At 48.7% G+C, this 72089-nt stretch overlaps 1 protein-coding gene across 3 annotated transcripts; it reads right to left on the minus strand.

Annotated features, from left to right (window-relative positions):
- Nucleotides 1–38853: 38853 nt before the first annotated feature.
- On the minus strand, nt 38854–60273 carry DECR2 (2,4-dienoyl-CoA reductase 2). 3 transcript variants are annotated; one of them, XM_063934770.1, is made up of 11 exons: nt 60043–60273; nt 59483–59588; nt 58503–58620; nt 56836–56904; nt 56631–56682; nt 49469–49604; nt 49201–49325; nt 41440–41533; nt 40406–40510; nt 40001–40189; nt 38854–39087 (listed from the first exon to the last, which is right to left on the minus strand). In XM_063934770.1, exons 2-11 carry the CDS (start codon nt 59574–59576, stop codon nt 39053–39055), a joined length of 1017 nt encoding a protein of 338 aa, XP_063790840.1. In that variant the 5' UTR covers nt 59577–59588; nt 60043–60273; the 3' UTR covers nt 38854–39052. The 3 variants fall into 3 exon arrangements, with proteins under 3 accessions (XP_063790840.1, XP_063790841.1, XP_063790842.1); XM_063934771.1 differs by having other exon boundaries at nt 39975–40189; nt 60043–60270; XM_063934772.1 differs by lacking the exon at nt 59483–59588 and having other exon boundaries at nt 60043–60262.
- Between the last annotated feature and the right edge of the window lie 11816 nt (nt 60274–72089).

Genomic DNA, 72089 nt, shown 5'->3' on the forward strand with positions numbered 1-72089 from the left:
AACATATTTTCGCCATATGCGGTAATAATGGTTTGCGGTCACTTCTTTCCTAGCTTTAATCAGCGTAGGGATGACTTCCTCCAGAATGCCCTTTTCCTTCAGGATCCGGCGTTCAACCGCCATGCCGTCAAACGCAGCCGCGGTAAGTCTTGGAACAGACAGGGCCCCTGCTGCAGCAGGTCCTGTCTGAGCGGCAGAGGCCATGGGTCCTCTGAGATCATTTTTTGAAGTTCTGGGTACCAAGCTCTTCTTGGCCAATCCGGAACCACGAGTATAGTTCTTACTCCTCTCCTTCTTATTATTCTCAGTACCTTGGGTATGAGAGGCAGAAGAGGGAACACATACACCGACTGGTACCCCCACGGTGTTACCAGAGCGTTCACAGCTATCGCCTAAGGGTCCCTTGACCTGGCGCAATATCTTTTTAGCTTTTTGTTGAGGCGGGACGCCATCATGTCCACCTGTGGCCTTTCCCAATGGTGTACAATCATTTGGAAGACTTCTGGATGAAGTCCCCACTCTACCGGGTGGAGGTCGTGCCTGCTGAGAAAGTCTGCTTCCCAGTTGACCACTCCGGGAATGAACACTGTTGACAGTGCTAACACATGATTTTCCGCCCATCGGAAAATCCTTGTGGCTTCTGCCATCGCCATCCTGCTTCTTGTGCTGCCCTGTTGGTTTACATGGGCGACCGCCGTGATGTTGTCTGACTGGATCAGCACCGGCTGGTGTTGAAGCAGGGGTCTAGCCTGACTTAGGGCATTGTGAATGGCCCTTAGTTCCAGAATATACATGTGTAGGGAAGTCTCCTGACTCGACCATAGTCCTTGGAAGTTTCTTCCCTGTGTGACTGCCCCCCAGCCTCGAAGGCTGGCATCCGTGGTCACCAGGACCTAGTCCTGTATGCCGAATCTGCGGCCCTCTAGAAGATGAGCACACTGCAGCCACCACAACAGCGACACCCTGGCCCTTGGAGACAGGGTTATCAGCCGATGCATCTGAAGATGCGACCCGGACCACTTGTCCAACAGATCCCACTGGAAGATCCTTGCATGGAACCTGCCGAATGGAATTTCTTCGTAAGAAGCTACCATCTTTCCCAGGACTCGTGTGCATTGATGCACCGACACCTGTATTTGTTTTAGGAGGTCTCTGACTAGAGATGACAACTCCTTGGCCTTCTCCTCCGGGAGAAACACTTTTTTCTGTTCTGTGTCCAGAACCATACCCAGGAACAGTAGACGCGTCGTAGGAACCAGCTGCGACTTTGGAATATTCAGAATCCAGCCGTGCTGTTGTAGCACTTCACGAGATAGTGCTACTCCGACCAACAACTGCTCCCTGGACCTCGCCTTTATAAGGAGATCGTCCAAGTACGGGATAATTATAACTCCCTTTTTTCGAAGGAGTATCATCATTTCGGCCATTACCTTGGTAAATACCCTCGGTGCCGGGGACAGACCAACGGCAACGTCTGGAATTGGTAATGACAGTCCTGTACCACAATTTTGAGGTACTCCTGGTGAGGAGGGTAAATGGGGACATGCAGGTAAGCATCCTTGATGTCCAGTGATACCATGTAATCCCCTTCGTCCAGGCTTGCAATAACCGCCCTGAGCGATTCCATTTTGAACTTGAACCTTCGTATATAAGTGTTCAAGGATTTCAATTTTAGAATGGGTCTCACCAAACCGTCTGGTTTCGGTACCACAACCATTGTGGAATAGTAACCCCGGCCTTGTTGAAGGAGGGGTACCTTGATTATCACCTGCTGGAGTACAGCTTGTGAATTGCCGCCAGTACTACCTCCCCTCGAGGGCAGCAGGCAAGGCTGATTTGAGGTAACGGCGAGGGGGAGTCGCCTCGAACTCCAGCTTGTATCCCAGTGATACTACTTGCAGAACCCAGGGATCCACCTGTGAGCGAGCCCACTGGTCGCTGAAGTTCCCGAGACGCGCCCCCACCGCACCTGGCTCCACCTGTGGAGCCCCAGCATCATGCGGTGGACTCAGAGGAAGCGGGGGAAGATTTTTGAGCCTGGGAACTGGCTGTCTGGTGCAGCTTTTTCCCTCTTCCCTTGTCTCTGTGCAGAAAGGAAGCGCCTTTGACCCGCTTGCTTTTCTGTAGCCGAAAGGACTGTACCTGATAATACGGTGCTTTCTTTGGCTGTGAGGAAACCTGAGGTAAAAATTTTCTTTCCCAGCTGTTGCTGTGGATACGAGGTCCCAGAGACCATCCCCAAACAATTCCTCACCCTTATAAGGCAGAATCTTCATGTGCCTTCTAAAGTCAGCATCGCCTGTCCACTGCCGGGTCCCTAATACCCTCCTGGCAGAATGGACATTGCATTAATTCTGGATGCCAGCCGACAAATATCCCTCTGTGCATCCCTCATATATAAGACGACGTCTTTAATATGCTCTATGTTAGCAAAATAGTATCCCTGTCCTGACAGGGTAATAGACCACGCTGTAGCAGCACTATCCATGCTGAGGCAATTGCAGGTCTCAATATAGTACCTGAGTGTGTATATACAGACTTCAGGATAGCCTCCTGCTTTTTATCAGCAGGCTCCTTCAAAGTGGCCGTATCCTAAGACGGCAGTGCCACCTTTTATGACAAACGTGTGAGCGCCTTATCCACCCTAGGGGATATCTCCCAACGTGACCTATCCTCTGGCGGGAAAAGGTACGCCATCAGTAACTTTTTAGAAATTACCAGTTTCTTATCGGGGGAACCCACGCTTCTTCACACACTTCATTCACTCATCTGATGGGGGAACAAAACACTGGCTGCTTTTTCTCCCCAAACATAAAACCCCTTTTTTTTGGTACTTGGGTTAATGTCAGAAATGTGTAACACATTTTTCATTGCCGAGATCCTGCAACGGATGTACCTAGTGGATTGTGTATATGTCTCAACCTCGTCGACACTGGAGTCAGACTCCGTGTCGACATCTGTGTCTGCCATCTGAGGTAGCGGGCGTTTTTGAGCCCCATATGGCCTTTGAGACGCCTGGGCAGGCGCGGGCTGAGAAGCCGGCTGTCCCACAGCTGTTACGTCATCCAGCCTTTCATGTAAGGAGTTGAAACTGTCGGTTAATACCTTCCACCTATCCATCCACTCAGGTGTCGGCCCCGCAGGGGGTGACATCACATTTATCGGCATCTGCTCCGCCTCCACATAAGCCTCCTCATCAAACATGTCGACACAGCCGTACCGACACACCGCACACACACAGGGAATGCTCTGACTGAGGACAGGACCCCACAAAGCCCTTTGGGGAGACAGAGAGAGAGTATGCCAGCACACACCAGAGCGCTATATATACACAGGGATTAACACTGTAACTGAGTGATTTTCCCAATAGCTGCTTGTATACACAATATTGCGCCTAAATTTAGTGCCCCCCCTCTCTTTTTTACCCTATGTAGTCTGGAAACTGCAGGGGAGAGCCTGGGAGCGATCCTTCCAGCGGAGCTGTGAGGGAAAATGGCGCCAGTGTGCTGAGGGAGATAGCCCCGCCCCTTTTTCGGCGGACTTCTCCCGCTTTTTTGTAGGTATATCTGGCAGGGGATTTTACACATATATAGTCTCTGACTATATTATGTGTAGTTTTGCCAGCCAAGGTACTTAATATTGCAGCCCAGGGCGCCCCCCCCCAGCGCCCTGCACCCATCAGTGACCGGAGTGTGAGGTGTGCATGGGAAGCAATGGGGCACAGCTGCAGTGCTGTGCGCTACCTTGGTGAAGACCGAAGTCTTCTGCCGCCGATTTCCAGGACCGTCTTCTTGCTTCTGGCTCTGTAAGGGGGACGGCGGCGCGGCTCCGGGACCGGATGATCGAGGTCGGGCCCTGTGTTCGATCCCTCTGGAGCTAATGGTGTCCAGTAGCCTAAGAAGCCCAAGCTAGCTGCAAGCAGGTAGGTTCGCTTCTTCTCCCCTTAGTCCCTCGTAGCAGTGAGTCTGTTGCCAGCAGATCTCACTGAAAATAAAAAAACTAAATTAAACTTTCTTTTTCTAGGAGCTCAGGAGAGCCCCTAGTGTGCATCCAGCTCAGCCGGGCACAAGATTCTAACTGAGGTCTGGAGGAGGGTCATAGAGGGAGGAGCCAGTGCACACCAGGTAGTCCTAAAGCTTTCTTTAGTTGTGCCCAGTCTCCTGCGGAGCCGCTATTCCCCATGGTCCTTACGGAGTCCCAGCATCCACTTAGGACGTCAGAGAAACATTATGTCAACATGACGTCTATGTTGACATTCTGGTGCCGACATTGATTTTGTCCTCACCCGTTCCTCGTTAACGCGATCAAAAATGTATCTGTGCTTTTCTTGCTCTCATTTCTGACTACAATCAAAGCAGGTGTGCGGGAAGATAGAAGACCATCAAGAGGATCTGAGCAGAAGTCCGACTGTCTACTTCTGCACAGATACTCTACTTATGCTCAGAAGTGCGACTGTCTACTGCTTTCATTCCATGAATAAGGTGGTTCTAATTTTTTTCAGATGTATTTTTAAGATACTAATTTTCAAATTAAATTAAATTATATCACGGTTGACGGGATGACCGACCGCGGTATCCCGACATTGAAGATCCCAACATCGGAGGGGGTAAGTACTTAGATAGTATACACCCCCACACACCCTATCCATTGGGGTGGGGGGGGGGGGTGCAGCTAGGGCTAACCCAAAACCAACCCCAATACTTATCTGCAGCGTATTAAGAGCCAGGCTCCCCTCCGCGAAGGAAGCCACAGCCCTTTTTTTAACCATCATGTTCCAGATAATTAAATCTTGTTTTGCACAGCTCCATAAAAGGAGGCGGCTGTGTCTGTCTACTCCATGCTAGGGACTTGTTCCCGCTGCCCAGCTCCTCACACGCGTTCCATAAGCGGTGCCCTTAGGCAGCAGTCTAGGCCTTCCACTGTTGTGCTATAAGCACTGCCTGTTTAGCTCTTTGTATATGACTGCCAGCTTGTTGAATTGAGTCCGGTTGAAAGTTTCTAAAGCACTTTGAAAATCAAACTTCCAAACCATCTCCACTTTGGAGGCAGAGGTGACATGTGCGGAATGTGCTTTCACCAAGGCAATATCTGATGCTGAAGAGGATTCTGTATTTTATCTTTGTGGCCAGTGAGCTGTTAAATGCTCCTTTCTGAGCAGTAAACCACAAAAGACATTGGGCCGGTTCTGAGTCAGAGCCGGTTGCGGCCGTCCTTGCGTCTTTTGCCGCAGTAGCATCTGCAACTCTATGCTAATGCCGCAACACAGCTCTTCTCTGGTGTACATCCGTGTGTCTGAATGTGCAAGGCCTGAGAAAACCATGTGCATCATCTATGGAAGCTGCATTATTGTCTGGTGTGTCTTTAGGTGTAAACATCACTTGCACCATCGTGGCATGCACCAGCCCCACGTCAGGTGTAGTTTCTCCATCTGAGTGTGACCTTCTGTGTGAGCTGCTGTGCGGCTTTGTACACAGCCACTTTCAGTCCGCTACCGCCCAGCCACCGCCCAGGAACGTCCCTTACATTTCTGCTGCCATGTTTCTAGTTTGTTCTGCGGGTCAAAATCAGGACACATGCGCAGTGTGAATCAGGCCCATTGTCCGCTCTTCCTGATCTGGATCCTGGAGTCGGCTGACCGGACCAGCAATAAAATGCACAACAGAAATACACTAGCCACATGCAATAGCTATCATGTAGCCAAAACCAGCAGCTGTAGCAACATTAATTTGTAAGATACGCCGGCGTCTGGCTAGCCACCCGCTCTATTACCACCCAGAAACACCCCCTGGATCTGCAGCCGAACTCGTCCTGCGACTTTCAACAGTAATAATCGGAAAACATGTGCAGTGCAACTTGGATGCACGTGCGGACGGAAGAAAATCATCCGCTCTCGTCCGACATCGACACAGCGTCCACTTCTGAATCAGCCACTTATGCACACTGGACTAGGTGGACGATTCCTCCCCAATGCATGTCTCAGAATACTATCCACTAAGGGAAGCCTTAAACAGAATGGGATCAGTCTTATATTCCACACTTTCCCATAAGGGCTCGTACACTCAGGTATTGTCAGCGGATCAGCTGCAGCAACAGGAGGGCAGATGGTTCTGACACCTATATATATATATATATATATGTGACACAAGCAGATGTCGTGGTGACAGATGCCATATAGCCATAGTCTTCCCATTCAACCCAATCCTTCTATTTATGAGCAATGGAATAATTGTGTCTGCTGTCTGCATACAGCGGCGGCTGCCATGTTCTGACCACATGCACTCTGTGCCTCATACCTCAGTGATGCCACTACTCCCTTTGTGAATCAGTGGGCTGCTGCCTGCAAACTGGCTGTTTCTGTACATTATATATATATCTATAATATGTGTGTGTTATGTACTTGGTAATAGTTGCTGTTGTGTCACGGTGTGGGATATAGAAATGCCCTACACTGGAGCAGATGCAACTTATGGCAGAGTTTCCCAAATCCCGCCATTACCGTCTAGGTTTTAACGCTGCCCAGATGGTTAAATCATGCTGTCTGAGGTACTAATGAAGGGTATCTGGATGATAGGTGGACAATGTATTGGTCAACAGGCAATAGGTCGGCACCATATGGTCTACAAGTACAAAAGGTCAACAGTGCTTAAAATCGACAGGTACTAAGAAGTCTATGTACTGGGAGATGTACTGAGCAGTGAAAAGAGTGGAGAAGTGAGCCAGTGGAAGAGTTGCCCATGGCAACCAATGAGCTGCTTGTATATTTTTATAGTATGCAAATTATAGATGTTACTTCAATGCTGATTTTCACGTGTCTCAACATTTGCTAGATTTACTATCCACATGGACATCTATTAGAAATATTAAGCTGTGGTGAGCGAAGTGGAGTGAGCCACCTTACCAGAAGTGTGGGAAGCAGATTGAGCCTGCAAGGGTATGTTTGTACTGATGGTGGTTACATAACATGAAAAATACAAGATTTAGCCAAAAAAATGTGTTGACCATTGTCATGTCCACTTTTTGACCCCGTCTACCTTTTTTGTCTGTTAATGTTCGGTTCGATTCATTGATCCACACCTCTAATTAAGTGACCTGGAAAGGAATGGATATCCTTAAAATCTGGACTGTAATAGCAGAGTTTGGGAAACTCTGACTTGAGTGATGTATCAAGAAGTGACCAGTGGTGAAGTTGTCCATAGCAACTCTTCAGCTACTATCTATCATTCTATAGACCAGGCATTCCCAACCAAGTCCAGGTTTTAGTGATATCCATGCTTGAACACAGGTGACTTAGGGGGTAATTCAGACCTGATCGCTGGGCAGCGATTTTTGCTGTCCTGCGATCAGATAGTCGCCACCTACAGGGGGATGTATTTTAGCTGTGCAAGTGTGCAAACGCATGTGTAGCAGAGATGTACAAACAGATCTTGTGTAGTCTCTGCGCAGCCCATGACTTACTCAGCCGCTGCAATCACATCAGGCTGTCCGGGGCCAGAATTGACGTCAGATACCCTGCTTGGACACGTCTGCATTTTTCCAGACACTCTCTATAAATGGTCAGTTGCCACCCACAAACGCCAGCGGAGAAGTTGCCCATGGCAACCAATAATCTGCTCTGTATACTTTTATAATGTGCAAATTATAAATGTTACGTCAATGCTGATTGGTTGCCATGGGCAACTTCTCCACTGGCTCACTTCTCCACTTTTATCACTGCTTAGTAAATACCCTCACAGCACTGAGATCATAGGTTTGATTCCCACCATGGCCCTAACTGTGAGGAGTTTGTATAGTCTCCCCATACTTGCGTGGGTTTCCTCTGGGTACTCCAGTTTCCTCCCACAATCCAACAATATACTGGTAGGTCAATTGGATCCCAACAAAAGTAACCCTAGTGTGAATGTGTGTGGTGTACATGTGGTAGAGAAAATAGATTGTAAGCTCCACTGGGGCAGGGACTGATGTGAATGGCCAAATACTCTCTGTAAAAGCGCTGCGGAATATGTGTGCGCTATATAAATAACTGGTAATAAAATAGGATTTTGGTACTTACCGATAAATCCTTTTCTCCTAGTCCGTAGAGGATGCTGGGGACACCAAAAGGACCATGGGGTATAGACGGGATCCGCAGGAGCTTGGGCACACTGAAAAGACTTAATCTGGGTGTGAACTGGCTCCTCCCTCTATGCCCCTCCTTCAGACCTCAGTTATAGGAACTGTGGCCAGGAGAGACGGACATTTCAAGGAAAAGATTTTTGTTTAAACTAAGGGCTACAAACCGACCGGCCCACACCACAAACATACCGTACAACCGGAGTAACTTTAAACCAGATAACAGTATGCATTAACACCAGCAACAAGCTGAAACAAAACAATACACAACCCGTGTATAAACTGATTTATCCAGCAAGAAAACACTGCAAGTAATAGTCCGTACCGGGACGGGCGCCCAGCATCCTCTACGGACTAGGAGAAAAGGATTTATCGGTAAGTACCAAAATCCTATTTTCTCTTACGTCCTAGAGGATGCTGGGGACTCCAAAAGGACCATGGGGATTATACCAAAGCTCCAGAACGGGCGGGAGAGTGCGGACGACTCTGCAGCACCTACTGAGCAAACGCCAGGTCCTAATCGGCCAGGGTATCAAACTTATAGAACTTAGCAAACGTGTTAGAACCCGACCAAGTAGTTGCTCGGCAAAGTTGTAACGCCGAAACGCCTCGGGCAGCCGCCCAAGATGAGCCCACTTTTCTGGTAGAATGGGCTTTCACCGACTTCGGCACCGGTAGTCCGACCAAAGAATGAGCCTGCTGGATCGTACTACAAATCCAGTGTGCAATAGTCTGTTTTGAAGCAGGATGACCAATCTTGTTGGCAGCATACAAGACAAACAACGCCTCAGTCTTCCTAGCAACAGCTGTCCTAGTGACGTAGATCTTCAACGCTCTTACAACATCCAGAGATTTTGGAATCGCCACCGCTTCCGTAGCCACCGGAACCACAATAGGTTGGTTAATGTGAAATGAAGAAACCACCTTCGGCAGAAATTGTTGACGAGTCCTCAATTCCGCCCTATCCGAATGAAAAATCAAGTACGGGCTCTTATGAGATAAAGCCGCCAACTCTGACACCCGCCTGGCAGACGCCAGCGCCAAAAGCATAACTACCTTCCAAGTGAGAAACTTCAACTCAACCTTACGCAAAGGTTCAAACCAGGAAGACATGAGAAACCGTAAGACCACATCAAGGTCCCATGGAGCTACAGGAGGCACAAACGGAGGATTGATATGCATTACTCCTTTCACAAAAGTCTGAACCTCTGGGAGGACAGCTAACTCTTTTTGAAAGAAAATAGACAAAGCCGAAATCTGCACTTTGATGGAACCCAATTTCAGGCCTGCATCTACCCCGCCTGTAAAAAGTGGAGAAAGCGACCCAAGTGAAAATCTTCCGCTGGAGCCATTTTAGACTCACACCAGGAAACATACTTCCTCCAAATACGGTGATAATGTTTCGCCGTAACCTCCTTCCTAGCCTTAATGAGAGTTGGAATGACCTCCCTGGGAATACCCTTACGAGCTAAGATCTGGCGCTCAACCTCCATGCCGTCAAACACAGCCGCGGTAAGTCTGGAAACACGCATGGCCCCTGCAACAACATATCCTCTCTTAGAGGAAGCGGCCACGGATCTTCCACCAGTAAGTCCTGAAGATCCGGGTACCAGGCCCTTCTTGGCCAGTCCGGAACGACAAGAATCGCCTAAACCCTTGCTCGTCGAATGATCCCCAGTACCTTTGGAATGAGAGGAAGTGGAGGGAACACATACACCGACTGGAACACCCACGGAGACACCAGGGCGTCCACTGCAGTGGCTTGGGGGTCCCTTGACCTGGAACAATACCTCGGGAGCTTCTTGTTGAGACGAGACGCCATCATGTCGATCAACGGAATTCCCCAGCGTCTTGTCACCTCTGCAAATACCTCTTGGTGAAGAGCCCACTCTCCCGGATGGAGATCGTGTCTGCTGAGGAAATCTGCTTCCCAGTTGTCCACTCCCGGTAGGAAGACTGCTGACAGGGCGCACACGTGTTGTTCTGCCCAGCGAAGGATTCTTGTGGACTCCGCCTTTGCCGCTCTGCTCCTCGTTTCGCCTTGACGGTTTATATGCGCCACCGCTGTGATGTTGTCTGACTGCACCAGGACAGGTCGACCCTGAAGAAGGCTTCTTGCTTGCAGCAGGCCGTTATAAATGGCTCTTAACTCGAGAACATTTATGTGGAGACAGGCTTCCTGAAGCGACCATTTCCCCTGGAAGTTTCTTCCTTGGGTGACTGCGCCCCAGCCCCGGAGACTTGCATCTGTTGTTAGAAGTAACCAATCCTGGATACCGAATCGGCGTCCCCCTAGGAGGTGATGACCTTGTAGCCACCACAGGAGAGAAATTCTGTCTCTGGGAGATAAACTTATCTTTTGGTGAATGTGCAGGCGAGACCCGGACCATTTGCTCAGCAAGTCCCACTGAAACACCCGGGCGTGAAACCTGCCGAATGGGATGGCTTTGCACGCCGCAACCATCTTCCCCAGAACCCGAGTACATTGATGGATCGACACACTCGTCGGCCTCAGAAGTTCCCTGACCATCGTCTGCAGTATACCTTCTGTAATTCCGTGTCCTGAATCATGCCCAGAAAAGGAAGCCGAGTGGTCGGAATCAACTGGGATTTTGGCAAATTGAGCACCCAACCGTGCTGTCGCAGAACCGACAGTGACAACTCTACACTTCTCAGCAACCGTTCCTTGGACCTCGCCTTTATCAGGAGATCGTCCAAGTACGGGATAATTGTAACCCCTTGTTTGCGAAGGAGAACCATCATTTCCGCCATGACTTTGGTGAAAATCCTCGGAGCCGTGGAAAGCCCAAACGGCAACGTCTGAAATTGGTAATGAGAATCCTGTATCGCAAACCTGAGAAAGGCTTGATGTGAAGGATATATCGGGACATGTAAGTAAGCATCCTTGATGTCGACTGACGCCATAAAATCCCCCCCTTCCAGGCTGGCAATCACCGCTCGAAGGGATTCCATCTTGAACTTGAAAACTTTCAAGTATGGATTGAGGGATTTTAGATTTCGAATTGGTCTAACCGAACCGTCCGGATTCGGCACAACAAAGAGGCTCGAGTAGAAACCCTCCCCCCGCTGGGACGAGGGAACGGGAATAATGATCCTCTGTAGACACAGTTTTTGAATCGCTGCTAGCACCACCTCCCTGTCCGGAAGAACGACTGGTAATGCCGAAACGAAGAACCGGTGAGGGGGCATCTCCTGAAACTCCAGTTTGTATCCCTGAGACACGATCTCTAGTACCCAAGGATCCAGGCCTGATTGAATCCAGACCTGACTGAATATTCGTAGACGGCCCCCCACCGGTCCGGACTCCCCCAGGGAAGCCCCAGCGTCATGCGGTAGACTTGGTAGCAGCAGGGGAGGACTTTTGGTCCTGGGCGCCTGAGCCTGCAGGAGGTTTTCTTCCCCTTCCTCTACCCTTTGAAGCGAGGAAGGACGAACCTTTTCCACGCCTGTATTTATTGTGACGAAAGGACTGCATTTGCTGATGTGGTGCCTTTTTCTGTTGTGTGGGAACATAAGGAAGAAAAGAGGACTTACCCGCAGTCGCGGTCGAGACCAGGTCAGCCAAGCCGTCCCCAAACAAGACAGTACCTTTGAAGGGTAGCGCTTCCATAGCCCTCTTGGAGTCGGCATCAGCGTTCCATTGATGGATCCACAGCGCCCTCCTGGCTGATATCGACATGGCATTGGTTCTTGAACCCAAGAGACAGACGTCCCTCGCCGCGTCCTTTATGTAATCTGCAGCGTCCTTAATATAACCGAGAGTTAAAAGGACATTATCTTTATCAAGGGTATCCATATCATTAGCTAAATTCTCAGCCCATTTAGCAATAGCACTACTCACCCATACCGACGCCACAGCGGGTCTGAGCAATGCACCCGAATTAGCGAAAATGGACTTCAGAGACGTCTCCAGTTTGCGATCCGCCGGATCTTTGAGAGCTGCCGTGTCAGGAGACTGAAGTGCCACCTTCTTAGACAAACGAGATAGAGCTTTGTCAACATTTGGAGATGCCTCCCATTTTTCCCTGTCATCAGAGGGGAAAGGATACGCCATGTAAATCCTCTTGGGAATCTGCCATTTCTTATCCGGCGGCTCCCAAGCCTTTTCACAAATAGTATTCATTTCATGAGAGGGGGGAAACTTCACCTCAGGTTTTTTTTCCGTTGAACAAGCAAATCCTTGTTTCCTGTACCGCAGGTTCATCAGAAATGTGTAAAACATCTTTTATAGCCACAATCATGTACTGAATACTCTTAACTAACCGTGGATGTAAAGCTGCCTCAGTGAAATCGACCTCGGAATCAGAGTCCGTGTCATAACCTCCTCCGGTGAATAACCTTCAGCCTCAGACATGCCGACACGTAGTACCGACACACCACAACACACAGAACGTCCCAGCTAGGTGACAGGCCCACAATAAAGCCCAGATAGAGGACACAGAGGGAGTATGCCAGCTCACACCCCAGCGCCCATATATAGCAAGAAACGATATATGTACCCAGCGCTGCCTTAATATTAATATTAAGCACCACACTGCGGCCCCCCTCTGGAAATGCCCCCCGTTACTTGGGAGAGAAGCGTGGAGGTCCCGGCAGCGTCTATCCCTCAGCCGCGTGTTGTAGGGAAAATGGCGCGCGTTAGCTGCGGGACGAAGCTCTGCCCCCTTCCCGGCGCGCTTCGGCCCGCCAATTTTAAATCTGAAAAAAGATGCCGGCGGGGGTCTGTAAACGGTGCCGAGGCACCTACAATCTTTAAGCCGCCCAACAAACTCCAGTAACATGCTGCCCAGGGCGCCCCAGCACTCTGCACCCAGTGAAAACCGTTGGTGATGTGTGTGGGAGCATGGAGCACAGCGTTCCCGCTGCGCTGTACCTTTACTGAAGTCTTCTGCCGTCCTGAAGTCTTCTGATCTTCTAATACTCACCCGACTTCTGTCTTCTGTGAGGGGGCGACGGCGTGGCTCCGGGAACAAGCAGCTAGGCGCACCAAGTGATCGAACCCTCTGGAGCTAATGGTGTCCAGTAGCCGAGAAGCAGAGCCCTTAACTAAGAAGTAGGTCTGCTTCTCTCCCCTCACTCCCACGCTGCAGGGAGCCTGTAGCCAGTAGGTCTCCCTGAAAATAAAAAACCTAACATAAAGTCTTTTCTAGAGAAACTCAGTAGAGCTCCCCTAGTGTGCATCCAGTCACTCCTGGGCACAAAGTCTAACTGAGGTCTGGAGGAGGGGCATAGAGGGAGGAGCCAGTTCACACCCAGATTAAGTCTTTTTAGTGTGCCCAAGCTCCTGCGGATCCCGTCTATACCCCATGGTCCTTTTGGAGTCCCCAGCATCCTCTAGGACGTAAGAGAAATAAATAATAAATAAATGTCCCCCAGTGTGCCTTGAGGATAGAGGTTGGGAATGCCTGCTATGACTGTACTTGGTAAATGCTACCTCAAAGCTATAGGCAAATTCTAAACTGATCCACTTCACTCTTTTCACCGCTTGATACATCAACCCCATAATTAGCACTGACACACCCTAACGTATAATTGAGGCTTAACAAGCATTACGTTTTCATTGCTGGCAGTTACAGGTTTCCTACCACACCCAAGCTCCGGCACAGTCCCGTGTTCTGCGTGTTACAAGACACGGATTGTGCACACCTGCACTGGCTTTGGTGGCAAGGCTCATCTGGATGTTTACACTGTTCCTGTGCCCGCCATGTGGCACACAAGACCTAGTATTTATTTGTCCTGATTTGAGAAGTACTGTTTGTAGTTTCCCTCATCTGGTTCTTCTTGTTTTACGTTCTGAGTTGTTGACACAACTTTTATAATCTCACACGTGTTCTGGATAACGGGAACATGTTCTGTTCTCGATAACAATTATATAAATGTGGCCACGGCCCTGGAGAAGAGAGAGAGGGGGCAAAATTCTGCAAGTTGGTCACTCCCACATGGGGCCCTGTCGGGCCCAACTTTACTGCACCCCATTAGGGCTACAAGGTGGCGGCACACTGCAAATAGCAGTCATCTTTTTACAGTTTTTTTATGTACCAACTTACAATTTATACTAAACGCATTGATTTAACCTTCTGTGCTTTTCACCAACGCCTTTTACTTTTTATCATCCATGCACAGTCGTTTATTCTAGTTTCCCTTGAATTTTACACAGAACAGCTATGTGATCCAATCTTACCTAATTCCAAGAGTGAAGAGGAGCTTTATTGAATGCAAAGATATCATATACAAATAACTGTACCTTGATGATATAAAGGCCTTGGCAAAAAAAAAAAAAGATTTTACTTACCGGTAAATCTATTTCTCGTAGTCCGTAGAGGATGCTGGGACTCCGTAAGGACCATGGGGAATAGACGGGCTCCGCAGGAGATAGGGCACTTTAAGAAAGCTTTGGGTGTGCACTGGCTCCTCCCTCTATGCCCCTCCTCCAGACCTCAGTGCCCAGAGGAGATGGACAGTACGAGGAAGGATTTTTGTAAATCTAAGGGCGAGATCCATACCAGCCACACCAATCACACCGTATAACTTGTGATACACTACCCAGTCAACAGTATGAACAACAACATAGCCTCGGTTCAACCGATAAACTATAAAATAACCCTTATGTAAGCAACAACTATATACAAAAGTCTTGCAGAAGAAGTCCGCACTTGGGACGGGCGCCCAGCATCCTCTACGGACTACGAGAAATAGATTTACCGGTAAGTAAAATCTTATTTTCTCTAACGTCCTTGAGGATGCTGGGACTCCGTAAGGACCATGGGGATTATATCAAAGCTCCCAAACGGGCGGGAGAGTGCGGATGACTCTGCAGCACCGATTGAGCAAACAGGAGGTCCTCCTCAGCCAGGGTATCAAACTTATAGAACTTTGCAAAGGTGTTAGACCCCGACCAAGTAGCTGCTCGGCACAACTGTAATGCCGAGACCCCTTGGGCAGCCGCCCAAGAAGAGCCCACTTTCCTAGTGGAATGGGCCGTAACCGATTTAGGCAATGGCAAACCTGAAGTAGAATGCGCCTGCTGAATCGTATTACAGATCCAGCGAGCAATAGTCTGCTTTGAAGCAGGAGCGCCAACCTTGTTGGCCGCATACAGAACAAACAGAGCTTCAGTCTTCCTGATTCTAGCCGTTCTGGTCACATAAATCTTCAAAGCCCTGACCACATCCAGGGACTCGGAATCCTCCAAGTCCCGTGTAGCCACAGGCACGACAATAGGTTGGTTCACATGAAAAGATGAGACCACTTTTGGCAGAAAGTGAGGATGAGTCCTCAACTCTGCCCTATCCACGTGAAAAAACAAGTATGGGCTTTTATGTGATAAAGCCGCCAATTATTTTCGCCATATGGTGATAATGTTTTAACGTCACGTCTTTCCTAGCCTTGATCAGGGTAGGAATGACCTCCTCCGGAATCCCTTTTTCCGCTAGGATCCGGCGTTCAACCGACATGCCGTCAAACACAGCCGCGGTAAGTCTTGGAACAGACAGGGCCCCTGCCGCAGCAGGTCCTGCCTTAGAGGAAGAGGCCACGGATCTTCTGTGAGCAACTGTTGCAGCTCCGGATACCAAGTCCTCCGTGGCCAATCTGGAACAATGAGGATTGTTCTGACCCTGCTTATTCTTATTATTCTCAACACTTTGGGTATGAGATCTGAACACCCAAGGTGTCACCAGAGCGTCTACCGCTACCGCCTGAGGGTCCCTTGACCTGGCGCAATACCGCTTTAGCTTTTTGTTGAGACGGGATGCCATCATGTCTATTTGAGGCAGTCCCCACCGACCTTTGATCTGTGCGAAGACTTCTTGATGAAGTCCCCACTCTCCCGGATGCAGGTCGTGCCTGCTGAGGAAGTCCGCCTCCCAGTTGTCCACCCCCGGGATGAACACTGCTGATAGCGCGCTTACATGGCCTTCCGCCCAGCGTAGAATCCTGGTCGCTACTGCCATGGCCACTCTGCTCCTATTTCCGCCTTGGCAGTTTATATGAGCCACTGCCGTGACATTGTCTGACTGAATCAGAACCGTTTTTTCCCGAAGCAATTCCTCCGCTTGACACAGGGCGTTGTATATGGCCCTCAACTCCAGGACGTTGATGTGGAGACAAGTCTCTAGATTTGACCAGAGACCTTGGAAATTTCTTCCCAGTGTGACTGCTCCCCAGCCTCGGAGGCTTGCGTCCGTGGTCACCAGGACCCAGTCCTGAATGCCGAAGCTGCAACCCTCTAGTAGGTGAGCACTGTGCAGCCACCACAGGAGAGATACTCTGGTCCTGGGAGACAGGGTGATCCTTCGATGCATTTGTAAATGGGACCCGGACCACTTGTCCAAGAGGTCCCAGTGAAAAGTCCTCGCATGGAACCTGCTGAAAGGGATGGCCTCGTATGAAGTACCATCTTCCCCAGGACCCGCGTGCAATGATGCACTGAAACCTGTTTTGGTTTTAATAGGTTCCTGACCAGGGCAATGAGCTCCTGAACCTTTTCGACCGAAAGAATATAAGAATTTACTTACCGATATTTCTATTTCTCATAGTCCGTAGTGGATGCTGGGAACTCCGAAAGGACCACGGGAATAGCGGCTCCGCAGGAGACTGGGCACAAAAGTAAAAGCTTTAGGACTACCTGGTGTGCACTGGCTCCTCCCCCCATGACCCTCCTCCAAGCCTCAGTTAGGATACTGTGCCCGGACGAGCGTACACAATAAGGAAGGATTTTGAATCCCGGGTAAGACTCATACCAGCCACACCAATCACACCGTACAACTTGTGATCTGAACCCAGTTAACAGCATGATAACAGAGGAGCCTCTGAAAAGATGGCTCACAACAATAATAACCCGATTTTTGTAACAATAACTATGTACAAGTATTGCAGACAATCCGCACTTGGGATGGGCGCCCAGCATCCACTACGGACTATGAGAAATAGAATTATCGGTAAGTAAATTCTTATTTTCTCTGACGTCCTAGTGGATGCTGGGAACTCCGAAAGGACCATGGGGATTATACCAAAGCTCCCAAACGGGCGGGAGAGTGCGGATGACTCTGCAGCACCGAATGAGAGAACTCCAGGTCCTCCTCAGCCAGGGTATCAAATTTGTAGAATTTCGCAAACGTGTTTGCCCCTGACCAAGTAGCTGCTCGGCAAAGTTGTAAAGCCGAGACCCCTCGGGCAGCCGCCCAAGATGAGCCCACTTTCCGTGTGGAATGGGCTTTTACAGATTTTGGCTGTGGCAGGCCTGCCACAGAATGTGCAAGCTGAATTGTACTACAAATCCAACGAGCAATAATCTGCTTAAAAGCAGGAGCACCCAGCTTGTTGGGTGCATACAGGATAAACAGCGAGTCAGATTTTCTGACTCCAGCCGTCCTGGAAACATATTTTCAGGGCCCTGACTACGTCCAGCAACTTGGAATCCTCCAAGTCCCTAGTAGCCGCAGGTACCACAATAGGCTGGTTTAAGTGAAACGCTGAAACCACCTTAGGGAGAAATTGAGGACGAGTCCTCAATTCTGCCCTGTCCGTATGAAAAATTAGGTAAGGGCTTTTATAGGATAAAGCCGCCAATTCTGAGACATGCCTGGCTGAAGCCAGGGCTAACAGCATTACCACTTTCCATGTGAGATATTTTAAGTCCACAGTGGTGAGTGGTTCAAACCAATGTGATTTTAGGAACCCCAAAACTACATTGAGATCCCAAGGTGCCACTGGAGGCACAAAAGGAGGCTGTATATGCAGTACCCCCTTGACAAACGTCTGAACTTCAGGAACTGAAGCTAGTTCTTTCTGGAAAAAAATCGACAGGGCCGAAATTTGAACCTTAATGGACCCTAATTTTAGGCCCATAGACAGTCCTGTTTGCAGGAAATGCAGGAAACGACCCAGTTGAAATTCCTCTGTAGGGGCCTTCCTGGCCTCACACCACGCAACATATTTACGCCAAATACGGTGATAATGTTGCACAGTTACATCCTTCCTGGCTTTGATCAGGGTAGGGATGACTTCATCCGGAATGCCTTTTTCCTTCAGGATCCGGCGTTCAACCGCCATGCCGTCAAACGCAGCCGCGGTAAGTCTTGGAACAGACAGGGTCCCTGCTGGAGCAGGTCCTTTCTTAGAGGTAGAGGCCACGGGTCCTCCGTGAGCATCTCTTGAAGTTCCGGGTACCAAGTCCTTCTTGGCCAATCCGGAGCCACGAGTATAGTCCTTACTCCTCTCCTTCTTATGATTCTCAGTACCTTGGGTATGAGAGGCAGAGGAGGGAACACATACACTGACTGGTACACCCACGGTGTTACCAGAGCGTCCACAGCTATTGCCTGAGGGTCCCTTGACCTGGCGCAATATCTGTCCAGTTTTTTGTTGAGGCGGGACGCCATCATGTCCACCTTTGGTTTTTCCCAACGGTTCACAATCATGTGGAAGACTTCTGGGTGAAGTCCCCACTCCCCCGGGTGGAGGTCGTGTCTGCTGAGGAAGTCTGCTTCCCAGTTGTCCACTCCCGGAATGAACACTGCTGACAGTGCTATCACATGATTTTCCGCCCAGCGAAGAATCCTTGCAACTTCCGTCATTGCCCTCCTGCTTCTTGTGCCGCCCTGTCTGTTTACGTGGGCGACTGCCGTGATGTTGTCCGACTGGATCAACACCGGCTGACCCTGAAGCAGAGGCCTTGCCTGACTTAGGGCATTGTAAATGGCCCTTAGTTCCAGGATATTTATGTGAAGTGACGTTTCCATGCTTGACCACAAGCCCTGGAAATTTCTTCCCTGTGTGACTGCTCCCCAGCCTCTCAGGCTGGCATCCGTGGTCACCAGGACCCAGTCCTAAATGCCGAATCTGCGGCCCTCTAGAAGATGAGCACTCTGCAACCACCACAGGAGAGACACCCTTGTCCTTGGAGACAGGGTTATCCGCTGATGCATTTGAAGATGCGATCCGGACCATTTGTCCAGCAGATCCCACTGAAAAGTTCTTGCGTGGAATCTGCCGAATGGAATCGCTTCGTAAGAAGCCACCATTTTTCCCAGGACCCTTGTGCATTGATGCACTGACACTTGGCCTGGTTTTAGGAGGTTCCTGACTAGGTCGGATAACTCCCTGGCTTTCTCCTCCGGGAGAAACACCTTTTTCTGGACTGTGTCCAGAATCATCCCTAGGAACAGCAGACGTGTCGTCGGAATCAGCTGCGATTTTGGAATATTTAGAATCCACCCGTGCTGTCGTAGTACTACTTGAGATAGTGCTACTCCGACCTCTAACTGTTCCCTGGACCTTGCCCTTATCAGGAGATCGTCCAAGTAAGGGATAATTAAGACGCCTTTTCTTCGAAGAAGAATCATCATTTCGGCCATTACCTTGGTAAAGACCCGGGGTGCCGTGGACAATCCAAACGGCAGCGTCTGAAACTGATAGTGACAGTTCTGTACCACAAACCTGAGGTACCCTTGGTGAGAAGGGCAAATTGGGACATGGAGGTAAGCATCCTTGATGTCCAGAGACACCATATAGTCCCCTTCTTCCAGGTTCGCTATCACTGCTCTGAGTGACTCCATCTTGAATTTGAACCTTTGTATGTAAGTGTTCAAGGATTTCAGATTTAAAATAGGTCTCACCGAGCCGTCCGGCTTCGGTACCACAAACAGAGTGGAATAATACCCCTTTCCCTGTTGTAGGAGGGGTACCTTGATTATCACCTGCTGGGAATACAGCTTGTGAATGGCTTCCAATACCGCCTCCCTGTCGGAGGGAGACGTTGGTAAAGCAGACTTCAGGAACCGGCGAGGGGGAGACGTCTCGAATTCCAATTTGTACCCCTGAGATACTACCTGCAGGATCCAGGGGTCCACTTGCGAGTGAGCCCACTGCGCGCTGAAATTCTTGAGACGGGCCCCCACCGTGCCTGAGTCCGCTTGTAAGGCCCCAGCGTCATGCTGAGGACTTGGCAGAAGCGGGGGAGGGCTTCTGTTCCTGGGAAGAGGCTGCCTGCTGCAGTCTTTTTCCCCTTCCTCTGCCCCGGGGCAGATATGAGTGGCCTTTTGCCCGCTTGCCCTTATGGGGACGAAAGGACTGAGCCTGAAAAGACGGTGTCTTTTTCTGCTGAGAGGTGACCTGGGGTAAAAAGGTGGATTTCCCAGCCGTTGCCGTGGCCACCAGGTCCGATAGACCGACCCCAAATAACTCCTCCCCTTTATACGGCAATACTTCCATATGCCGTTTGGAATCCGCATCACCTGACCACTGTCGCGTCCATAACCCTCTTCTGGCAGAAATGGACAGCGCACTTACTCTTGATGCCAGAGTGCAAATATCCCTCTGTGCATCTCGCATATATAGAAATGCATCCTTTAAATGCTCTATAGTCAATAATATACTGTCCCTGTCCAGGGTATCAATATTTTCAGTCAGGGAATCCGACCAAGCCACCCCAGCACTGCACATCCAGGCTGAGGCGATTGCTGGTCGCAGTATAATACCAGTATGTGTGTATATACTTTTTAGGATATTTTCCAGCTTCCTATCAGCTGGTTCCTTGAGGGCGGCCGTATCAGGAGACGGTAACGCCACTTGTTTTGATAAGCGTGTGAGCGCCTTATCTACCCTAGGGGGTGTTTCCCAACGCGCCCTAACCTCTGGCGGGAAAGGGTATAATGCCAATAATTTTTTAGAAATTAGCAGTTTTTTATCGGGGGAAACCCACGCTTCATCACACACCTCATTTAATTCATCTGATTCAGGAAAAACTACGGGTAGTTTTTTCACACCCCACATAATACCCTTTTTTGTGGTACTTGTAGTATCAGAAATGTTCAAAACCTCCTTCATTGCCGTGATCATGTAACGTGTGGCCCTACTGGAAAATACGTTTGTTTCCTCACCGTCGACACTGGAGTCAGTGTCCGTGTCTGTGTCGACCATCTGAGGTAACGGGCGCTTTAGAGCCCCTGACGGTGTTTGAGACGCCTGTACAGGTAATAACTGATTTGCCGGCTGTCTCATGTCGTCAACAGTCTTTTGTAAAGTGATGACACTATCACGTAATTCCTTCCATAAGACCATCCAGTCAGGTGTCGACTCCCCAGGGGGTGACATCACTATTACAGGCAATTGCTCCGCCTCCATACCATTTTCCTCCTCATACATGTCGACACAACGTACCGACACACAGCACACACACAGGGAATGCTCTGAAAGAGGACAGGACCCCACTAGCCCTTTGGGGAGACAGAGGGAGAGTTTGCCAGCACACACCAGAGCGCTATATATATATATATATATACACAGGGATAACCTTATATAAGTGTTTTTCCCTTATATAGCTGCTGTATAGGTTTATCTGCCAAATTAGTGCCCCCCCTCTCTTGTTTTACCCTGTTTCTGTAGTGCAGGACTGCAGGGGAGAGTCAGGGAGCTTCCCTCCAACGGAGCTGTGAGGAAAAATGGCGCCAGTGTGCTGAGGAGATAGGCTCCGCCCCCTTCTCGGCGGCCTTTCTCCCGCTTTTTTAAGGAAAATTTGGCAGGGGTTAAATGCATCCATATAGCCCAGGAGCTATATGTGATGTATTTTTTGCCATCTAAGGTGTTTTTATTGCGTCTCAGGGCGCCCCCCCCCAGCGCCCTGCACCCTCAGTGACCGGAGTGTGAAGTGTGCTGAGAGCAATGGCGCACAGCTGCGGTGCTGTGCGCTACCTTATTGAAGACAGGACGTCTTCTGCCGCCGATTTTCCGGACCTCTTCAGTCTTCTGGCTCTGTAAGGGGGCCGGCGGCGCGGCTCTGGGACCCATCCATGGCTGGGCCTGTGATCGTCCCTCTGGAGCTAATGTCCAGTAGCCTAAGAAGCCCAATCCACTCTGCACGCAGGTGAGTTCGCTTCTTCTCCCCTTAGTCCCTCGGTGCAGTGAACCTGTTGCCAGCAGGATTCACTGAAAATAAAAAACCTATACTTAAACTTTTTCACTAAGCAGCTCAGGAGAGCCACCTAGTGTGCACCCTTCTCGTTCGGGCACAAAAATCTAACTGAGGCTTGGAGGAGGGTCATGGGGGGAGGAGCCAGTGCACACCAGGTAGTCCTAAAGCTTTTACCTTTGTGCCCAGTCTCCTGCGGAGCCGCTATTCCCGTGGTCCTTTCGGAGTTCCCAGCATCCACTAGGACGTCAGAGAAAAACCTTTTTCTGGTCTGTGTCTAGAATCAGGCCCAAAAAAGTTAGACGCGTTGTAGGGACTAGCTGGGACTTCGGTATATTGAGAATCCAGCCGTGTAACTGCAACGTCTTCATGGACAGAGACACGCTGTCCAGCAACTTCTCCCGAGATCTCGCCTTTATGAGGAGATCGTCCAAGTATGGGATAATTGTGACCCCCTGCCTGCGCAGGAGCACCATCATTTCCGCCATTACCTTGGTGAAAATTCTCGGGGCCGTGGAAAGCCCAAACGGCAACGTCTGAAATTGGTAGTGACAGTCCTGCACTGCACATCTCAGGAACGCCTGATGAAAGGGGAATACCGGAACATGAAGGTAAGCATCCTTTATGTCCAGGGACACCATCCAATTTCCCCCCTCCAGGCTGGCGATGACCGCCCTGAGTGATTCCATTTTGAACATGAACCTCTTCAAGTACAGGTTCAGGGATTTTAGGTTTAAAATGGGTCTGACCGATCCATCTGGTTTCGGGACCACAAACAGGGTTGAGTAATATCCCTCTCCTTGCTGGAGATGAGGAACTGTGACAATCACCTGTTGAATATACAATTTTTGGATTGCTGCCAACACTAGCTCCCTCTCTGACGGGGGAAGCCGGCAGAGCCGACTTGAAAAACCGGCGAGGAGGCAAGTCTTCGAATTCCAGCCTGTATACTTGAGAAACAATCTCTAATGCCCAGGGATCCACCTGCGAGTGAACCCAGACGTGGCTGAAAAACCGAAGACGAGCCCCCACTAGGTCTGCCTCCCCCCGGGAAGCCCCAGCTTCATGCGGTGGACTTTGCAGACACAGGGGAGGACTTCTGCTCTTGGGAACTAGCTGTGTGCAGCTTCTTTCCCCTGCCTTTCCCTCTGGCAACAAAGGACGATCCCCGTACCTTTTTGTTTTTATTGGAACGAAAAGACTGCATTTGATAATGAGGTGCCTTTTTTGTATGCTGCGGGGGGACATAAGGTAAGAAATTCGACTTACCAGCCGTAGCAGTAGAGACAACGTCCGAGAGGCCGTCTCCAAACAACTCCTCCCCTTTGTAAGGCAAGGACTCCATATGCCGCTTTGAATCGGCGTCTCCCGTCCACTGTCGGGTCCACAAGAGCCGCCTAGCAGAAATAGACATAGCATTTATTCTGGAGCTTAATAAACAAATCAGAGGCGTCACTAGGGTTGGTGTCACCCGGTATGGCAACTTATGGTGTCACCCCCATGGACCTCCTTCCGTATCACACCACGCGCGCGTGCGTGCGTGCGTGCGTGCGTGCGTGTGTCTATATATAATCTGGCACTCCAAGCACTTTAAAACAGTATGAATGCTAGTGCCCTTCTTAAAAAGAATTTATACAAGGAGTATCGGCCACACAAGTTTCATAGATAGATAGATAGATAGATAGATAGATAGATAGATAGATATTAGATATACATATATATCTCTTCGGGAAAGGGGGCATAGCCACTCAAAAGGGGGCATGTCCTCTAGTGTAGTTTACCACACTACATAACCCTTATACACATTATGCACCACAATAGTAGGACCCCTTATACTGGTGCCCCTTTCACATTATACCACAAAGTATGAGCCGAAATTCACATTATAGCACATGGTATGAGCCAAAATTCACATTATAGCACACAGTATTAGCCGAAATTCACATTATAGCACACGGTATGAACCGAAACTCACATTATATAGCACACGGTATGAGCCGAAATTCACATTATAGCACACGGCATGAGCCGAAATTCACATTATAGCACACGGCATGAGCTGAAATTCACATTATAGCACACGGTAGCCGAAATTCACATTATAGCACACGGTATGAGACGAAATTCACATTATAGAATACAGTATGAGCCAAAATTCACATTATAGCACACGGCATGAGCCGAAATTCACAGCACACGGAATGAGCCGAAACTCCCATTATAGCACACGGTAGCCGAAATTCACATTATAGCACACGGTATGAGACGAAATTCACATTATAGAATACAGTATGAGCCAAAATTCACATTATAGCATACGGCATGAGCCGAAATTCACAGCACACGGAATGAGCCGAAACTCCCATTATAGCACACGGTAGCCGAAATTCACATTATAGCACACGGTATGAGCCGAAATTCACATTATAGCACACAGAAGGAGCCGAAATTCACATTATAGCACACGGTATGAGCCGAAATTCACATTATAGCACACAGAAGGAGCCGAAATTCACATTATAGCACACGGTATGAGCAGAAATTCACATTATAGCACACGGAATGAGACAAAATTCAGGGAGAGTGACAGCAGGGACAGGGAGAGTGACAGAGGGACAGGGAAAGTGACAGCAGGGACATAGGGACAGGGAGAGTGACAGCAAAGACATAGGGACAGGGAAAGTGACAGAGAGAGGGACAGCAAGGGCATACAGTAGGGATTAGGGAAAGAGAAGGGCAGCAGGGTAAGATTACCTATTTAGCAGCCGTAGCGGAGGATGATGTGGTCTGCGGTGCATGAGGAGGCTGTGGTCGGCACGGGGCGGAGGAGGTTATGGGCAGAGAAGGACTGAGGGTGGCTGAGGAGGCTGAGGGTGGCGGCTGTGCAGCGGAAGAGGTAGAGGGCAGCAGCGGTGCAATGGAGGAGGCTGTGGTCGGCGGCCTTTGGTGGTGCGGCACTGGCTCCTATGACCCGGCGCTACTATTTCCAATCTGCCGCGGACCGGCAGCCAATGACTGGCTGCTGGTCCGCGGCAGATTGGATAGGAGTAATAGAAAATGTTTGGTTACACAAGAAAGTTGCCTTATTTGAGGCAAGAGCACACAGACTACTAATACCAGAGTGCCGAACCAGCTGCTCACGACACACATATATATCTCTCTATACATACACACATGTACATACACAATGCGTACACATATATATATATATATAGACCTACACACACAAACACACACATATATATCATGGCGCCCCTCCCCCCCCCTTTACCCCTCATCATACTTTTTATGGCGACTGGAATGGCTGGCTCCCACTGTAAATGATATAAGGTTCTTCCCAGGCTGCTCTTCTGCTCCAGTCTGTCTCGAGAGTTCCTGTCCCTCCTCCCAGGCAACATTCAGCGCGCACCAGCAAGGAGAGACGAAGCTGCTGCGGAGAGGGGAGGGTGGCCCCTCCTCCCCTCTCCCCCTGGCTGGGACACTGACTGGCGGCAGGCGCAGCGCTGACTGCGGCAATACAGTGAGTCAGTGTGACTCAATGTAATGCCGGCGGCTGTGGGCCCCTTGACAGCGGCGGGCTTCGGTGCAATGCACCGCTGCTACTTCCGCCGCTCTGTCTCGCCTCTCACATTCATTTAATGGGATGCGGGTGCGCGGCTCTATTTAACGGGATGCGGGTGCGCGGCTCTATTTAACGGGATGCGGGTGCGCGGCTCTATTTAACGGGATGCGGGTGCGCGGCTCTATTTGGTGTCACCCCATTGAAGGGTGACACCCGGGTGCGGGCCGCACCCACCGCACCCCCCTCATGACGCCACTGAAACAAATGTCTCTCTGAGCATCTCTCATATACAAGGCAGCATCTCTGATATGCTCTATGGTCATTTGAATGGCATCCCTATCTAAGGTGTCAATCTCCGTAGATAAGGAATCTGCCCATGCCACAACGGCACTACAAACCCAGGCCGACGCCATAGCCGGTCTAACAATAGTACCTGAATGAGTGTAAATGTGCTTCATGGTAATTTCCTGCCTGCGATCAGCAGGATCCTTGAGGGAAGCCGTATCCTGAGAAGGCAGTGCCACCTTTTTGGACAAGCGTGTCAGCGCCTTGTCTACTTTAGGCGAAGATTCCCATCGTATCCTCTCCGTTTGTGGAAAAGGATACGCCATAAGAATCCTTTTGGGAACTTGTGTTCTCCTATCCGGAGATTCCCAAGCCTTTTCGCACAATTCACTCAGTTCAAATGAGGAAGGAAAGATGACTTCAGGCTTTTTCCCTTTATACATGTGTACCCTCGTGTCAGGGACAGGGGGTTCCTCAGTAATATGCAAAACCTCTTTAATGGCAATAATCATGTACCGAATACCTTTTGCCACCTTCGGCTGTAATTTTGCATCTTCATAGTCGACACTAGAGTCAGTATCTGTGTCGGTATCTGTGTCATCGATCTGGGATATGGTGCGCTTCTGAGACCCCGAAGGACCTGGCGCCCCAGGGACAGGCATGGACTGGCTACCTGACTGATCCCTAGCTTCAGCCTTGTCTAACCTTTTATGCAATAGATTGACATTTGTATTCAAGACATTCAGCATATCCACCCATTCCGGTGTCGGTGTTGCCGAAGGCGACATGACATTCAAGCACTCCCCCTCCACATTAAGCGAGCCTTCCTCGTCAAACATGTCGACACACGCGTACCGACACACTTCACACACACACACAGGGAACCTCTTTTCTGAAGACAGTATCCCCTTCAAGGCCCTTTGGAGAGACAGAGAGAGAGTATGCCAGCACACACCCCAGCGCAATGACCCTGGAGACCAACACAAAATGTTTTTCCCCCAGCTGCGCTGTGTAATATGTTATCCGCCAATTATGTGCCCCCCCCCCCCTCTCTTTTAAACACCCCTTCACCGTGTGTAAGCAGGGGATAGTCCGGGGAGCTTCCTCTCAGCGGTGCTGTGGAGAGAAAATGGCGCTGGTGAGTGCTGAGGGAGAAGCCCCGCCCCCTCGGCGGCGGGCTTCTGTCCCGCTCAAAATTACTAAAATATGGCGGGGGCTCTTTTATATACATGTACAGTGCCCACCTGTACATGTATATTGTCTTTTGCCATAATAGAGGTGTTATATTGCTGCCGAGGGTGCCCCCCCCCCCCCCCTGCGCCCTGCACCCTTACAGTGACCGGAGTATGTGAGGTGTATGGGAGCAATGACGCACAGCTGCAGTGCTGTGCGTTACCTCAGTTAAGCTGAAGGCTTCTGCCGCCTGACGTCTTCTGACTTCGGTTCTTCTGGCTCTGTGAGGAGAACGGCGGCGCGGCTCTGGGGGTGGACGCCCAGTAAGAACCTGAGTTCACCCCCTCTGGAGCTAATGGTGTCCAGTAGCCGAAGAAGCAGAGCCTATCTTAGACAAGAAGGTCTGCCCCTCTCTCCTCAGTCCCTCGATGCAGGGAGCCTGTTGCCAGCAGTGCTCCCTGTAAAAAAGTATTAAAAAATCCAAACAAAAATGCTTCTAGGCAGAGAACTCAGGAGAGCTCTCTGCAGTGCACCCATTCTGCTCTGGGCACAGTGTAAAACTGAGGTCTGGAGGAGGGGCATAGAGGGAGGAGCCAGTGCACACCCAGAGTCCAAAGCTTTCTTAAAGTGCCCTATCTCCTGCAGAGCCCGTCTATTCCCCCTGGTCCTTACGGAGTCCCAGCATCCTCAAGGACGTTAGAGAAATAAGATTTTAAACCTACCGGTAAATCTTTTTCTCCTAGTCCGTAGAGGATGCTGGGGACTCCGTAAGGACCAGGGGGATAGACGGGCTCCGCAGGAGACATGGGCACTAAAAAAGAACTTTAGGTATGGGTGTGCACTGGCTCCTCCCTCTATGTTCCTCCTCCAGACCTCAGTTAGAGAAACTGTGCCCAGAGGAGACGGACAGTACGAGGAAAGGATTTTTGTTAATCTAAGGGCAAGATTCATACCAGCCCACACCATCCACACCGTATAACTTGGGATATACGAACCAGTTAACAGTATGAAACAACACAGCATCAGTCCGAGACTGATCAAAACTGTAACATAACCCTTATGTAAGCAAAAACTATATACAAGTCTTGCAGATGTAGTCCGCACTGGGACGGGCGCCCAGCATCCTCTACGGACTAGGAGAAAAAGATTTACCGGTAGGTTTAAAATCGTATTTTCTCTTACGCCCTAGAGCAGTGATTTTCAAACTTTTTTTTACTCGCGGCACACCGAACTATATTTTAAAATTGCCAAGGCACACCATCAGTTCCCCACAGAAAAGAAAAAACCCACACATTGTCCCTCACAGTAAAAAAAAAATCCACACTTACATTGGCCTACACAAAAAAACACATTGCTCCCCACATAAATCATGTTGCTTCCTACATAAATCCTATTGCTCCCTACATAAATCATGTTGCTCACACATAAAGCAATCACATTTCTGCCCACATAAATCCTATTGTTCCCCACAGGAGAAAAATAACAAATATTATCCCCTTCCTGTCAGCTTTCCTCTTCCCTGTACCTCAGTGGCGGGGGTTCATAGTGGAGTGCTGCGAATACTGAGCAGCGGGTGGTCAGGCAGGTGTGGATGTGGGTGGGCAAGGAAAGCTGTGTATGGAGGCAGGAATTGGAAGATGTGTATTCAGGCGGGTGGGCTAGCTGGGTGGTGAGACGCAGCGGCCGTGACCCATGATATTACACCGCCGCATCTTCAAGGCATAGGTCACAGCTGGAGCACAACTGATCCTCTAAGAACAGCCTGGGCCAACAGTTCACTCTGAAGGTGCAGGAAGCTGCTCTGGCTCCGCGGCACACCTTGCAACTGGTTGCGGCACACTAGTGTGCCACGGCACACTGGTTGAAAAAGCCTGTCCTAGAGGATGCTGGGGACTCCGTAAGGACCATGGGGATTATACCAAAGCTCCCAAACGGGCGGGAGAGTGCGGATGACTCTGCAGCACCGACTGAGCAAACAGGAGGTCCTCCTCAGCCAGGGTATTTATTAATTATTATTTATTAGCAGTTTCTTATATAGCGCAGCATATTCCGTTGCGCTTTACAATTAGAACAACAGTTATAGAACAAAACAGGGCAAAGACAGACATAGCGGTAGGAAGGCCCTGCTCGCAAGCTTACAATCTATAGGGAAATAGGTATTGATACACAAGGATAGATGCTACCTGTTACATAATGTTTCCCCAGATTGCTAGGTTCTTAATGGGTTGTATGATATGATCACCCAGCACTGTTGGAAGACAAAATGTGAGGTTATGGGGACTGTGCAAAGGGAATGTAACTGGATAGGGAAGCAGTGAAGGTTATGTGTGTGGGTCAGGAATTTGGTAGGCTTGTCTGAAGAGATGAGTTTTCAGGGAACGTTTAAAGGTTTGGAGACTAGTGGAGAGTCTTATTGTATGTGGGAGGGCATTCCACAGAGTGGGTGAAGCCCGGGTAAAGTCCTGTAATTTTGAGTGGGAACAAGTAATACATCTGGATGAGAGACGCAGATCTTGTGCAGAGCGGAGGGGTCTGGTAGGGAGATATTTTGAGATGAGTGAGATGTATGATGGTGCAGTTTGGGTAATAGCCTTGTATGTAAGTAAAAGTATTTTATATTTGACACGGTAGAATACCGGTAACCAATGGAGGGACTGACAGAGCGGATCAGCAGACGAAGAACATCTGGCGAGGAAGATTAGCCTCGCAGCTGCATTTAAAATGGATTGAAGTGGTGAGAGCCTATGTTTGGGAAGACCAGTAAGGAGACTATTACAATAATCAATGCGGGAGATGATGAGTGCATGGATCAGAGTTTTTGCAGTGTCTTGTGTAAGATAAGGGCGTATTTTGGATATGTTTTTAAGGTGCATGTAACATGATTTAGAGACAGATTAAATGTGTGGAACAAACGACAGTTCAGAGTCAAGGATGACACCTAGGCAGCGAGCTTGTGGGGTAGGGTGGATAGTTGCATTGTCAACAGTTATGGCAATATCAGGTTGGTAACTACCCTTAGCTGGTGGGAAAATAATTAATTCTGTTTTGGAAATGTTGAGTTTGAGATGGCGAGATGACATCCAAGATGAAATGGCAGACAGGCATCCAGTGACACGAGCCAATACAGATGGTGATAAATCTGGGGAGGATAGGTAGATTTGAGTATTATCAGCGTACAAATGATACTACAATCCGAAGGAGCTGATTAGTTTACCAAGAGAGGAGGTATAGATTGAGAAAAGCAGAGGACCTAAGACTGAGCCTTGCGGTACTCCAACTGATAGAGGTAGAGAACAGGAGGTAGAATCAGAGAAGCGAACACTGAAAGATCGATTAGATAGGTAGGATGAGAACCAAGTAAGGGCTGTGTCCTGAAGACCTAGGGACTCTAGTGTTTGTATGAGAAGAGAGTGGTCAACAGTGTCAAAAGCAGTAGAGAGATCTAGAAGAATAAGTAGTGTGTAATGGCCTTTTGATCTAGCAGTGACCAGATCATTCACTACTTTGGTCAGTGCCGTCTCCTTGGAGTGTTGGGCACGAAAGCCTGACTGAAGTGTGTCCAGTAAGTTGTGGGAGTTGAGAAAGTGTGTAAGGCGAGTGTAGGCAAGTATCTCAAGTAGCTTGGAGGGACTGGATAGCTGAGAAATGGGACGGTAGTTAGAGAGTGTGTTTGGGTCAGAGTTGTGTTTTTTCAGAATGGGAGTAATCACTGCATGTTTAAACAGAGATGGAAAGATGCCAGTAGAGAGAGAGAGATTACAGATTTTAGTTAAGGTTGGGATAAGCACAGGAGACAAACTTTTGCTGACCTGTGAGGGTATAGGATCAAGAGGAGAGGTAGTGGAGTAGGAGGATGAAAAGAGTGTTGATACTTCATCTTCACTTGTAGGATCAAATGAAGAGTAAGTGCCAGAGGGTTCAGATAGGGATTTGAGCAGGTCACTGGCTGAGTTAGAGCATACCATTTCATCTCGGATTTTATCAATCTTATCCTTGAAGTAGGAAGCAAGTTCTTGTGCACTGATAGTAGCTAGTGGGGGAGGTGAGGGAGGGTAAAGAAGTGATTTAAATGTATTAAAAAGTCGTTTGGGGTTGGTGGCATGAAAAGAGATGAGAGATTGGAAATATGTTTGTTTGGCAGTGTCCAGGGCCTGACGATAGGAGTGGTAGGTAGTCTTATATGTGAGAAAGTCACTTGGATTCTGAGATTTCCGCCACTGACGTTCTACCTTACGTGACAGTTTTTGTAGGTGTCTTGTTGATTTAGAGTGCCATGGTTGGCATCTAAGCCTACGTGGAGTGTGATGGGTAGCTGGAGCAACTTCTTCAAGGGCACTCTCTAGGGTCTGGTGCAGGTGGGATACAGCAGTGTCAGGTGTGGTGAATGTAGAGATTGGTGAGAGACGTTGTTGCAGAGAAGTGGAAAGTTGTTGAAAATGTATATTGTTAGTATTTCTGCGTGTTAAAAGGAGGCTTGCTTGGTTTTAGTGTCCTAGAATTTAAAGTAATAGAAGAGATTGTGAAGGTGATCAGGTTGTGATCAGAGAGAGGGAAAGGAGTGTTAATGAGTTGGGAAACTGAGCAGAGCCTGGTGAACACAAGATCAAGGCAGTGGCCCTCCTGGTGAGTAGAGGAGTCGGACCATTGGGTTAGGCCAAGAGAGGAGGTTAGAGAGAGGAGTTTGGATGCATGAACAGATTGTGGACTGTCAAGAGCTATATTGAAATCGCCCATAATGATGGTGGAGATGTCAGAGGATAAGAAGTGTGGGAGCCAGGCAGAAAAATCTTCTAGAAATTGTTGTTTAGGTTGCCCAGGAGGGCGATAGATAGCTGCAACATGCAGAGAGAAGGGGGTGAAAATCCTGGTAGAGTGAACTTCAAATGATGTGAATGCGAGTGATGGAACCTGAGGTAGAACAGTGTATGTGAAAAACTGTGACAGTAAGATTCCAACCCCACCACCTTTACTATTATTAGGCCTAGATGTGTGTGTGAAGTGGAAACCACCGTGTGACAGTGCTGCAGGGGAGGCCGTGTCTGATTGTGTGAGCCATGTTTCTGTTATAGCCATCAGATTAAAGTTGTGAGATATGAAGAGGTCATGGATGGATGTTAATTTGTTGCAAACATAGCTTGCATTCAATAAGGCACATTTTAGTGACTTGGGAGACACACGTGATATTTATGAGGTTAGATGGATTTCTATGTTGTTTTGAGACAGCTGAGTGTGAGAGGGAAAGGTGGTTGGGGCCTGGATTTGGTGATATGTCACCAGCTAATAAAAGCAGAAGAGTGAGATAAATATTGGTGGATGTTTGCGAGTGTTTATTCTGGTGGCCAATTGTGGTTGTCAAAGTACTTGCAGAAAAGTAAGTATAAAGCTCATAAGTGGTTAGAAGAGGGGAGTGGAGAATAGAAGCTGTAATGTGCACAGAGGGGTGAGTTTCAGGGTGAGTGTAAAATGTGTGAAATTTGGTGAGAATTCCATGAACAGAAATAAGAAACAGTCGTTTGATGAACATGCTGTGGTTGTTTGTGTTTTCTTGGGTTAAAGTGGAGTAGGAGTAAGTTGTAAAAGTTACCTTTCCTTGATGTTGTTCAATTTTTTTTCAACTGTTTTTTTTTTAACTGTTCGGATAACACACTTCTTAAATCCACACTTATTAAAATCCACGCAAGCTACCCCCAGCAAGCTGACCCCTTAACTAAATCTAAAGAAATACTGTCTCTGATTAAGAATAGGCCCTACCTCTGAACATTTGGTCACCTGATTGAAATGCTAATTGATCAAAGAACAAATTGCACAGGGTGGGTAATCAGACAAAAACTACTCTAGCTATCCACAATAAATTCAATCACATACATAGGAAATGGCAAGAAAAACATCACATACATTTAAACATATGAGGTGGATTGCTAGCAGCATGTGTGTCAATCTGAGCCTGGTAGTGTAATAGCAATGATTTCACATACATTTAAACATATATCAAACTTGTAGAACTTTGCAAAGGTGTTTGAACCCGACCAAGTAGCAGCTCGGCACAGTTGTAATGCCGAGACCCCTCGGGCAGCCGCCCAAGAAGAGCCCACCTTCCTAGTGGAATGGGCCTTTACCGATTTTGGTAACGGCAATCCAGCCGTAGAATGAGCCTGCTGAATCGTGTTACAGATCCAGCGAGCAATAGTCTGCTTCGAAGCAGGAGCACCAACCTTGTTGGCTGCATACAGGACAAACAGTGCTTCTGTTTTTCTGACCCGAGCCGTTCTGGCCACGTAAATTTTCAAAGCCCTGACCACATCAAGGGACTTGGAATCCTCCAAGTCTCGCGTAGCCACAGGCACCACAATAGGTTGGTTCATATGAAAAGATGAAACCACCTTAGGCAAGAATTGAGGACGGATCCGCAATTCCGCTCTATCCACATGGAAAACAAGATAGGGGCTTTTATGAGACAAAGCCACCAACTCCGACATTCGTCTAGCCGAAGCCAAGGCTAACAACATGACCACTTTCCAAGTGAGATATTTTAATTCCACCGTTTTAAGTGGCTCAAACCAGTGCGACTTAAGAAAACTCAACACCACATTAAGGTCCCAAGGCGCCACCGGAGGTACAAAAGGAGGCTGAATATGCAGCACTCCCTTCACAAAAGTCTGTACTTCTGGGAGAGAAGCTAATTCCTTCTGAAAGAAAATGGATAGGGCCAAAATCTGAACCTTAATGGAGCCTAATTTTAGGCCCAAATTCACTCCAGTTTGTAGGAAGTGAAGGAAACGGCCCAGATGGAATTCTTCCGTAGGAGCATTCCTGGCCTCACACCAAGAAACATACTTCCGCCATATACGGTGAAAATGTTTAGCTGTCACGTCCTTCCTAGCCTTTATCAGAGTAGGAATGACCTCATCCGGAGTGCCCTTTTCCGCTAGGATCCGGCATTCAACCGCCATGCCGTCAAACGCAGCCGCGGTAAGTCTTGGAACAGACAGGGCCCCTGTTGTAACAGGTCCTGTCTTAGAGGAAGAGGCCACGGATCTTCTGTGAGCCTTTCCTGCAGATCCAGATATCAGACCCTTCGCGGCCAATCTGGAACAATGAGAATTGTCTGTACTCCTCTTTTTCTTATTATTCTCAACACCTTGGGGATGAGAGGAAGAGGAGGAAACACATAGACCGACTGGAACACCCACGGTGTCACCAGGGCGTCCACTGCCACCGCCTGAGGGTCTCTTGACCTGGCGCAATACCTCTGTAGTTTCTTGTTGAGGCGGGACGCCATCATGTCTATCTGGGGCAGTCCCCACTGACTTGCAATCTGTGCAAAGACTTCCTGATGAAGTCCCCACTCTCCTGGATGTAGATCGTGTCTGCTGAGGAAGTCTGCTTCCCAGTTGTCCACTCCCAGAATGAACACTGCTGTCAGTGCGCTTACATGATTTTCCGCCCAGCGAAGAATCCTGGTGGCTTCCACCATTGCCATTCTGCTCCTTGTGCCGCCTTGGCGGTTTACATGAGCCACTGCGGTGATGTTGTCTGACTGAATCAGAACCGGTAGGTCACGAAGCAAAGTCTCCGCTTGACGAAGAGCGTTGTATATGGCCCTCAGCTCTAGGACGTTGATGTGAAGACAAGTCTCCTGGCTTGACCAAAGACCCTGGAAGTTTCTTCCCTGCGTGACTGCTCCCCAACCTCGGAGGCTCGCGTCCGTGGTTACCAGAATCCAGTCCTGAATGTTGAACCTGCGACCCTCTAGAAGGTGAGCACTCTGCAGCCACCACAGGAGAGATACCCTGGCCCTGGGGGACAGGGTGATCATCCGATGAATCTGCAGATGTGACCCGGACCACTTGTCCAGGTGGTCCCATTGGAAAGCCCTCGCATGGAACCTGCCGAAGGGAATGGCCTCGTAAGACGCAACCATTTTTCCCAGGACTCGAGTGCAGTGATGCACTGACACCTGTTTTGGCTTCAATAGGTTCCTGACCAGAGTCATGAGTTCCTGGGCCTTTTCTATCGGAAGATAAACCCTTTTCTGGTCCGTATCCAGAATCATGCCTAAGAAGGTCAAACGAGTCGTAGGAACCAACTGTGACTTCGGGTATTGAGAATCCAGCCGTGTTGCTGTAACACCTTCAGTGAAAGTGACATGCTGTTCAACAACTGCTCTCGTGATCTCGCTTTTATGAGGAGATCGTCCAAGTACGGGATCATTGTGACACCCTGCTTGCGCAGGAGCACCATCATTTCCGCCATTACCTTGGTGAAAATCGTCGGGGCCGTGGAAAGCCCAAACGGCAACGTCTGAAATTGGTAATGACAATCCTGTACTGCAAATCTCAGGTACTCCTGATGAGGTGGATATATGGGAACATGAAGGTATGCATCCTTTATGTCCAGGGATACCATAAAATCCCCCCCTTCTAGGCTGGCAATGACCGCTCTGAGCGATTCCATCTTGAACTTGAACCTTTTCAAGTATAGGTTCAAGGATTTTAAATTTAAAATGGGTCTGACCGAACCGTCCGGTTTCGGGACTACAAACAGGGTTGAGTAATACCCCCTCCCTTGTTGAAGCAGGGGAACTTTGACCACCACCTGTTGAAGACACAATTTGTGAATTGCATTTAAAACTATCTCCCTTTCTGGGGGAGAAGCTGGTAGGGCCGATTTGAAAAACCGGCGAGGAGGCACCTCTTCGAATTCCAGCTTGTAACCCTGGGAAACAATTTCTATTGCCCAGGGATCCACCTGTGAGTGAACCCAGATGTGGCTGAAAAGTCGAAGACGTGCCCCCACTGGGGTGGACTCCCTCAGCGGAGCCCCAGCGTCATGCGGTGGATTTTGTAGAGGTCGGGGAGGACTTCTGCTCCTGGGAACTAGCTGTGGTTGGCAGCTTTTTCCCTCTGCCCTTACCTCTGGCAAGAAAGGACGATCCTCGTACTCTCTTGTTTCTATGTGACCGAAAGGACTGCATCTGATAAGGTGGCGCTTTCTTAGGCTGTGAGGAAATATAAGGCAAAAAATTTGATTTACTTGCCGTAGCTGTGGAAACCAGGTCCGAGAGACCTTCCCCAAACAATTCCTCACCCTTGTAAGGTAAAACCTCCATATGCCTCTTTGAGTCAGCATCACCTGTCCATTGTCGGGTCCATAGGACTCGTCTAGCAGAAATCGCCATAGCGTTGACTCTAGAACCCAGTAGGCCAATGTCTCTTTGAGCATCTCTCATATATAAGACAGCATCTTTAATATGACCCAGGGTCAATAAAATGGTATCCTTATCCAGGGTATCAATTTCCGCCGATAAGGTATCTGTCCACGCTGCTACAGCGCTACAAACCCAAGCCGACGCTATCGCCGGTCTGAGTAAGGTACCAGAATGTGTGTAAATGGACTTCAAGGTAGCCTCCTGCTTGCGATCAGCAGGATCTCTGAGGGTAGCCGTATCTTGGGATGGCAGCGCTACCTTTTTGGATAAGCGTGTCAACGCTTTGCCCACCCTTGGGGAGGATTCCCACCGTATCCTGTCCTTAGTCGGGAAAGGATGCGCCATAAGAATCCTTTTGGGAATCTGCAGTTTCTTGTCTGGAGGTTCCCAAGCCTTTTCAAATAACTTGTTCAGCTCACGAGATGGGGGAAAAGTTACCTCAGGTTTCTTTCCCTTATACATGTGTGCCCTCGTGTCAGGGACAGGGGGGTCCTCTGTGATATGCAGTACATCCTTTATTGCAATAATCATATATTGAATACTTTTAGCCAATTTTGGCTGTAACTTTGCATCATCGTAGTCGACACTGGAGTCAGAATCCGTGTCGGTATTAGTGTCTACTATATGGGATAGTGGGCGCTTTTGAGACCCTGAAGGTCCCTGCGACATAGAGGCAGGCAGGGCTTGACTCCCTGTACATTCCCTGGACCCAGCTTTGTCCAACCTTTTGTGCAATAAATTCACATTAGCACTTAAAACATTCCACATATCCAACCAGTCAGGTGTCGGTGTTGCCGACGGAGACACCACACTCATTTGCTCCACCTCCTCCCTAGAAGAGCCTTCTACCTCAGACATGCTGACACACGCGTACCGACACACCACACACTCAGGGAATCCTCTTATCTGAAGACAGTTCCCCCACAAGGCCCTTTGGAGAGACAGAGAGAGAGTATGCCAGCACACACCCAGCGCCAATGACCCAGGAAAAAACACAATATGTTTACCCAGATAGCGCTGTTATCATCTATCTGCGCCAAATTATGTGCCCCCTTCTTTAAACCCTCTTTCACCATGGTAAGCAGGGGAGAGTCCGGGGAGCTTCCTCTCAGCGGTGTGCTGTGGAGAAAATGGCGCCAGTGAGTGCTGAGGAACAAGCTCCGCCCCCTCAGCGGCGGGCTTCGGTCCCGCTGAAAATATTCAAAAACTGGCGGGGGATCTCTTAAATACAGTGCATAGCCTGTATATATTGTTTTTAGCCAGATTGGAGGTTCCTATTGCTGCCCAGGGCTTCCCCCCTGCGCCCTGCACCCTTACAGTGCCTGCCGTGTGTGTGTTGTGTGAGAGCAATGGCGCGCAGCGTTACCTCAATGAAGATCTGAAGTCTTCTGCCGCCTCTGAAGTCTTCTTTCTTCACATACTCACCCGGCTTCTATCTTCCGGCTCTGCAAGGAGGACGGCGGCGCGGCTCCGGGACGAACGGCGAGGGTGAGACCTGCGTTCCGTTCCCTCTGGAGCTAATGGTGTCCAGTAGCCTAAGAAACAGAGCCTAAAATTAAAGTAGGTCTGTTTCTCTCCCCTCAGTCCCTCGATGCAGGGAGTTTGTTGCCAGCAGGCTCCTTGAAAATAAAAAACCTAACAAAATTACTTTCTTTTCAGGAAACTCAGGAGAGCTCCCTGTAAAGCACCCAGTCTCCTCTGGGCACAGTATTAAACTGAGGTCTGGAGGAGGGGCATAGAGGGAGGAGCCAGTGCACACCCATACCTAAAGTTCTTTTTTAGTGCCCATGTCTCCTGCGGAGCCCGTCTATCCCCCTGGTCCTTACGGAGTCCCCAGCATCCTCTAGGACGTAAGAGAAAAGAAAAAATAATAATAATAACGTATAGTAACAACTGCAGGATGTAATGTGAAAATCCATAGAGAACAGCTGTCGTAAGGTGGAGAATACCTTTAAATGTGTAAATCCCCTGTAATGGAAAGTAAGATTTAGGGGCCAGATTTACAACAGCAGCCCTTGTTTTTTTCAGAGGTACACTGATCCATTAGAAGACCTATGGAAAGCTTCCTGTTACTGAATGTGTAATTTTATCTGCCACCAAACAACCATGGTCAGATTTGCAGTACTCTAAAAGAGTTTAATAGTACACTAAAATAAACTGTAAGAACGCCCACTCAAATTGCAAATAAATATTTAAATAGTGCTTCTTCTATTGCCACTGTTTCTCATGCGTTCTTAATTACGTTCTGCATTGAGACACAAAGGATGGGCCCTCTAGCCTTATTACAGCTATACAAACAACAGCCAGGTTTACTGAATGTCAAGTGGAGCCAAGTTCCAGTAGTTGGTGGTGATGTGTAGACACCTGGTGGCCAAAGTGTGCATTACGCACAGGGTTTTACATATCTAGGCTGAGGACAGAGTGCCCTTACTGCACCCCCACATTAGTCAACACGCTGGGTTTGCCAGGACAAGATTGTTGATACACGAATATTAACCACAGAGAGAGAGAAAGTGAGTGAGTGAGTGAGTGAGTGTGTGTCACATTCCCTCAAGGTGTGTATAACAATACACGTTAACCAAACAATGAAATATACAACTTTAATTATTAACAATTGTTCATGTTTTGTAAAAAGCTATAACACATCCCCCACACTGAAATGCAGCCTCCGCAGTCACATCAGGATATGCCACCACTGTGTCCGTCAACACGGAAAACTGCACCAACTGGGGATGGAAGGAAGGTATGATTCAGAGCAATTACTGTTGATCAAATGCCGCACTTGTTACTTGCTTTTCTTCTTTTCAGAAGACCAGAGATCTGTGAATGAAACCAAGCAGAGGTCAGGAAGGGCTCGGAAGATCTGTACCCCACCCCGAGGGGCGCAGATTACATTTATAAGATCCCTCTGTGAGACGCCAGCACAGAATAAAGTGTTCATACAGAACTAACAGTAGGCCGACCTATGGTTGGTGAAAGGCATCGTTATCCAATCACGGGCCAACGGATACTCGCACCCTTAAGACACTGTACATGGGGGCTTCATAATTACCAGCAGGATGGTTGGTAGGCCTGTGCCTTAGGAAGAGTGCAGAATAATCTCTGCCTATAATTGCTGGGTGTGATGGGGAGCAGGAATAGAGAACGTTCTCGTACAGAACAGATGTCCGGCAGGGCTTCAATATGTTTCAGGATTGTTTCATGGAAATGATCTCTGCGGTAAGTGGATATTGAATAGTAGCACATGATTTGCGGGAGATGTACTAAAGCCTTGGAGAGTGGTAGAGATAATCAGCTCCTAACTGCCAAGTTACAGGCTGAAGGACAGATGTATTAAGCCCAAAGAAGTGATAAGTGCAAGGTGATAACGCACCAGCCAATCAGTTCCAATATGTAAATTGACAGGAGCTGATTGGCTAGTACATTATCACCTTCCACTTATCACTGCTTTATCACTTCTCCAGGCTTAATACATCTGCCCCTTAGTTGGAAAAATGACAGCTAGGAGCTGATTGGTTGGTCGTTTATTTTTCTCCACTTTATCACTCTCTTAATGCGTTAGGACCCAGAACTCCACCTTTTCCCCTGCAATTGGTTATGACAGCTGAAGCAGAGATCACTTCTCAATTCTGTCTAGAGAACACTGCAGGGATTCCCTCAAACTGCCAATGGGAGCCCCCTCTCTGTATTCTAAAGGGTAACATCACCTAGAGGTGAGCAGAAGGAGGGCTACCCAGCGATGCTGACAGATGATTGGCAGATGTCATCCAGGATCCACCATCCATCACCAGGGTTGTGCCAGTCACGTAGGATGCCAACGGGCTGGCCAAGAATAGAGCTCCGTGTGCGATCTCAGTCTTATTGCCCATCCGTTGTAAGGGTATAGTGTTCCATACTCCGGCAACCTCTGCGGCAGCCCCACCTACACCAGATGGGAGTTCAAATGAGCGCGGTAAAAACAAGAGCGGCAAATAAATGATACACGTATATAGTAACACATAACCTCACCCAGACAGTACAACAGTAATATTGCATTTATTAGTGGTGGTATGACCGCTGTTTAATGTCCTAAGTGGCCGTCCCTGCTGGACACACGTATATAGAATGAACTTTAACTATACTTTAATTAGACACTCACCCAGTCTGCGCATCCCCTCTGTGCCAGAGATGGGCCCCGGAGCCAGGCCGTTCACCCGCACCTTGCTGGGGCCCCACTCCACTGCCAGGTGCTTGGTCATGGCGTCTGTGGGAAAAGAATGAAGAGCAGATTAGGGAATAAACACCATACACAGTAACAAACAAGAACGGAGGAATTCGTGCAACACGTCAGGAGGACAATGGCCCTCATTCCGAGTTGATCGCTCGCTAGCTGCTTTTAGCAGCAATGCAAACGCTAGGCTGCCGCCCTCTGGGAGTATATCTTAGCTTAGCAGAAGTGCGACCGAAAGGATCGCAGAACTGCTCCAAAATATTTTCGAGCAGTTTCTGAGTAGCTGCAGACCTACTCAGCGCTTGCGATCACTTCAGACTATTCAGTTCCTGTTTTGACGTCACAAACACACCCTGCGTTCGGCCAGCCACTCCCCCGTTTTCTCAGGCACGCCTGCGTTTGTATCTGACACGCCTGCGTTTTTTAGCACACTCCCTGAAAACGGTCAGTTTCCTCCCAGAAACACCCACTTCCTGTCAATCACTCACCGATCAGCAGAGCGACTGAAAAGCGTCGCTAGACCTTGTGTGACACTGCATCGTTTGTTGTAAAAGTACGCCGCGCTTGCGCATTGCATCCCATACGCATGCGCAGAAGTGCCTTTTTTTAGCCTGATCGCTGCGCTGCGAACAACGGCAGCTAGCGATCAACTCGGAATGAGGGCCAATGTGGCTTCGATGCAGCGTACGTATAGAGCATACAAGTGCAGGAACAGAGACGGACTCAACTAGTGTTACAGTAAGTGTCAATTAGGTGATTGTTTTGTAAAACATTGCTATAGACCAGCGTAGCCACAGCAGCCAGGCTTTATCATGTGCTTGTAGCTGCCGTGGCAACATACAGCCCCAAGAATATATATATATATATATATATATATATAAGGTATATATAAGGTCCTTACCTACAGCTGACTTGTCACAGGTCACACACAGCCCCAGAGAGTTTATACATAAGGTCCTTACCTATAGCTGCCTTGGCACTGCCCGCATGCATTTGCAGGGCTTGTCCCTTGTAGCTCAGTGTAGCTGTGATGTTTATAATGACGCCACCATTGTCCTTTAAAATAATAATCATTTTATTTATATAGTGCTTTTTCTCCAATAGGACTCAAGATGCTTAAGAAAACCTGTATTGTTTCTAACCCGGCCGCCATCATATGTTATAATAAGATTTTACTCACCGGTAAATCTATTTCTCGTAGTCCGTAGTGGATGCTGGGACTCCGTAAGGACCATGGGAATAGCGGCTCCGCAGGAGACTGGGCACAACTAAAGAAAGCTTTAGGACTACCTGGTGTGCACTGGCTCCTCCCACTATGACCCTCCTCCAGACCTCAGTTAGGATACTGTGCCCGGAAGAGCTGACACAATAAGGAAGGATTTTGAATCCCGGGTAAGACTCATACCAGCCACACCAATCACACCGTACAACCTGTGATACTATACCCAGTTAACAGTATGAAATATAACTGAGCCTCTCAACAGATGGCTCAACAATAACCCTTTAGTTAGGCAATAACTATATACAAGTATTGCAGACAATCCGCACTTGGGATGGGCGCCTAGCATCCACTACGGACTACGAGAAATAGATTTACCGGTGAGTAAAATCTTATTTTCTCTGACGTCCTAAGTGGATGCTGGGACTCCGTAAGGACCATGGGGATTATACCAAAGCTCCCAAACGGGCGGGAGAGTGCGGATGACTCTGCAGCACCGAATGAGCAAACTCTAGGTCCTCCTCAGCCAGGGTATCAAACATGTAGACTCTTGCAAAAATGTTTGTACCCGACCAAGTAACAGCTCGGCAAATTTGTAAAGCCGAGACCCCTCGGGCAGCCGCCCAAGAAGAGCCCACTTTCCTCGTGGAATGGGCTTTTACAGATTTAGGGTGCGGCAGTCCAGCCACAGAATGTGCAAGTTGAATCGTGCTACAGATCCAGCGAGCAATAGTCTGCTTAGAAGCAGGAGCACCCAGCTTGTTGGGTGCATACAGGATAAATAGCGAGTCAGTTTTCCTGACTCCAGCCGTCCTGGAAACATATATTTTTCAGGGCCCTGACTACGTCCAGTAACTTGGAATCCTCCAAGTCCCAAGTAGCCGCAGGCACCACAATAGGTTGGTTCACATGAAAAACTGATACCACCTTAGGAAGGAATTGGGAACGAGTCCTCAATTCCGCCTTATCCATATAAAAAATCAGATAAGGGCTTTAGCATGACAAAGCCGCCAATTCTGATACACGCCTGGCCGACGCCAAGGCCAACAGCATGACCACTTTCCACGTGAGGTATTTTAGCTCCACGGATTTAAGTGGCTCAACCCAATGCGACTTCAGGAAATCCAACACCACGTTGAGATCCCACGGTGCCACTGGAGGCACAAACGGGGGCTGACTATGCAGCACTCCCTTAACAAAAGTCTGAACTTCAGGCAGTGAAGCCAGTTCTATTTTGGAAGAAAATCGATAGAGCCGAAATCTGGACCTTAATGGAACCCAATTTTAGGCCCATAGTCACCCCTGACTGTAGGAAGTGCAGAAATCGACCTAGCTGAAATTCCTCCGTTGGGGCCTTCCTGGCCTCACAGCACGCAACATATTTCCGCCATATGCGGTGATAATGGTTTGCGTTCACTTCTTTCCTAGCTTTAATTAGCGTAGGGATAACTTCCTCCAGAATGCCCTTTTCCTTCAGGATCCGGCGTTCAACCGCCATGCCGTCAAACGCAGCCGCGGTACGTCTTGGAACAGACAGGCCCCCTGCTGCAGCAGGTCCTGTCTGAGCGGCAGAGGCCATGGGTCCTCTGAGATCATTTCTTGGAGTTCTGGGTACCAAGCTCTTCTTGGCCAATCCGGAACAATGAGTATAGTTCTTACTCCTCTCCTTCTTATTATTCTCATTACCCTGGGTATGAGAGGCAGAGAAGGGAACACATACACCGACTGGTACACCCACGGTGTTACCAGAGCGTCCACAGCTATCGCCTGAGGGTCCCCTGACCTGGCGCAATATCTTTTTAGCTTTTTGTTGAGGCGGGACGCCATCATGTCCACCTGTGGCCTTTCCCAACGGTGTACAATCATTTGGAAGACTTCTGGATGAAGTCCCCACTCTCCCGGGTGGAGGTCGTGTTTGCTGAGAAAGTCTGCTTCCCAGTTGACCACTCCGGGAATGAACACTGCTGACAGTGCTAACACATGATTTGCCGCCCATCGGAGAATCCTTGTGGCTTCTGCCATCGCCATCCTGCTTCTTGTGCCGCCCTGTCGGTTTACATGAGCGACCGCCGTGATGTTGTCTGACTGGATCAGCACCGGCCGGTGTTGAAGCAGGGGTCTAGCCTGACTTAGGGCATTGTAAATGGCCCTTCGTTCCAGAATATTTATGTGTAGGGAAGTCTCCTGACTTTTCCATAGTCCTTGGAAGTTTCTTCCCTGTGTGACTGCCCCCCAGCCTCGAAGGCTGGCATCCGTGGTCACCAGGACCCAGACCTGTATGCCGAATCTGCGGCCCTCTCGAAGATGAACACTCTGCAGCCACCACAACAGCGACACCCTGGCCCTTGGAGACAGGGTTATCCGCCGATGCATCTGAAGATGCGACCCGGACCACTTGTCCAACAGATCCCACTGGAAGATCCTTGCATGGAACCTGCCGAATGGAATTTCTTCGTAAGAAGCTACCATCTTTCCCAGGGCTCGCGTGCATTGATGCACCGACACCTGTATTTGTATTAGGAGGTCTCTGACTAGAGATGACAACTCCTTGGCCTTCTCCTCCGGGAGAAACCCTTTTTCCTGTTCTGTGTCCAGAACCATACCCAGGAACAGTAGACGCGTCGTAGGAACCAGCTGCGACTTTGTAATATTCAGAATCCAGCCGTGCTGTTGTAGCACTTCCCGAGATAGTGCTACTCCGACGAACAACTGCTCCCTGGACCTCGTCTTTATAAGGAGATCGTCCAAGTACGGGATAATTATTTCGGCCATTACCTTGGTAAATAAAAAGCCAAAAACACCTGGCGCTGTGATTGACTACAGACGAATGCAGCAATCCCAAAAGGGTCTTTGGTTTTAACCCTTACTATAGAACTACAAGAAAAACAAAGCTGGGACTGCGCAATTCACTCTGATATGGATATTTATTATCACATAAAATTAATCTCTAAAAACATTTAAACATATTTCAACACATACAAACACATACAATACTAGATGCCGGCCAGCATCACATAAAAATTATAATATGAAACCAATTAATATATCGCTAATGGGTCTAATAATAGAGGATATACTACTTGCTTCCAATATATGCCTAATACACTTTATATCCTAAATTTATACGCTAAAAATGAACCATTAATAACTTTCTCTTGAAAATATTAGTTATATCACTTCCAATAGATTTAAACCAAGATAGATTGTCCAGCGCTTTTTTTTGGTTTGTGACATGCAACCATGCCGAGTATTTTTCCTTTTAGATAGTGATATTTTATCCCAGCATTAATTCAGTTAATAGCTCGGTCCAAATTAGAAAGTCTCTCTCCTCAATTAAAAAGACATCCACATTCAATTATGCACTTAGAACCGCATTATCCACATTTCGGGCTTCTGCCGTTTAGCTAGGCAGATCATACATGATTAAAGCCTCTTATAAAGCAATTATAGCATTCCACTTTTTCAGGGTATAATACTATGCCTGTGCAATGTTCTTGGATAAACCCCTCCCGGCTGGTTTTAGCCTTATCTGGAGCCTCCGGGTTCTCACTGCGGCGTGTTTCTCTTCCCAACCTCAGTGGGGTTTCTTATGCCTGCGGCCGGCCGGCCCGTTAGTGTCTCCGCTGCTAACTCCTGTAACGACAGACGCGTTTCCCCGCCTTCTATTGCGTCGGCGGCTTCTTCAGCGTAAATACCCTCGGTGCCGGGGACAGACCAACGGCAACGTCTGGAATTGGTAATGACAATCCTGTACCACAATTTTGAGGTACTCCTGGTGAGGAGGGTAAATAGGGACATGCAGGTAAGGATCCTTGATGTCCAGTGATACCATGAAATTCTCCAGGCTTGCAATAATCGCCCTGAGCGATTCCATTTTGAACTTGAACCTTCGTATATAAGTGTTCAAGGATTTCAATTTTAGAATGGGTCTCACCGAACCGTCTGGTTTCGGTACCCCAAACATTTTGGAATAGTAACCCCGGCCTTGTTGAAGGAGGGGTCCCTTGATTTCACCTGCTGGAAGTACAGCTTGTGAATTGCCGCCAGTACTACCTCCCTTTCTCCGAGGGCAGCAGGCAAGGCTGATGTGAGGTAACGGCGAGGGGGAGTCGCCTCGAACTCCAGCTTGTATCCCTGTGATACTACTTGCAGAATCTAGGGATCCACCTGTGGGCAAGCCCACTGGTCCCTGAAGTTCCCGAGATGCGCCCCCACCGCACTTGTCTCCACCTGTGGAGCCCCAGCGTCATGCGGTGGACTCAGAGGAAGCGGGGGAAGATTTTTGATCCTGGGAACTGGCTGTCTGGTGCAGCTTTTTCCTTCTTCCCTTGTCTCTGTGCAGAAAGGAAGCGCCTTTGACCCGCTTGCTTTTCTGAAGCCGAAAGGACTGTACCTGAAAATACGGTGCTTTCTTAGGCTGTGAGGAAACCTGAGGTAAAAATTTTTCTTCCCAGCTGTTGCTGTGGATACGAGGTCCCAGAGACCATCCCCAAACAATTCCTCACCCTTATAAGGTAGAATCTCCATGTGCCTTTTAAAGTCAGCATCACCTGTCCACTGCCGGGTCTCTAATACCCTCCTGGCAGAATGGACATTGCCTTAATTCTGGATGCCAGCCGGCAAATATCCCTCTGTGCATCCCTCATATATAAGACGACGTCATTAATATGCTCTATGTTAGCAAAATATTATCTCTGTCTAGGGTATTAATATTATCTGACAGGGTATCAGACCACGCTGCAGCAGCACTATTCATGCTGAGGCAATTGCAGGTCTCAGTATAGTACCTGAGTGTGTATATACAGACTTCAGGATAGCCTCCTGCTTTTTATCAGCAGGCTCCTTCAAAGTGGCCGTATCCTAAGACGGCAGTGCCACCTTTTTTGACAAACGTGTGAGCGCCTTATCCACCCTAGGGGATATCTCCCAACGTGACCTATCCTCTGGCGGGAAAGGGTACGCCATCAGTAACTTTTTAGAAATTACCAGTTTCTTATCGGGGGAACCCACGCTTCTTTACACACTTCATTCACTCATCTGATGGGGGAACAAAACACTGGCTGTTTTTTCTCCCCAAACATAAAACCCCTTTTATGTGGTAATTGGGTTCATGTCAGAAATGTGTAACACATTTTTCATTGCCGAGATCATGCAACGGATGTTCCTAGTGGATTGTGTATATGTATCAATCTCGTCGACACTGGAGTCAGACTCCGTGTCGACATCTGTGTCTGCCATCTGAGGTAACGGGCGTTTTTTGAGCCCCTGATGGCCTTCGAGACGCCTGGGCAGGCGCGGGCTGAGAAGCCGGCTGTCCCACAGATGTTACGTCATCCAGCCTTTTATGTAAGGAGTTGACATTGTCGGTTAATACCTTCCCCCTATCCATCCACTCTGGTGTCGGCCCCACAGGGGGCGACATCCCATTTATCGGCCTCTGCACCGCCTCCACTTAACCTTCCTCATCCAACATGTCGACACAGCCGTACCAACACACCGCGCACACACAGGGAATGCTCTGACTGAGGACAGGACCCCACAAAGTCCTTTGGGGAGACAGAGAGAGAGTATGCCAGCACACACCAGAGCGCTATATAATGCAGGGATTAACACTATAACTGAGTGATTTTTCCCCCAATAGCTGCTTGTAAACACATATTGCGCCTAAATTTAGTGCCCCCCCTCTCTTTTTAACCCTTTGAGCCTGAAAACTACAGGGGAGAGCCTGGGGAGCTGTCTTCCAGCTGCACTGTGAAGAAAAAATGGCGCCAGTGTGCTGAGGGAGATAGCCCCGCCCCTTTTTCGGCGGACTTTTCTCCCGCTTTTTTCATGGATTCTGGCAGGGGTAATTTATCACATATATAGCCCTGGGACTATATATTGTGTAGATTTGCCAGCCAAGGTGTATTATATTGCCCTCAGGGCGCCCCCCCCCCCAGCGCCCTGCACCCATCAGTGACCGGAGTGTGAGGTGTGCATGAGGAGCAATGGCGCACAGCTGCAGTGCTGTGCGCTACCTTGTTGAAGACAGAAGTCTTCTGCCGCCGATTTTCTGGAACACTTCTTGCTTCTGGCTCTGTAAGGGGGCCGGCGGCGCGGCTCCGGGACCGAACGATCGAGGTCGGGTCCTGTGTTCGATCCCTCTGGAGCTAATGGTGTCCAGTAGCCTAAGAAGCCCAAGCTACCACCAGTTAGGTAGGTTCGCTTCTTCTCCCCTTAGTCCCTCGCTGCAGTGAGTCTGTTGCCAGCAGATCTCACTGTAAAATAAAAAACCTAAAATATACTTTCTTTCTAGGAGCTCAGGAGAGCCCCTAGTGTGCATCCAGCTCAGCCGGGCACAAGATTCTAACTGAGGTCTGTAGGAGGGTCATAGTGGGAGGAGCCAGTGCACACCAGGTAGTCCTAAAGCTTTCTTTAGTTGTGCCCAGTCTCCTGCGGAGCCGCTATTCCCATGGTCCTTACGGAGTCCCAGCATCCACTTAGGACGTCAGAGAAATAATGTAATTATTTGTAGATCCTAATTAACTTAGGAACACAACTTCACACAGAGAGGTAAGTCAGCTTACATGTAATATACACAGACATTTCTAAACACTGAGATATACACAGACAATATCAAAACCGTAGTGTCGTCTACAGCAATCAGATTTTGTCTTACTTAAAAGAACAGAAACAGAACGTTGTGACATCGGTGTTAGCATGTATGAGACCGCCCTCCAATGCATTCGCAATTAGATTGCGGAGGTATCGGATCTAAGGTTGACCCAAGGCAGCGCAGCCAGGTGGTCGTCAGTCGTCTTTTGTTTCGGACCAGCTGCGTGTGACGTCACGCAGCCACCCCGAAAACACTCCCAACATGCCACCGTTCGGTACTCCCTGCCCCCCCAATGCCACTCCGATGGCCGCTGCCATCAATCACACTTCCTGGATGCGGCGGCAATGTGTAAAGTTGCACATGCGCACTGCGGTCAGTGCGCATGCACAGACCAGATGGACGTGGCCGCTGTGAGCAACCGTGCTGCTGCGCCCATTTCTGAATTAGGTCCAAAGTCTGCAACTCAGTTACCAGCTGCAAAAATGGGTTGGGTATAAAATCCTGGCAGTCAGAATACAGACCGTGGGATTACGGCGGATCGCAGTAAGTATTTTCACCCTACCCCTAATCCTAACCATCCCCACCCGCAGCCTAACCCTAACCTCCCCCTAGTGTTTAGCCCAAAGCCCAAGGCCGGTACTTACCTTCTGGATACCGCTGTCGGTATTCTGACTACACATCCCCGGGATCCTGACCACATCCCCTACTAAACCTCTATGTACAGTGACTTTACACAGATTGTTACTGCAGTGAAAAGGAAGCAGGTAACACGTCCTACACTCACCAGTACAACCAGATCACCCCAAGGAACAATCAGCCTTGTGCACTGACCTGGCTGCACTCATACCTGAGTATACAGCTGCTATAGGCGACAGTATACAGATGTTTTGTACTGCATGCTAGGCTTACCCGAAAGAAGCGCTCAAACAAGATCTTGCTGGCATTGAATGTTCCCATTGTGTCTATGTCGAGAACGACCTTAAAGGCATTAAACGATAAGGAGCTGGCAGGGCAGAGAAAATTCCCAGCAGCATCTGTATGGGAAGACATAGGAACAAGAGGTAAGTGTGGGTGTACATATCTACTGAACAGGAGAGAAGAACAGAGGGGCAGCTGTAATTAGCTTTGCCAGGGCAACATGCCAACAAGTAGTAACACCCGTCACAGGAGTACTTACTGTTCACAAGGATATCTATTCGTGAGAATGTCCTCAGAGCCTCCTCTACGGCCTTATTCAAGCTCTCTGGCTGTCGCACATCCGCTGACAGCGCAAGACAGCGTCGGCCCGTGGCGGAACGTAACTTCTCCGCTGCCTGGGAAAAGAGACACATCCAGTACTGCCGTTTTATGCAAGATATATATTCCTATATATAGTGGAGGCCTGTCAGTGAATCGAGTCTTCTTTAACAACAACATACCTAGAGCACACACACATATTTTTATCGGCACTAAGATTTTGATCAATTAAAAATTATCCATTTTGGTCTATTGCAGATGCTGTTTTTAACCAGGGACTTCAACCTCCAAAAATATTGTTTGTGTAACTGTCCCTAACAAAGGGGAATGTATGTGCTAGACAGAGACATAAAGGGACATGTACTAAGCAGTGATAAAAGTGGAGAAGTGAGCCAGTGGAGAAGTTGCCCATGTCAACCAATCAGCATTGATGTAACCTTTATAATTTGCATACTATAAACATATACAGAGCAGCTCATTGGTTGCCATGGGCAACTACTCCAGTGGCTCACTTCTCCACTTTTATCACTGTTTAGTACATGTCCCCCTTAGGTCATTCCTCAGCAGGTCAGGAGCAAGTTAAGGGGACAGTACCTGATGTATCTTTCCCTGTTTTCTGTAATACTTTCTGACCTGACCATGCCCCCCTCACACTCCAACCCTAATTATGTCATATCCCCCTGTCATTAGGACACACTCTGCATACTGTAAAGAAGATTACCGCACCTTTAATTGAACTCTGTGAGGAAATACAGGGATTAGGGGAAGGCAAACAATGGAACTGTTCTTAGAGGTGCACAATGCAAGCAGGCTTACAAACACCACCATAAAAACTATACTAATAAACAATTCTAAAGTTCAACATAAATAAATATAACATTTATTTATTGAGGGATGCTTATTTGTTCTAAATGGAACTCTCTGTATGTGTAATATAATGTGTATATGTGTTATATAATACCCCCCAGCAATAACGCTCATGCCTTTCACAGGCCTACAATTTTAGTGTAACTTCCCAAAAATATACTGATAACCTCTAGATTAGTGAATATCATCCACACTTTAAGCATGACATGAAGCCAGTAGTTCCCAAACTTTTTTGAATCACGACACCCTAGAGCAGTGATGGAGAACCTTTGGCACTCCAGCTGTTGTTGAACTACACATCCCAGCATGCCCTGCTACAGTTTTGCTATTTGGCCATGCTAAAACTGTAGCAGGGCATGCTGGGATGTGTAGTTCAACAACAGCTGGAGTGCCAAAGGTTCCCCATCGCTGTGCTAGAGTATCAGATATTTTTGTTCATGGCACCCATAAGTTTCTTATGGAGAAATTCAGAAAATAAGAATTTACTTACCGATAATTCTATTTCTCGGAGTCCGTAGTGGATGCTGGGGTTCCTGAAAGGACCATGGGGAATAGCGGCTCCGCAGGAGACAGGGCACAAAAAGTAAAGCTTTAGGATCAGGTGGTGTGCACTGGCTCCTCCCCCTATGACCCTCCTCCAAGCCTCAGTTAGGATACTGTGCCCGGACGAGCGTACACAATAAGGAAGGATTTTGAATCCCGGGTAAGACTCATACCAGCCACACCAATCACACTGTACAACCTGTGATCTGAACCCAGTTAACAGTATGATAACAGCGGAGCCCCTGAAAAGATGGCTCACAACAATAATAACCCGATTTTTGTAACTATGTACAAGTATTGCAGATAATCCGCACTTGGGATGGGCGCCCAGCATCCACTACGGACTCCGAGAAATAGAATTATCGGTAAGTAAATTCTTATTTTCTCTATCGTCCTAGTGGATGCTGGGGTTCCTGAAAGGACCATGGGGATAATACCAAAGCTCCCAAACGGGCGGGAGAGTGCGGATGACTCTGCAGTACCGAATGAGAGAACTCCAGGTCCTCCTTAGCCAGGGTATCAAATTTGTAGGATTTTACCAACGTGTTTGCCCCTGACTAAATAGCCGCTCGGCAAAGTTGTAAAGCCGAGACCCCTCGGGCAGCCGCCCAAGATAAGCCCACCTTCCTTGTGGAATGGGCATTTACATATTTTGGCTGTGGCAGGCCTGCCACAGAATGTGCAAGCTGAATTGTATTACACATCCAACTAGCAATAGTCTGCTTAGAAGCAAGAGCACCCAGTTTGTTGGGTGCATACAGGATAACAGCAAGTCAGTTTTCCTGACTCCAGCCGTCCTGGAACCTATATTTACAGGGCCCTGACAACATCTAGCAACCTGGAGTCCTCCAAGTCCCTAGTAGGCGCAAGGCACCAAAATAAGCTGGTTCAGGTGAAACACTGACACCACCTTAGGGAGAGAACTGGGGACGAGTCCGCAGCTCTGCCCTGTCCAAATGGACAACCAGATATGGGCTTTTTTGAGAAAAAAACCACCAATTTGACACTCGCCTGGTCCAGGCCAGGGCCAAGAGCATGGTCACTTTTCATGTGAGATGCTTCAAAATCCACAGATTTGACTGGTTTTAAACCAATGTGATTTGAGGAATCCCAGAACTACGTTGAGATCCCACAGTGCCACTGGAGGCACAAAAGGGGGTTGTATATGCAATACTCCCTTGACAAACTTCTGGACTTCAGGAACTGAAGCCACTTCTTTCTGGAAGAAAATCGACAGGGCCGAAATTTGAACCTTAATGGACCCCAATTTGAGGCCCATAGACACTCCTGTTTGCAGGAAATGCAGGAATCGACCGAGTTGAAATTTCTTCGTGGGGCCTTTCTGGCCTCACACCACGCAACATATTTTTGCCACATGTGGTGATAATGTTGTGCGGTCACCTCCTTTCTGGCTTTGACCAGGGTAGGAATGACCTCTTCCGGAATGCCTTTTTCCCTTAGGATCCGGCGTTCCACCGCCATGCCGTCAAACGCAGCTGCGGTAAGTCTTGGAACAGACATGGTACTTGCTGAAACAAGTCCCTTCTTAGCGGCAGAGGCCATAAGTCCTCTGTGAGCATCTCTTGAAGTTCCGGGTACCAAGTCCTTCTTGGCCAATCCGGAGCCATGAGTATAGTTCTTACTCCTCTACGTCTTATAAGTCTCAGTACCTTAGGTATGAGAAGCAGAGGATGGAACACATACACCGACTGGTACATCCATGGTGTTACCAGAACGTCCACAGCTATTGCCTGAGGGTCTCTTAACCTGGCGCAATACCTGTCCCGTTTTTTGTTCAGACGGGACGCCATCATGTCCACCTTTGGTATTTCCCAACGGTTTACAATCATGTGGAAAACTTCCCGATGAAATTTCCACTCTGCCGGGTGGAGGTCGTGCCTGCTGAGGAAGTCTGCTTCCCAGTTTCCATTCCCGGAATGAAACACTGCTGACAGTGCTATCACATGATTTTCCGCCCAGCGAAAAGTCCTTGCAGTTTTTTCCATTGCCCTCCTGCTTCTTGTGCCGCCCTGTCTATTTACGTGGGCGACTGCCGTGATGTTTTTCCCACTGGATCAATACCGGCTGACCTTGAAGCAGAGGTCTTGCTAAGCTTAGAGTATTATAAATTTACCCTTAGCTCCAGTATATTTATGTGGAGAAAAGTCTCCAGACTTGATCACACTCCCTGGAAATTTTTTCCTTGTGTGACTGCTCCCCAGCCTCTCGGGCTGGCCTCCGTGGTCACCAGCATCCAATCCTGAATGCCGAATCTGCGGCCCTCTAGAAGATGAGCACTCTGTAACCACCACAAGAGAGACACCCTTGTCCTTGGATATAGGGTTATCCGCTGATGCATCTGAAGATGCGATCCGGACCATTTGTCCAGCAGATCCCACTGAAAAATTCTTGCGTGAAATCTGCCGAATGGAATTGCTTCGTAGGAAGTCACCATCTTTACCAGGACCCTTGTGCAATGATGCACTGATTTTAGGAGGTTCCTGACTAGCTCGGATAACTCCCTGGCTTTCTCTTCCGGGAGAAACACCTTTTTCTGGACTGTGTCCAGAATCATCCCTAGGCACAGCAGACTTGTCGTCGGGATCAGCTGCGATTTTGGAATATTTAGAATCCACCCGTGCTGTTGTAGCAGTATCCGAGATAGTGCTACTCCGACCTCCAACTGTTCCCTGGACTTTGCCCTTATCAGGAGATCGTCCAAGTAAGGGATAATTAAGACGCCTTTTCTTCGAAGAAGAATCATCATTTCGGCCATTACCTTGGTAAAGACCCGGGGTGCCGTGGACAATCCAAACGGCAGCGTCTGAAACTGATAGTGACAGTTCTGTACCACGAACCTGAGGTACCCTTAGTGAGAAGGGCAAATTTTGGACATGGAGGTAAGCATCCCTGATGTCTCGGGACACTATATAGTCCCCTTCTTCCTGGTTCGTTATCACTGCTCTGAGTGACTCCATCTTGATTTGAACCTTTGTAAGTGTTCAAAATTTTTTTAGATTTAGAATAGGTCTCACCTAGCCTTCTGGCTTCAGTACCACAATATAATGTGGAATAATACCCCTTTTCTTGTTGTAGGAGGGGTAATTTGATTATCACCTGCTGGGAATACAGCTTGTGAATTGTTTCCCATACTGCCTCCTTGTCGGAGGGAGACCTTGGTAAACCAGACTTCAGGAGCCTGCGAAGGGGAAACGTCTCGACATTCCAATCTGTACCCCTGGGATACTACATGTAGGATCCAGGGGTCCTGTACGGTCCCAGCGTCATGCTGAGAGCTTGGCAGAAGCGGTGGAACGCTTCTGTTCCTGGGAATGGGCTGCCTGCTGCAGTCTTCTTCCCTTTCCTCTATCCCTGGGCAGATATGACTCTTATAGGGACGAAAGGACTGAGGCTGAAAAGACGGTGTCTTTTTCTGCAGAGATGTGACTTAGGGTAAAAACGGTGGATTTTCCAGCAGTTGCCGTGGCCACCAGGTCCGATGGACCGACCCCAAATAACTCCTCTTCCTTTATACGGCAATACACCTTTGTGCCGTTTGGTGCATCACCTGACCACTGTCGTGTCCATAAACATCTTCTGGCAGATATGGACATCGCACTTACTCTTGATGCCAGAGTGCAAATATCCCTCTGTGCATCTCGCATATATAGAAAATGCATCCTTTAAATGCTCTATAGTCAATAAAATACTGTCCCTGTCAAGGGTATCAATATTTTTAGTCAGGGAATCCGACCAAGCCACCCCAGCTCTGCACATCCAGGCTGAGGCGATCGCTGGTCGCAGTATAACACCAGTATGTGTGTATATACTTTTTATGATATTTTCCAGCCTCCTGTCAGCTGGCTCCTTGAGGACGGCCCTATCTATAGACGGTACCGCCACTTGTTTTGATAAGCGTGTGAGCGCTTTATCCACCCTAAGGGGTGTTTCCCAACGCGCCCTAACTTCTGGCAGGAAAGGGTATACCGCCCATAATTTTCTATCGGGGGGAACCCACGCATCATCACACACTTCATTTAATTTATCTGATTCAGGAAAAACTACGGTAGTTTTTTCACATCCCACATAATACCCTCTTTTGTGGTACTTGTAGTATCAGAAATATGTAACACCTCCTTCATTGCCCTTAACGTGTGGCCCTAATAAGGAATACGTTTGTTTATTCACCGTCGACACTGGATTCAGTGTCCGTGTCTGTGTCTGTGTCGACCGACTAAAGTAAACGGGCGTTTTAAAACCCCGACGGTGTTTCTGAGACGTCTGGACCGGTACTAATTGTTTGTCGGCCGTCTCATGTCGTCAACCGACCTTGCAGCGTGTTGACATTATCACGTAATTCCCTAAATAAGCCATCCATTCCGGTGTCGACTCCCTAGAGAGTGACATCACCATTACAGGCAATTGCTCCGCCTCCTCACCAACATCGTCCTCATACATGTCGACACACACGTACCGACACACAGCACACACACAGGGAATGCTCTGATAGAGGACAGGACCCACTAGCCCTTTGGAGAGACAGAGGGAGAGTTTGCCAGCACACACCAAAAACGCTATAATTATATAGGGACAACCTTATATAAGTGTTTTCCCTTATAGCATCTTTTATATATTTCTAACGCCAAATTAGTGCCCCCCCTCTCTGTTTTAACCCTGTTTCTGTAGTGCAGTGCAGGGGAGAGCCTGGGAGCCTTCCCTCCAGCCTTTCTGTGAGGGAAAATGGCGCTGTGTGCTGAGGAGATAGGCCCCGCCCCTTTTTCGGCGGGCTCGTCTCCCGCTCTTTAATGGATTCTGGCAGGGGTTAAATATCTCCATATAGCCCCCGGAGGCTATATGCGAGGTATTTTTAGCCAAAAAAGGTTTTCATTTGCCTCCCAGGGCGCCCCCCTCCCAGCGCCCTGCACCCTCAGTGACTGCCGTGTGAAGTGTGCTGAGAGGAAATGGCGCACAGCTGCAGTGCTGTGCGCTACCTTAAGAAGACTGAGGAGTCTTCTGCCGCCGATTCTGGACCTCTTCTCGTTTCAGCATCTGCAAGGGGGCCGGCGGCGAGGCTCCGGTGACCATCCAGGCTGTACCTGTGATCGTCCCTCTGGAGCTAATGTCCAGTAGCCAAAGAAGCCAATCCATCCTGCACGCAGGTGAGTTCACTTCTTCTCCCCTAAGTCCCTCGTTGCAGTGATCCTGTTGCCAGCAGGACTCACTGTAAAATAAAAAACCTAAGCTAAACTTTTCTAAGCAGCTCTTTAGGAGAGCCACCTAGATTGCACCCTTCTCGGCCGGGCACAAAAATCTAACTGAGGCTTGGAGGAGGGTCATAGGGGGAGGAGCCAGTGCACACCACCTGATCCTAAAGCTTTACTTTTTGTGCCCTGTCTCCTGCGGAGCCGCTATTCCCCATGGTCCTTTCAGGAACCCCAGCATCCACTAGGACGATAGAGAAAATATATTAAATGAAGTAAAATTTGTTTATGTCATCCTTGGGTTCAGATATGTGGTGAGGGACAGGATTCGCTTCGGTTTTGTCCACATATTTTATGACTGGCAGGCACAAGCACTGGTTTTGCCTATTCCATAAATAATTTGGTTCTGGACCACCAACTCAGGGCACCCCTGCAAGTGGCCCGAGGCACCCAGTTTGAGAACCACTGCATTAAGCAGAAGAGATATCTTACCTCTGTCACCCTCTGCAGGTTCCTGCTCACAATAACCATGTCACATCCATGCCTAGAGAGAATTGGAGACAGACACTTACGAGACGCGGGTTGACAGCTGCCCCGATATAGAAAAGTGGATTATAGAGGGGTGGTGCAGCATTTGCTTAGAAATAGAGGTACAGGTACAGGTAGAGCAACAGGTGGACAACAGTGAAAGTTTTACCTCATGAATACTTCAGCAATACGGAATCCAATCCCTGAACCCCCTCCGGTAATGAGGGCCACCCTGTCCCTGGTATGAACAGAGGAACCGGATTACTGCTCAGATAATAGGTGAGCATGCAGAAACATATGGACAGAGAGATATTTCCTAGCACAAACAATGAGGTTTCACACTGCATCCACCGCGGGATCCGGATTGAAAGTCGACAGTAACTAGGTCGACAGGGTGTCTAGGTCGACATGTTCTAGGTTGACAGGTCAAAAGGTCGACATGAGTTTTTCGCAATTTCTTACTTTTTTTGAACCTTTTCATACTTAACAATCCACGTGGACTACGATTGGAACGGTAATCTGTGCCGAGCGAATCGGTAGCGGAGCGAAGGCACCATGCCCGAAGCATGGCGAGCCATGCGAGGGGACGCGGTGCACTAATTGGGGTTCCCGGTCACTCTACGAAGAAAACGACACCAAAATAACATTAAAAACTCATGTCGACCTTTTGACCTGTCGACCTAAAGACCCTGTCGACCTAGACACCCTGTCGACCTAGTTACTGTCGACCAATAGTGGTCGGCCTAGTTACTGTCGACTTTCAATACCACACCCAAGCACCGCTGACAGGCTGACTGGCTGCAACAACGGCTCAGACGTGGAAAGAATTTATAACCTACTATTTAGCGTTTATCTGCAATCATCCAGTTATCATGTCACTATCATCCAGTTATCATGTCACTATCATCCAGTTATCATGTCACTATCATCCAGTTATCATGTCACAATCATCCAGTTATCATGTCACTATCATCCAGTTATCATGTCACTCACTGATATAAAGAGCTGGCAGTTAAAATAAAACATTACTGTCAATGCAATCCCCTTTCTCTCTTTAATAGCACAGACTGGCCAGGAGAACAACCAATATGCTAATTATCCTGACTAATACGCTAATTACTTTTCATGGCAGACTAGCACTTCTTCCCACCTGGTCTGCGTCATACTGATCACTCTCCCAAAGTGATTCATCTTCATTCTCATTTGCATTTTAGATCTATGAGTACAATATTTAGTTTAAGTCAAAAACAAAAATATTGTCCCGCAAGGATCCATTTCCTACAGATCACCCTGAAGGGTATCCGTTCACATGGTCGACCATGTTATGGTCGACAGTCATTAGGTCGACCACTATTGCTCGACATTGACATGGTCGACATGGACACATGGTCGACACATGAAAATGGTCGACACATGAAAGGTCGACATGAGTTGTTAAACTTTTTTTACTTTTGGGGAACTTTTCCATACTTTGCGATCCACGTGGACTAAGATTGGAACGGTAATCTGTGCCGAGCGAAGCGATAGCGGAGCGAAGGCACCATGCCCGAAGCATGACGAGCGAAGCGGGTTCCCAGTCACTTTACGCAAAAAACGACACAAAAAACGACACCAAAAAAAGAAAAAAACTCATGTCGACCTTTTCATGTGTTGACCTTTCATGTGTCGACCATTTTCATGTGCCGACCATGTGTCCATGTCAATGTAGACCAATAGTGGTCGACCTAATGACTGTCGACCATAACATGGTCGACCATTCATACCGAAACCCCCTGAAGTGTATAAGACGTGATAAGAGGGAACATTTTATGCCCCAACAAAGCACCTGACACTTACTGGAGGAGAGAGGGGCTATAGAGATAGTTGTAGGATGCGAGGCAATCATCAGTTTCCACATCTTCTGGGGCCTGATCCAGGCTTGGTAGCTCAGACATTGCTCTCCTCCCAGGGATTGCTGAAAGAGTATGAAGTGAGAATTGGGTAAGTATGATGTCTGTTTCTTAAGAGCCCTACACACTTGCAGATATGAACAATCTCGTTCAGTAATGAACGAGAAATTGTTCATATCTTTCAGTGTGTTGGCACCAACGATGATTGATGAGCGGCTCCACGCTCGTTCATCATTGGTGCCGGCTTGTTTATACTTGCAAGCCAATATGGACAATCTCGTCCATATTAGCATGCAGGGCTATGGGGCCGGGTGACGTCAAGGAGTGAAAAAACTTCACACACCCCGCGTCACGCTACTGCCGCCGTATCGGCTGTCGGGCACCTCGGCAAATGTGTAGGGGGCTGTAGAACACACTGTCTATTGGTAAATAATTAAGTAAACCGAGCTAGATGTTCAATTCTGACCAAGACGCAGTCTGTCTGTGAGGAGTTTATACGTCCTACCATTGTGTTTCCTACAGGTGCTCCGGTTTTCTCTTAAAGTCTTAACATATCCCCACTAGGTGAACAGGCTTCCCTGTGCTTTAGGGAATTAAGGGGGAGATGTATCAAGTGCTCAGAATAGTTTTGTCAACAATCACAATGTTGACAGTTATTATATAGACACCATAATGTCGACACGTACAAAACATCAACATATTCAAAATGCTGACTGGCACATAACATCGACACACAATTTTAAGCTTAACAGTAAACCCAACCCTAACATTTCTACTGACAATATTTTGACTGTGTGGGCATTTTAACAATGTTGACATTTCGGTGTCGACAGCATGATGACGGATCAAGTCTTCTAAAGAGTGAAGAAGTGGAGGTGTTACACATATCCACCAATCAGAGTCTAGATGTCATTTTATAGAACGTACTTGATAAATGGTAGCTAGAAGCCGATGGGAAACTTCTCCGCTCCAGCTCCACTGTGGCAGTGATGGTATGATGGGGCTCTGTAAAGTGCTGCATTATACGCACATGCTGTGTAAATAAAGCTTAATAAGTACCTGGGAATGAAGCATTAAGGAACACTAGGGGTATTCTCTGCCAGTATAAGTGCACACACACTGACAGCTATTCACTAACAAGGCTGAAAATCTGGTGCAAGGCTGACTAGTGAGAAGCAAGGTCTGATGATTACAGCCTGCCCTATGATATACTACACTTTGTATCTGGCTGTAGAACAGAAAATAAGGCACAATGCATGTCATGCACTGATTGCAACAATATCATCACAAAGGTTACATTTAGGTTCTGCCTGTGCAGTGTGTGCACAATATGCAATGCAATGTACTGTATACACATGCAGGCACCTTTTCTGCATACTGTACTTGGATCAATGCACTATACAGGTATTGCACATACACTACCCCCGGGATAATCCCCACAAGCTGGCCTAGAGAAGGATATAATAGACAATGAAGCCCACACTCACCACTCACACTTGCAGCTCACGATGGACTTTGCATTCCCCACCTCACTGCTGCACTCTGCAACCTCCGGATCCCAGCCGCAGGGAATCCTGGGAGTTGTAGTTTCAGCTGCATAGACTGGAGCCGACCTGACTGTGTGCTGCTGCTGCTGCTGTGTGGTGTCACTGTCAATTGCAAACAGCTTGTGTGTGGCAGGATGCCTGCCATGCAATCCCCTCACCATGGCCATTGGGTGCCATAAGAAGGTGCCCTCAATCTACAGCCCTAATTTCATCACCCTGTAATGATCCCTCTATTTCAGCACACTGACCCAAAACTACACTAAAACTATGTGGTAAATTTACTAAGGTCTGAGTTTTTTTTTAGAACTGCTGATGTTGCTCATAGCGACCCATCAGATTCTACTTAACATGTATCTAGCTGCTTCTAGAAGATAATAGAATCTGATTGGTTGGTATGGGCAACATCACCAGTTCCAAAAAAAAAACTCCCACCTTAGTAGATTTACTGCTATGAGTATATGCCTGCATGTCAGATGTCACTCTCAGCAGGCAGCTGGACCACTACCATTATCCTGGCTTTATAAGCTGATATAGAAAAGGGTTCTTTAAAATGAGCAAAAAGTGTATTATTACTCAATTCTATAACATTTGGAACCCACAATTTTGAAATATTTGTCCATGGAAATATCCCTATTATTATTATTATTATTATTATTATTATTAATAATAATATTAATAATAATAATGAACTGTACTAGAGAATTCCTGCATATGGAATTTTCACCATTGCTTAGTATTCTTTGAGATTTTTGTACTTCATATTTATGACTTATTTAAAAATTAATCAAACCTGCATCAAGCTGACGCAATGTTATGTGATACCGGCGTAGACGCTTCAGCTCTAGATTATTATAACACCTTGGTAAAAACCGTGTTCCATATCCCTGGTTGGACCCGGGTTTGGTGTGAAAGGGGTATTAATTGGAATGGTCAGAGGTTTTCCAGTAAAGTGCATTTATTTGTGTTCTGCTAAAGGCAGCAAAGCCTCAGACTGGCACAGAGCTGTACCTAGGAATATTAGCCTGGGTTATTACTTATTACCGTGTCAAGTGCAGTGTGAATGGGTTGCCATGTCGATGCGACCCAGGACCCGTTAACAGCATAGGCAGAGATGGCATGGAGATGATCTCCCAGCACCGCCAGCCTGAAAGGGTCCAATGCTGGATCCAGGGCTGGATTAAGGGGATTGGCCCTGGAGGGTGAGTACCCCGGCCATCCCCCCACCGCCGCCCGCCACAGATCGGGGGCAAGATGCATCATCGCTTGGAAAGTGCTAAAATGGAGAGTGAAAAAGTGCCAGCCAATCAGCTCCTAACTGCCATTTTTCAAACACAGCCTGTGACATGGTAGTTAGGAGCTGATTGGCTGGTACTTTTTCACTCTCCATTTTATCACTTTACAAGTGATGATGCATCTAGCCCCGGATCTCTGTTACTGATCTGCAGCGCTGAGCTCCCATCTCCTCATAGGTTGCCCTGGCGACCTAACAGCGCTGCATCGGCGCCGGAGCAATATAGAAGTACAAGACAGCTGAGCGATGGCTCAGCTGTCCAATGGTGTGTGAACGAAGTAGCAGCCTGCGGTTCAGCCATTTGCTGGGCGCGCAGGCTGCGGTGAAGAAGTGTGGACTGGAGCCAGGCCAGCGTAGGGTGCATGGAGGAACGAGCTCACGCTCTACTGTGTCACCGGCAGTTTTGAGCAAAAGGTAAGAAGCTGGCTGTATTGTCTGTATGCGTTTTAATCTGCTGCTATTTTGTAATCGTAATTTTTGGCTCTGTAGTGTGTTTGTGTGTATTTATTAGTGATGTGCACCGGACATTTTTCGGGTTTTGTGTTTTGGTTTTGGATTCGGTTCCGCGGCCGTGTTTTTGATTCGGACGCGTTTTGGCAAAACCTCCCTGAAAATTTTTTGTCGGATTCGGGTGTTTTTTTTTACAAAAAAACCCTCAAAAACAGCTTAAATCATAGAATTTGGGGGTCATTTTGATCCCATAGTATTATTAACCTCAATAACCATAATGTCCACTCATTTCCACTCTATTCTAAACACCTCACACCTCACAATATTATTTTTAGTCCTAAAATTTGCACCGAGGTCGCTGGATGGCTAAGCTAAGCGACCCAAGTGGCCGACACAAACACCTGGCCCATCTAGGAGTGGCACTGCAGTGTCAGGCAGGATGGCACTTCAAAAAAATAGTCCCCAAACAGCACATGATGCAAAGAAAAAAAGAGGCGCACCAAGGTCGCTGTGTGACTAAGCTAAGCGACACAAGTGGCCGACACAAACACCTGGCCCATCTAGGAGTGGCACTGCAGTGTCAGGCAGGATGGCACTTCAAAAAAATAGTCCCCAAACAGCACATGATGCAAAGAAAAAAAGAGGCGCACCAAGGCCGCTGTGTGACTAAGCTAAGCGACACAAGTGGCCGACACAAACACCTGGCCCATCTAGGAGTGGCACTGCATTGTCAGGCAGGATGGCACTTCAAAAAAATTGTCCCCCAAACAGCACATGATGCAAAGAAAAAAAGAGGCGCACCAAGGTCGCTGTGTGACTAAGCTAAGCGACACAAGTGGCTGACACAAACACCTGGCCCATCTAGGAGTGGCACTGCAGCGTCAGGCAGGATGGCACTTCAAAAAAATTGTCCCCCAAACAGCACATGATGCAAAGAAAAAAAGAGGCGCGCCAGGTCGCTGTGTGACTAAGCTAAGCGACACAAGTGGCCGACATAAACACCTGGCCCATCTAGGAGTGGCACTGCAGTGTCAGGCAGGATGGCACTTCAAAAAAATAGTCCCCCAAACAGCACATGATTAAAAGAAAAAAAGAGACGCACCAAGGTCGCTGTGTGACTAAGCTAAGCGACACAAGTGGCCGACACAAACACCTGGCCCATCTAGGAGTGGCACTGCAGTGTCAGGCAGGATGGCACTTCAAAAAAATTGTCCCCAAACAGCACACGATGCAAAGAAAAAAAGAGGCGCACCAAGGTCGCTGTGTGACTAAGCTAAGCGACACAAGTGGCCGACACAAACACCTGGCCCATCTAGGAGTGGCACTGCAGTGTCAGGCAGGATGGCACTTCAAAAAAAGTCCCCAAACAGCACATGATGCAAAGAAAAAAAGAGGCGCACCAAGGTCGCTGTGTGACTAAGCTAAGCGACACAAGTGGCCGACACAAACACCTGGCCCATCTAGGAGTGGCACTGCAGTGTCAGGCAGGATGGCACTTCAAAAAAATAGTCCCCAAACAGCACATGATGCAAAGAAAAAAAGAGGCGCACCAAGGCCGCTGTGTGACTAAGCTAAGCGACACAAGTGGCCGACACAAACACCTGGCCCATCTAGGAGTGGCACTGCATTGTCAGGCAGGATGGCACTTCAAAAAAATTGTCCCCCAAACAGCACATGATGCAAAGAAAAAAAGAGGCGCACCAAGGTCGCTGTGTGACTAAGCTAAGCGACACAAGTGGCTGACACAAACACCTGGCCCATCTAGGAGTGGCACTGCAGTGTCAGGCAGGATGGCACTTCAAAAAAATTGTCCCCCAAACAGCACATGATGCAAAGAAAAAAAGAGGCGCGCCAGGTCGCTGTGTGACTAAGCTAAGCGACACAAGTGGCCGACACAAACACCTGGCCCATCTAGGAGTGGCACTGCAGTGTCAGGCAGGATGGCACTTCAAAAAAATAGTCCCCCAAACAGCACATGATTCAAAGAAAAAAAGAGACGCACCAAGGTCGCTGTGTGACTAAGCTAAGCGACACAAGTGGCCGACACAAACACCTGGCCCATCTAGGAGTGGCACTGCAGTGTCAGGCAGGATGGCACTTCAAAAAAATAGTCCCCAAACAGCACATGATGCAAAGAAAAAAAGAGGCGCACCAAGGTCGCTGTGTGACTAAGCTAAGCGACACAAGTGGCCGACACAAACACCTGGCCCATCTAGGAGTGGCACTGCAGTGTCAGGCAGGATGGCACTTCAAAAAAATTGTCCCCAAACAGCACATGATGCAAAGAAAAAAGAGGCGCACCAAGGTCGCTGTGTGACTAAGCTAAGCGACACAAGTGGCCGACACAAACACCTGGCCCATCTAGGAGTGGCACTGCAGTGTCAGGCAGGATGGCACTTAAAAAAATAGTCCCCAAACAGCACATGATGCAAAGAAAAAAAGAGGCGCACCAAGGTCGCTGTGTGACTAAGCTAAGCGACACAAGTGGCCGACACAAACACCTGGCCCATCTAGGAGTGGCACTGCAGTGTCAGGCAGGATGGCACTTCAAAAAAATTGTCCCCAAACAGCACATGATGCAAAGAAAAAAAAGAGGCGCACCAAGGTCGCTGTGTGACTAAGCTAAGCGACACAAGTGGCCGACACAAACACCTGGCCCATCTAGGAGTGGCACTGCAGTGTCAGGCAGGATGGCACTTCAAAAAAATAGTCCCCAAACAGCACATGATGCAAAGAAAAAAAGAGGCGCACCAAGGTCGCTGTGTGACTAAGCTAAGCGACACAAGTGGCCGACACAAACACCTGGCCCATCTAGGAGTGGCACTGCAGTGTCAGGCAGGATGGCACTTCAAAAAAATAGTCCCCAAACAACACATGATGCAAAGAAAAAAAGAGGCGCACCAAGGTCGCTGTGTGACTAAGCTAAGCGACACAAGTGGCCGACACAAACACCTGGCCCATCTAGGAGTGGCACTGCAGTGTCAGGCAGGATGGCACTTCAAAAAAATAGTCCCCAAACAGCACATGATGCAAAGAAAAAAAGAGGTGCACCAAGGTCGCTGTGTGACTAAGCTAAGCGACACAAGTGGCCGACACAAACTCCTGGCCCATCTAGGAGTGGCACTGCAGTGTCAGGCAGGATGGCACTTCAAAAAAATTGTCCCCAAACAGCACATGATGCAAAGAAAAAAAGAGGCGCACCAAGGTCGCTGTGTGACTAAGCTAAGCGACACAAGTGGCCGACACAAACACCTGGCCCATCTAGGAGTGGCACTGCAGTGTCAGGCAGGATGGCACTTCAAAAAAATTGTCCCCAAACAGCACATGATGCAAAGAAAAAAAGAGGCGCACCAAGGTCGCTGTGTGACTAAGCTAAGCGACACAAGTGGCCGACACAAACACCTGGCCCATCTAGGAGTGGCACTGCAGTGTCAGGCAGGATGGCACTTCAAAAAAATAGTCCCCAAACAGCACATGATGCAAAGAAAAAAAGAGGCACACCAAGGTCGCTGTGTGACTAAGCTAAGCGACACAAGTGGCCGACACAAACACCTGGCCCATCTAGGAGTGGCACTGCAGTGTCAGGCAGGATGGCACTTCAAAAAAATAGTCCCCAAACAGCACATGATGCAAAGAAAAAAAGAGGCGCACCAAGGTCGCTGTGTGACTAAGCTAAGCGACACAGGTGGCCGACACAAACACCTGGCCCATCTAGGAGTGGCACTGCAGTGTCATGCAGGATGGCACTTCAAAAAAATAGTCCCCAAACAGCACATGATGCAAAGAAAAAAAGAGGCGCACCAAGGTCGCTTTGTGACTAAGCTAAGCGACACAAGTGGCCGACACAAACACCTGGCCCATCTAGGAGTGGCACTGCAGTGTCAGGCAGGATGGCACTTAAAAAAATTGTCCCCAAACAGCACATGGAAAAGTGGGTGTGGTCTCCTAGAAAGTGGGCGTGGCCTATTGGGAAAGTGGGCGAGGCCTCCTGGGAAAGTGGGCTTGGCCTCGTAACTTCATATAATCAAACTATAAATATATTTTCACACCCCCTCTACGCACACAATTAGCAGCCTTACACACAGTAGTGTTCCTTACACACAATGTCTCCAGTATAGTGCCAGACACACATAATGTGCAGTGCCAGATAGACATGATATGCCCCGCAGCAGTGCCAGCTAAACGTGACATGCCCCGCAGCAGTGCCAGCTACACGTGACATGCCCCGCAGCAGTGCCAGATACACGTGACATGCCCCCCAGCAGTGCCAGATACACGTGACATGCCCCCAGCAGTGCCAAATACACGTGACATGCCCCCCAGCAGTGCCAGATACACGTGACATGCCCCCCAGCAGTGCCAGATACATAAATGCCCCCACAGTGCAGATATGCCCCCACAGTGCCAGATACATAAATGCCCCCACAGTGCCAGATATATGAATGTGCCCCCACAGTGCCAGATACATAAATGCCCCCACAGTGCAGATATGCCCCCACCTTGCCAGATACATAAATGCCCCCACAGTTCCATATACATAAATGCCCCCATAGTGCAGATATGCCCCCACAGTACCAGATACATAAATGCTCCCACAGTGCAGATATGCCCCCACAGTGCCAGATACATAAATGCCCCCACAGTGCCAGATATATGAATGTGCCCCCACAGTGCCAGATACATAAATGCCCCCACAGTACAGATATACCCCCACAGTGCCAGATACATAAATGCCCCCACAGTTCCAGATACATAAATGCCCCCATAGTGCAGATATGCCCCCACAGTGCCAGATACATAAATGCCCCCACAGTGCAGATATGCCCCCCACAGTGCCAGATACATAAATGCCCCCACAGTGCCAGATACATAAATGCCCCCACAGTACAGATATGCCCCCACAGTGCCAGATACATAAATGCCCCCACAGTTCCAGATATATAAATGCCCCCATAGTGCAGATATGCCCCCACAGTGCCAGATACATAAATGCCCCCAGTGCAGATATGCCCCCACCTTGCCAGATACATAAATGCCCCCACAGTTCCATATACATAAATGCCCCCATAGTGCAGATATGCCCCCACAGTGCCAGATACATAAATGCCCCCACAGTGCCAGATACATAAATGCCCCCGTGCCACAAAACATAAATGCCCCCACAGTGCAGATATGCCCCCACAGTGCCAGATACATAAATGCCCCCACAGTACAGATATGCCCCCACAGTGCCAGATACATAAATGCCCCCACAGTTCCAGATACATAAATGCCCCCATAGTGCAGATATGCCCCCACAGTGCCAGATACATAAATGCCGCCACAGTGCAGATATGCCCCCACAGTGCCAGATACATAAATGCCCCCACAGTGCCACAAAACATAAATGCCCCCACAGTGCAGATATGCCCCCACAGTGCCAGATACATAAATGCCCCCACAGTGCCAGATACATAAATGCCCCACTCAGTGCCAGATACATATATGCCCAACACAGTGCCAGATACATATATGACCCACACAGTGCCAGATATGCCCCTAATGCCAGATACTCTTGTTCCCACAGTGCCAGATATGCCCCCAATACCAGATACATGCCCCCAGTGCCAGATACACATGTCCCATGCCCCCAGTGCCAGATACACATGTCCCATGCCCCCAATGCCAGATACACATGTCCCATGCCCCCAGTGCCAGATACACATGTCCCTTGCCCCCAGTGCCAGATACACATGTCCCATACCCCCAGTGCCAGATACACATGTCCCATGCCCCCAGTGCCAGATACACATGTCCCATACCCCCAGTGCCAGACATGTCCCCAGTGCCAGATATCCCCCCCACCCCCCCTGCTCACCGCGAGTCTGTTCCTGTGGGTTAAGGCTGCTGCGCTGCCCGTGCTGCTTTGTAGCTGAGGGCGGGAGGAGAGCGCAGCGTGCGCCTCTCCTAGCCCTCAATCTCCGGCGGCCGCTTCGACTAGGCGCCGGCCCGCAAGCCAATCAAAGCTCGCGGTCCGGCAGCCAATCAGCCTCAGCTGCCGGACCGCGAGCTCTGGTTGGCTCACTCACGGGCCGGCGCCGGTTAGCGGGGGAGACAGACAGTGCAGTGCTGCAGGGACGGCTCCAGGCTCCAATATGGCGGCCAGAGCTAGCGGCGCCCATAAAGTGCGGCACCCTGTTCGGCCGCTCTATTGGAACATGTCTGGAGCCGGCCCTGTGTGCAGTCCTTAAAGGTTGAAGAGTTGTGAAGTGAATCATGTCGTCCATCCATGATCTAGTCCTATGGCAGTGTCATCTTTGCTCCCACTAACCATGCCTCTATAGCCCAGTGTAATCTTCCAGTGTCCCCTAGTGGATGAATGAGAAATATTAAAAATAAGATTTTACTTACCGGTAAATCTATTTCTCGTAGTCCGTAGTGGATGCTGGGGACTCCGTAAGGACCATGGGGAATAGACGGGCTCCGCAGGAGACAGGGCACTTTAAGAAAGAATTTGGATACTGGTGTGCTCTGGCTCCTCCCTCTATGTCCCTCCTCCAGACCTCAGTTAAAGAAACTGTGCCCGGAAGAGCTGACAGTACAAGGAAAGGATTTTGGAATCCAGGGCAAGACTCATACCAGCCACAGCAATCACACCGTATAACTTGTGATAACCTTACCCAGTTAACAGTATGAACAACAATAGAGCATCAGATCAACCCTGATGCAACCATAACAAAACCCTTATGTAAGCAATAACTATATACAAGCATTGCAGAAGAAGTCTGCACTTGGGACGGGCGCCCAGCATCCACTACGGACTACGAGAAATAGATTTACCGGTAAGTAAAATCTTATTTTCTCTAACGTCCTAGTGGATGCTGGGGACTCCGTAAGGACCATGGGGATTATACCAAAGCTACCAAACTGGCGGAGAGTGCGGATGACTCTGCAGCACCGAATGAGCAAACACAAGGTCCTCCTCAGCCAGGGTATCAAACTTATAGAACTGTGCAAAAGTGTTTGAACCCGACCAAGTAGCTGCTCGGCAAAGCTGTAATACCGAGACCCCTCGGGCAGCCGCCCAAGAAGAGCCCACCTTCCTTGTGGAATGGGCTTTTACTGATTTTGGCAGCGGCAATCCAGCCGCAGAATGAGCCTGCTGAATCGGGTTACAGATCCAGCGAGCAATAGTTTGCTTTGAAGCAGGAGCACCCAGCTTGTTGGGTGCATACAGGATAAACAGCGACTCAGTTTTCCTGACTCTAGCCGTTCTGGCTACATAAACCTTCAAAGCTCTGACCACATCTAGTAACTCGGAATCCTCCAAGTCACGAGTAGCCACAGGCACCACAATAGGTTGGTTCATATGAAAAGATGACACCACTTTTGGCAGAAATTGCGGGGCTTTTATGTGACAAAGCCGCTAATTCTGACACACGCCTAGCTGAAGCCAAGGCTAATAGCATGACCACCTTCCACGTGAGAAATTTTAACTCCACGGTTTTAAGTGGCTCAAACCAGTGTGACTTCAGGAAACTCAACACCACATTAAGATCCCAAGGTGCCACTGGAGGCACAAAAGGGGGCTGAATATGCAGCACTCCCTTTACAAACGTCTGAACTTCAGGAAGAGAAGCCAGTTCTTTTTGAAAGAAAATGGATAGGGCCGAAATCTAGACCTTAATGGAACCCAATTTTAGGCCCAAAGTCACTCCCGACTGTAGGAAGTGAAGGAAACGGCCCAGCTGGAATTCCTCCGTAGGGGCATTCCTGGCCTCACACCAAGCAACATATTTTCGCCATATACGGTGATAATGTTTAGCCGTCACGTCCTTCCTAGCCTTTATCAGTGTAGGAATAACCTCATCCGGAAAGCCTTTTTCCGCTAGGATCCGGCGTTCAACCGCCATGCCGTCAAACGCAGCCGCGGTAAGTCTTGGAACAGACAGGGCCCCTGTTGCAACAAGTCCTGTCTTAGAGGCAGAGGCCATGGGTCCTCTGTGAGCATTTCTTGCAGCTCTGGATACCAAGTCCTTCTTGGCCAATCCGGAACAATGAGTATTGTTCTCACTCCTCTTCTTCTTATGATTCTCAGCACCTTGGGTATGAGAGGAAGAGGAGGAAATACATAGACCGACTGGAACACCCACGGTGTCACTAGTGCGTCTACAGCTATCGCCTGAGGGTATCTTGACCTGGCGCAATACCTCTGTAGCTTTTTGTTGAGGTGGGATGCCATCATGTCTACTTGTGGCAGTTCCCATCGATTTGCAATCTGCGTGAAGACTTCTTGATGAAGTCCCCACTCTCCCGGGTGGAGGTCGTGCCTGCTGAGGAAGTCTGCTTCCCAGTTGTCCACTCCCGTAATGAACACCGCTGACAGCGCTCTTACGTGATTCTCCGCCCAGCGAAGAATTCTGGTGGCTTCCGCCATCGCCACCCTGCTCCTTGTGCCCCCTTGGCGGTTTACATGAGCCACTGCGGTGATGTTGTCTGACTGAATCAGCACCGATCGGTCGCGAAGCAGGGTCTCCGCTTGACGTAGGGCGTTGTATATGGCCCTTAGTTCCAGGATGTTGATGTGAAGGCAAGTCTCCTGACTTGACCACAGACCTTGGAAATTTCTTCCCTGTGTGACTGCTCCCCACCCTCGGAGGCTTGCGTCCGTGGTCACCAGGACCCAGTCCTGAATGCCGAATCTGCGGCCCTCGAGAAGGTGAGCACTCTGCAGCCACCACAGGAGAGACACCCTGGCCCTGGGGGATAGGGTGATCAGCCGATGCATTTGTAGATGTGATCCGGACCACTTGTCCAGTAAGTCCCATTGAAAGGTCCTCGCATGGAACCTGCCGAAGGGAATGATGCCACCATCTTTCCCAGGACTCGCGTGCAGTGATGCACAGACACCTGTTTTGGTTTTAATAGGTCTCTGACCAGTGTCATGAGCTCCTGAGCCTTCTCCATCGGGAGATAAACCCTCTTCTGGCCTGTGTCCAGAATCATGCCCAGGAAGGGCAGACGAGTCGAAGGAATCAACTGCGACTTTGGAATATTTAGAATCCAGCCGTGCTGTTGTAACACTTCCCGAGAGCGTGCCACGCTGATCAGCAACTGCTCTCTGGACCTCGCCTTTATGAGGAGATCGTCCAAGTATGGGATAATTGTGACTCCTTGCCGTCGCAGGAGCACCATCATTTCCGCCATTACCTTGGTAAATATTCTCGGTGCCGTGGAGAGACCAAACGGCAACGTCTGGAATTGGTAATGACAATCCTGTACCACAAATCTGAGGTACTCCTGATGAGGTGGATAAATGGGGACATGAAGGTAAGCATCCTTTATGTCCAGAGACACCATAAAATCCCCCCCTTCCAGGCTTGCGATGACCGCTCTGAGCGATTCCATCTTGAACTTGAACCTTTTCAGGTATATGTTCAGGGATTTTAAATTCAATATGGGTCTGACCGAACCGTCCGGTTTCGGTACCACAAACATGGTCGAATAGTAACCCCTTCCCTGTTGAAGGAGGGGAACCTTTACCACCAGCTGCTGAAGATACAATTTGTGAATTGCAGCTAACACTATTTCCCTCTCTAAGGGGGAAGCTGGCAGGGCCGATTTGAGGTAACGGTGAGGGGGCATCTCTTCGAATTCCAGCTTGTATCCCTGAGACACAATCTCTATAGCCCAGGGATCCACCTGGGAGTGAACCCACTTGTGGTTGAACTTTCGGAGACGCGCCCCCACCGGGCCTAGCTCCGCCTGTGGAGCCCCAGCGTCATGCGGTGGATTTAGTGGAAGCTGGGAGGACTTCTGTTCCTGGGAACTAGCTGTATTGTGCAGCTTCTTTCCTCTACCCCTGCCTCTGGCAAGAAAGGACGCACCTCGGACTTTCTTGCCTTTTTGTGATCGAAAGGACTGCATTTGGTAATACGGTGCTTTCTTAGGCTGTGAGGGAACATATGGCAAAAAATTTGACTTTCCAGCCGTAGCTGTGGAGACCAGGTCCGAGAGACCCTCCCCAAACAACTCCTCACCCTTGTAAGGTAAAACCTCCATGTGCCGTTTTGAGTCGGCATCTCCTGTCCATTGCCGAGTCCACAGGACCCTTCTGGCAGAAATCGACATTGCATTTATTCTAGAGCCCAGTAGGCTAATGTCTCTTTGAGCATCTCTCATATATAGGACAGCGTCTTTTATATGCCCCAGGGTCAATAATATAGTATCCTTGTCCAAGGTATCAAGTTCCTCAGATAAGGTATCT

The sequence above is a fragment of the Pseudophryne corroboree genome, chromosome 7 (assembly GCF_028390025.1).
Source record: "Pseudophryne corroboree isolate aPseCor3 chromosome 7, aPseCor3.hap2, whole genome shotgun sequence".
Lineage (NCBI taxonomy): Eukaryota > Metazoa > Chordata > Amphibia > Anura > Myobatrachidae > Pseudophryne > Pseudophryne corroboree.

Excerpts from the sequence above, each read along its gene's own strand:
- DECR2 (XM_063934770.1), bottom strand. The coding sequence starts at position 59,576 with ATGCAGCACTTTACAGAGCCCCATCATACCATCACTGCCACAGTGGAG. Across the intron at positions 49,605-56,630 it reads ACCTGCAGAGGGTGACAGAG|GCAGCGGAGAAGTTACGTTC; the intron begins GTAAGATATCTC and ends CTCTTTTCCCAG. Across the intron at positions 41,534-49,200 it reads TGTTTGAGCGCTTCTTTCGG|GACAATGGTGGCGTCATTAT; the intron begins GTAAGCCTAGCA and ends ATTATTTTAAAG.